General features: G+C 52.4%; 5 protein-coding genes and 1 long non-coding RNA gene across 12 annotated transcripts; 4 read left to right on the top strand and 2 right to left on the bottom strand.

Moving 5' to 3' along the window:
- Positions 1–6,619: 6,619 nt before the first annotated feature.
- LOC125999090 (uncharacterized) lies at positions 6,620–7,407 on the bottom strand. The gene is made up of 2 exons (XR_007492095.1): positions 7,186–7,407; positions 6,620–7,063 (listed from the first exon to the last, which is right to left on the bottom strand). It is a non-coding gene; the product is annotated as an uncharacterized LOC125999090 (long non-coding RNA).
- Positions 7,408–9,178: 1,771 nt separating this feature from the next.
- On the bottom strand, positions 9,179–17,953 carry IKBKG (inhibitor of nuclear factor kappa B kinase regulatory subunit gamma). Of its 2 annotated transcripts, XM_049767057.1 has the most exons (10): positions 17,689–17,953; positions 14,119–14,320; positions 13,662–13,873; positions 12,399–12,517; positions 11,290–11,442; positions 10,905–11,001; positions 10,292–10,435; positions 10,063–10,205; positions 9,926–9,987; positions 9,179–9,843 (listed from the first exon to the last, which is right to left on the bottom strand). In XM_049767057.1, exons 2-10 carry the CDS (start codon positions 14,303–14,305, stop codon positions 9,707–9,709), a joined length of 1,254 nt encoding a protein of 417 aa, XP_049623014.1. In that variant the 5' UTR covers positions 14,306–14,320; positions 17,689–17,953; the 3' UTR covers positions 9,179–9,706. The 2 variants fall into 2 exon arrangements, with proteins under 2 accessions (XP_049623014.1, XP_049623013.1); XM_049767056.1 differs by lacking the exon at positions 17,689–17,953 and having other exon boundaries at positions 14,119–14,438.
- On the top strand, positions 17,884–25,447 carry G6PD (glucose-6-phosphate dehydrogenase). 4 transcript variants are annotated; one of them, XM_049767050.1, is made up of 13 exons: positions 17,950–18,084; positions 19,047–19,174; positions 21,973–22,105; positions 22,508–22,545; positions 22,630–22,738; positions 22,962–23,179; positions 23,647–23,805; positions 23,885–24,010; positions 24,111–24,204; positions 24,309–24,495; positions 24,570–24,882; positions 24,954–25,046; positions 25,143–25,447. In XM_049767050.1, exons 2-13 carry the CDS (start codon positions 19,125–19,127, stop codon positions 25,231–25,233), a joined length of 1,611 nt encoding a protein of 536 aa, XP_049623007.1. In that variant the 5' UTR covers positions 17,950–18,084; positions 19,047–19,124; the 3' UTR covers positions 25,234–25,447. The 4 variants fall into 4 exon arrangements, with proteins under 4 accessions (XP_049623004.1, XP_049623007.1, XP_049623005.1 ...); XM_049767049.1 differs by lacking the exon at positions 17,950–18,084 and adding an exon at positions 18,442–18,598; XM_049767047.1 differs by lacking the exon at positions 21,973–22,105 and having other exon boundaries at positions 17,884–18,084.
- A 2,536-nt stretch (positions 25,448–27,983) lies between these two features.
- Positions 27,984–31,747, top strand: FAM3A (FAM3 metabolism regulating signaling molecule A). 3 transcript variants are annotated; one of them, XM_049767064.1, is made up of 9 exons: positions 27,984–28,163; positions 28,319–28,432; positions 28,684–28,707; positions 29,986–30,109; positions 30,195–30,253; positions 30,653–30,703; positions 30,869–30,953; positions 31,028–31,154; positions 31,499–31,747. In XM_049767064.1, the coding sequence occupies exons 1-9, from the start codon at positions 28,151–28,153 to the stop codon at positions 31,592–31,594; spliced, it is 693 nt and encodes a 230-aa protein (XP_049623021.1). In that variant the 5' UTR covers positions 27,984–28,150; the 3' UTR covers positions 31,595–31,747. The 3 variants fall into 3 exon arrangements, with proteins under 3 accessions (XP_049623021.1, XP_049623024.1, XP_049623022.1); XM_049767067.1 differs by having other exon boundaries at positions 30,195–30,298; XM_049767065.1 differs by lacking the exon at positions 30,653–30,703.
- A 4,208-nt stretch (positions 31,748–35,955) lies between these two features.
- Positions 35,956–37,744, top strand: SLC10A3 (solute carrier family 10 member 3). The gene has a single exon (XM_049767052.1). The coding sequence runs from the start codon at positions 36,068–36,070 to the stop codon at positions 37,475–37,477; it is 1,410 nt and encodes a 469-aa protein (XP_049623009.1). The 5' UTR covers positions 35,956–36,067; the 3' UTR covers positions 37,478–37,744.
- Positions 37,745–37,984: 240 nt separating this feature from the next.
- On the top strand, positions 37,985–38,977 carry UBL4A (ubiquitin like 4A). The gene is made up of 4 exons (XM_049767071.1): positions 37,985–38,165; positions 38,315–38,420; positions 38,524–38,729; positions 38,799–38,977. Exons 1-4 carry the CDS (start codon positions 38,118–38,120, stop codon positions 38,907–38,909), a joined length of 471 nt encoding a protein of 156 aa, XP_049623028.1. The 5' UTR covers positions 37,985–38,117; the 3' UTR covers positions 38,910–38,977.
- The last annotated feature ends 14,754 nt before the right edge of the window (positions 38,978–53,731 follow it).

Genomic DNA, 53,731 nt, shown 5'->3' with positions numbered 1-53,731 from the left:
TCCTATGCAGTGCTTGCCTGTCCTTACCCCTGCCCCTGTCTTAATGGGATCACCTTGGCAGGCTTGGGTGGAGAGTACTGATGGAGCAGACCTGAGCCCCACACCTATCCCTGGAATCACAGTCACAGCGGTCAAGACAGAGCTAGGCAGGATGGTAGAGCCTACTGATGTTCCTCTACAGGTGCATACACACACCTTCAGCTTCAAATCCCATTGCTCAGACTTCAAGGGAACAAGATAGGGGACTGTAGATATGGAAGCTAGGACATCTGTCTTCCATGCAGCTAACCCATGTGCAATCTCCACAACCCCATATTGTCCTGAGCCCCACCAGGAGTGATCCCTGAAAACTGGAAGTAAGCCATGAGCTGGGGGTCAGCCATGAGTATCACCAGATGTGGCCCCAAAACCTAACACAATTTATTTAAAAGATACAAAAGCAACACTGTAATTACCATGTTTGATCCTGCCTTGTTCATATATGAGGGTTTTTTGTTTTGGTTTGGTTTGGTTTTGGTTTTTTTGGGCCACACCTGGTGATACTCCTGGGTATGTGCTCAGAAATCGCTCTTGGCTTGGGGAACCATATGGGACTCTGGGGGACTGAACCACAGTCCATCCTAGGCTAGCATGTGCAAGGCAGACACCCTACCACTTGTACTACCGCTCTGGCCCCCATATATGAGTTTTTAATGCTAGATTCTGAAAGGCAAGTTCAAGTATACCTGATAGTTCACTTGCTGGGGAGCTCCTAGGGCTATGTCTCATGGTTCTTGGAGGGGGGCACATAGTGCTCAGAATCAAGGCTGGGACTCTGTGTATGCCTAGCATGTGCTACAACTCTTGGAGCTATTACCTTGGCCCTAGGACCATATGTGGTACTGAGTATCAAACCTGGATTGACTGAGTGCAAGGAAAGTACTCTCTCCAGCCTTTAGGTACCAAAAATTTAAAGGTTATTTCATTCACAAAGTTTAATCATCTCCAAACTTTTGTTAGCAGGTAATCAAGGCTCATCCATAGCAGATTTCCTTGCTTTCTGGTTGTATATATTAATGTGTTAGCACTTGATGGGAATAAAATTCCAAAATGGGGCCTGGAACTATAGTACAGCAGATAAGGTATTTACCTTGTACATAGCCAACCAGGGTTCGCTCCCCAGCATCCCACAGGGTCCTCAAAGCATGGCCAGAAATGATCGAGTGCAAAGTCAAGATGGCGTAAGCCCTGAGCATAGCTTAGATAAAAAGAAAAATATTACAAATTCTGGGGCCAGACAGTACAGTGCATAAAGCACTTGCTTTGCACGCAGTCAATCCAGGTGTGATCCTCAGTATCCCATAATGTTCCCTGAGCACCATCAGGAGTGATTCCTGAACACAGATCCAGGAGCAAGCCCTGGACATTGTCAGGAGTGGCCCAAAACAAAACAAAACAAAACAAAAAAAAACCAAAAAGAAAAAAACTATCAAGGTAACTTTCTGGGGGGAAGAGAGATAGCATGGAGGTAGGGGGTTTGCCTTGCATGCAGAAGGATGGTGGTTCGAATCTCGACATCTCATATGGTCCCCTGATCCTGCCAGGAGCTATTTCTGAGCGTAGAGCCAGGAGTAAACCCTGAGCGCTGCCGGGTGTGACCCCAAAACAAAAAAAAAAAAAGTAATTTTCTGTAGGTTAACTTTTAATCAAAACATGGGGCCCTGAGTATTCACAGCCAATATAACAAAGATTTGGCGCCCCATAATAAAATGGCGACTCAATCAGGGGCTGGTGGGCTCTCCAGGGCAGGGCACAGAAGGTTTATCCCCACTTTTCAAGGGGAAACCTATTGAAGAAAGAGGGTAGCAGGAACCGCAGGGTTCTTATCACCAAGCAGAGGTGGTCAAGACAAATGATAAGGTGGTCGTGGATCTGAGAGGGCTGTGCTGCATTTTGCTAAAGGGAGGAAGAGACGGGTCATTAGATGAGGAGATTGGGCATTGGGCGCCCCTCCCCCCTGCCCCAACTCACATCAACAAGCAGTGACCGTCCACGTAGTACTCCTGCTGCACCGGCGAGTTTGTTTCGGTGGTAACCAGGAACCAATGGGTGATCTGGGCACTCATGGACGTGGGGAATGGCACACACAGGCAGCAGCAATAGGTTAAGGCCCAACCATCGCTTCTGACCCCGAGCAGTCCCCATCCAGCCACCCCCACCCTGCTTCTCAGCCTCATGCTCAGAAAAGAATACAACTTGAACTGCTGGGAACTGGGCAGCATGGTCGCCGTCCACACAGTTCTGCCAGGCACTGGCAATGCACAGGCCTGGCAGGCGTGGGGTTAACCCTGGTCAGCAGCACTCACTGCCCCCCACAAGACACCATGGCCCTCTGGGGCTCCTGAAGCTTTGGGGATAGCAAGACTGTAGAGAACATCAACATCACCAGCCTCGCCACCATCATCAGGGCCATGAGCATGGCCAGGCTCTTCTTCAAGACTTGGTCCCGGGCAGCACCGCCCTCTGGCATGATCCTCGTCAGTTCCTGACTCACAGCCACACCATCGCCTCACCAGGCTTCAGAAAACAAGTTCCTTCTCCCGCCAAGGGCAACCAAGGCATATGTGCAAAGAAATCCTGCGCTGCCTCCCGACTGCTGACTGCTTCCCACCAAGGGCTCTATCCAATGCGAGTACACAGCCCACACTATTTCTTCAGATCTGCGGCCTCTCCACTGGTGCACATGCTCAACTACTGTCGCCTCAAGGGGTGCTCAGTCACCTCCTGGTATTCCTCTCACAGGGCTGACCCAAGTCCATGCAAACCCACACAGACCTTCCCCAATGCACCCCACCCGTGAACTGTGACCACCCCGCACAGACCCAGCACAACTCCCATTGTGTATGACCTAGAACCAACTCATTATTTGTCCCCCCAAAATATGTACTCATTAGCCACAGACTAGAGCCATGACTGGGTTCAAGCCCCAGCCATGCCTATGTGGACCCTAGCCTTTGTGGAACAGATCTCTCCCATGTGTACATGGGTCCTAGCCAGACCCCCATGCTCCCAATCTGTGTGGGCCTTACCCAACCACAGTGGGGTGGCCAGCATCTCTCTGAGCAGGAAAAGGCCTTTCTCTGACCCAGTCCAAGCAGCCAGTCCAAGCAGACGAACCACACAAACATGGACAAATGCCCACCAATACTAAGTCAGTGGAAGCTGAGCCAGACCACCAGCCCTGGTCTTGTCTGCTGCCACTGCACTGCCCAAAGTGTTCTGGAAGGCCCAGCTTAGGGCCACTGAGTCCCTCCACAGCCCTCTGTCCCCATATCCATGACAGTTAAGTTGGCCAAAAGTGGAAGCGGTCCCCATACCCCACCGGCACACACAGTTATGTGACAGTCCTCATCTCCCCTGCAGTCAGGACAGTGCTGTGAACCCCTTTTTGAGCCCCATCTTTGAAATGTGGTTCTTTCTTTGCACACCTCAGCGAGAACTCTTGCCTTCCCCAGGCTGTGGGACAATGAAGGGGGGTGCCTGCAGTACACACACTGGGACTGAGGAAAGAGGCTGCAAGTCCAGAAGCCAAGGATTGCCTAAGCCCTGGGGGCAGAACAAGACACTGAGGGTCCAGTCTGCCCGTGGAAGCCCTATGACGGGAAGTTCCAGGACTGCCTGCCTACATATGGCATGAACACCACTCCAATCTCTGGGCCCTCTCAGAGCTGAGAAACTTGGGCTCCCCTCAGGAGTTTCTTTCAGATCCTCAGCCTGTTGGAAGGGGTCTTCTGACGCAGCTCCCCAACTCAGCTTTCTTCACAGAGAGCTCTGAAGTAGCCCGGCTGGGTGACAATGCAGCTTCGGGCTCTGGCTCACTGCCTCTCCCCTGCTTTGCTTTCTTTTGCTGCCTTTGGGTTTGGAGGTGACAATGGGATCCTCAGGGACCACTTCTAGCTCTATGTACTCAGGAGCGACCCCTTGTGGAGTTCAGAGAACCATATGCAGTTCAAGGCAAATGCCTTAACACCTGTGTTGTTCCTTTGGGCCTCTCAGTGGCTTTCAGATTTTGGAGATATTTCACTCATATTCTGTGGTTCTTGCCGAGATACTGCTAGTCCCTGCACAGAAGGGGCTTGTTCTGCAGTGAACCCTGCCCGGAAGTAGAGCTGGAAGCTGAAGTATTGCAGGCACTCCCCCCTGTATTGCCCCCTGTTCCTGGTATCTGGAGCCAGCAATAACTCACCCTCCAAAAATGCAGGAGCTCCCCACCACTCTTCGAGCATTCAGCTCAACCTGACTGCAGGGAAAGGATAATGCAGCACACGTCTCTTTGATAATTGTCCATTTGCTCACTTTCTGCAGTGTCTCTGACACAAGGCAGGGCTCCTTCCTGGCCCAGACTTCACTTGTTCAATTCCAACTAACTACAGTGCAATGGAAACCCATTTCTCGGCATGGCATGAACAGGTCTTTTGACACTTGAAGGAAACATTTTATTGCTAATTTTGTGATCCCAAGATGGTATTTTGCTCACTTGGCAAATAGGGAAATAAGGACATAAGGGGCCAAAGTGAGTAGGTGGCCCTAGAGTGGCCTTGGGCCGAGATAGTACAGGGGTAAAACACTTGCCTTGCATGCAGCCAACCCTGATTCATCCATGATCCTCCAAGCACGGCCGGAAATTATCCCTGAGCAGAGCTAGGAATAGCCCCCTAATACTGATGGGTATGGACCAACAGCTCCCCCAGATTATTAATAGTACAGATATAAGAAGTCCCTCTAGGGGACGGAGAGATAACATGGAGTTAGGGCGTTTGCCTTGCATGCAGGACAGTGGTTCAAATCCTGGCATCCCACATGATCCCCAGAGCCTGCCTGGAGCGATTTCTGAGTGTTGTGCCAGGAGTAAGCCCTGAGCGCTGCCGGGTGTGACCAAAAAACAAAGGAGTCCCTCAAGGGCCAGAGAGTTCAACTGACTAGGGCTCAGGCTTCTCATGGAGGCAGCCCAATTTGATGACCCACCAGAAGTGACCCCTGAACCCCAACAGATGTGGCCCAGAAAACAAGTCGTTCCCCAAAAGGTGCCTTCAAAATAGTTGTCATGCTCCCTGGTGATTATATAAGACAAAAATCATATCTTCCCAGCAATGTGGCCTTCCCTGCCTATAACCCCACTGTGGCAACATGACTGTTGGGAAGAAAAAGCCCTGACCCGGAGAGATAGCACAGCGGTGTTTGCCTTGCAAGCAGCCGATCCAGGACCAAAGGTGGTTGGTTGGAATCCCGGTGTCCCATATGGTCCCCGTGCCTGCCAGGAGCTATTTCTGAGCAGACAGCCAGGAGTAACCCTTGAGTACCGCCGGGTGTGGCCCAAAAAACAAAAACCAAAAAAAAGCCCTGAAAGCACTGGAGCTGAGCCATGTATGAGGGTACACTGCCACCTACTGGACATAGCCTAGCTGCTGGCAGGAAAAGGTGCCTAACCTGAGGCAGTGCACACTAGATAGGGCACATGCAAAAATAAGGGCCCAAAAGATAGTATGACAGGCAGTCCACACGCCTTGCATGTAGCCGACCCGAATTCTATCCCTGACATTCCATATGGTCTTCCAAGCTCCACAAGGAGTGATCCCTAAGCAAAGAGTAGGGAGTGATGCACATAGTGACAAATGTCTCAGACATGAGCCAGCAAGCTCAGGTGACAAAGGGGAAGGAGACCCAGTCACCCCCACAGAACCCCCATTCCACAAACAGGGCTTCATGTTCTCTGGAGTATTTTAGGATTGTTCCGAAGTTCTACTAGAAGGTGCCCCAAGGGAAGTCTGTTTCCCCACTTCCACCCTCCCACCTGAGTGCCACTGCTTTGACAGGACTCTGGGTAGTAGATCCCCGCCCACGTGTGTGCAGGACCCCATTTCTATCCTGTGAACACCCGTCATCCATTCCATGGGCTCCCTTTAGTGTCCTCGGGGCACAGGGACTGTGGGCATAAACAAGTACTCCATTGCGACAGATGTGGGCAGAGCTCAATGGCAGAGTACATGTGCATGCTTCTCATGTTCAAGAACCTGCATGGGATCCAATCCTGGCATCCCATTCCCAGAAAGCCAAACCTTTCAGAGTTGGCATAGGAAGGCTGCAGCCGGGAGTCAGGGCAACACCTGGCCACTCTCCAGCTGGCTAAGCAAGTCTAACAGCCTCACCCTTGGACCTAGTAGTGCCAAGCATGCCCAGGATGGTGTAGGGGTGAGGCTGTAGGGCCACACCTGGTAGGGCTCCTCACTTCCAGGCAGTACTGGGAACCTAACTCAGAGCCCAGAAGACGCCTGGAGATAGCACCAGTCCCTCTACAAGAAAATATGCAGGGCTTTAATGGGAACATTGTTCCCTGGGGGCTGCTGGGCACAGCTGCACAAACAATGCACATGTTTGATGCATCAAATGCAGCATGGCCCCTGCACCATGTGTCACCCACCCCAAGAGCCTTTTCCCCTCCCCACATCTGCAAGTGTCCACAGCTCAGCCTTGAAAACAAAATTACAAACCAGCTTGAAGGGAGTTGGGAGGTGGCCCCATGACGAAGAACTTCTCTTGGAAATGTGAGACCTTCGGGACCACAAAAAAATCACAAAACAAATAGCAGCCTTAAAAGTGCATTATCAGGGTCAGAGATAATAGTAGAAAAGGTCAAGTGTGTGCCTTGTATGCAGCTGGCTCTGGTTTGAGTCCCCAGCATTCCATATGGTACTCTGAGCACTAGCATAATTGATTCCTGAGCCAAGGCTAGGGTGAGCCAAGTACAACTGGGTGTGATTCCGAAGTCCCAAATGTTACTGATGTAGGATGACTTGCAGATTTCCATGAGTAATGACGTTTCTGGCACTGAATCAAGGAGCTCCAGGCCTGCTCACTGCATAGCTGAACCACAGACACATGGGTTCAGGTCAACCAACAGGACCAGTGAGCTGGTTGTGAGCACATGCCAGGCTGACTGCAGCGACAAGGCTGCAATCCCTGGGAGTGCTCACACTGGGGAATGTGATCTCCCTTCCCTTCTGATTCCTGAGCTCTTAAGAATGCTCTGCTCCCTCCAACACACACACACACACACACACACACACACAGAGAGAGAAATATCTCTACTTTGGAGCTGGGGCTCTCCAGTCTTCCTCTAAGACAGGGGAGTGCACAGGTGAACCACACACACACACACACACACACACACACAAATACCTCTACTTTGGAGCTGGGGCTCCCTAGGTGAGACACATATACGCACATAAACAGAAATACCTCTACTTTGGAGCTGGGGCTCCCCAGTGTTCCTATAGGTTTGTGAGCAAAGCAGACCTCAAAGACAGGGAAGTGCACAGGGACACCCCCTGGCAGTATAAACAGGCCCTATCATGGAACCTGCTGCCCAGGCTTAACTGGAAACCTGGTATTCCAGCTCCACATTGGGTGTGATCAAAGGCAGAGGCCCAGACACCAATCCCTGCATGCTGCTACCTGGAACTCAGCCTGAGGCTAAACCCTACCTGCTCAGGTCACACCACAACCAAGGACCCCAGATGAGACACACTGAAACCACCAAGGCATATCGTGGGGTCTGAGCTGTCAGGCCTGGGTATCCAAGGCCAGCTGACAATCAAAGACCCCATTCCATTGAGCCAAGGCTTGGATACTTGGGGTTCACTAACAGGCTAGGAAGGTTTCCTACCTACCACACTTGGTCCACATGTTCTTCTTTGGGCATGGGGACTCTCAATCAGCAGTACTCAGAACTATGGGATCAGGCCGGAGAGATAGTGAAGCGGCAAGGCGTTTGCCTTAGACGCTGAAGGACAGTGGTTCAAATCCCGGCATCCCATATGGTCCCCCGAGTCTGCCAGGAGCGATTTCTGAGCATAGAGCCAGGAGTAACCCCTGAGCACTGCCAGGTGTGACTCAAAAACCAAACAAACAAAAAAGAACTATGGGATCAGGCATGGAACCCTGAGCACCACATGCAAGGTACATTCTTGGGCTACCCTGTGCTGTTCATGGTGCTGTTGGGAATCCCTAGGAAACAGATGCCAAACCAGTGCTTTTTGCCCAAAAGAGATGAAGGGTCTTAAGCCACAGGACGAACATGGGGCTGATCTGAATGTGACCAAATGGTGAGGTGACTGCTATTACTGAGTCTGTGCCAGAGCAATATGTGAGCAGAGATTTCCCAGCAGGCAGCACAGAACAGCCAACTTCACAGCAACATATATTTTCTGGGTATCGAAGTTACTGTGGAAATTACAGGCACTTAAAAACGCTCCCTAAGTACAGTGAGGCACTTAATTCCGGCCCCACGCCCAGGGAGCAGGTGCAAGCTTGCAGCCAACCACAGCCCACGCATGGCCAGGTTCTCAGGAGGAAGTGGGTAAGGCCCCCAAAGGCAGGCTGAACTTCCCTTGCCCCATTCAGTAGTTGGTTGAGCTCAAGTTGGCCCAAGACCCAGCAGGACACATACCCCAGGACTAGGTATGTTCTGTGAGCCATCAAGGAGTGGGGGAGAGGAGGTACTGTGTGGTGCACATTCACTCCAAACCAGGCCGGGAAGATCAAGGGGCCCAGCCTTCTGGGCATGTGACAAGGCTTGGAGATTGGCGCCTAGCTCAAGGCTGAGGAGGGCAGGGCATCTTAGTTGTTTTGGGGGCAGGGGTCACACCCGACTATACTCAAAGGCTTCTTCCTGGCTCTGTGCTCAGGGATTATTCCTTAGGATTTCTGAGGACCATAGGAGTCAAACTCAGGTCAACCATCTGCAAGGCCCATACCTTCCATGCTGTACTCTCTGGCCCCTATTTCAGCTTTGTACATAGGAAAGCTTCACAAATGTGAGTGAATAGGATAGTCCCCAGCAGTCCATATGGTCCTCTGAGCACTGCCAGGAGTGATTATTGAGTGAAGAGCCAGGAGTAAGCCCTGAGAATTAATAGGTATGGCCTAGTAAAGAAAAAAACAGGGACCAGAGAGATAGCACAGCGGTGTTTGCCTTGCAAGCAACCGATCCAGGACCTAAGGTGGTTGGTTCGAATCCCGGCGTCCCATATGGTCCCCCGTGCCTGCCAGGAGCTATTTCTGAGCAGATAGCCAGGAGTAACCCCTGAGCATAGCTGGGTGTGGCTCAAAAACCAAAAAAAGAAAAAAGAAAAAGAAAAAAAAACAGGTACAAGTAGCAAGGTACCCTTCAATATCAGGCACAGAGCAGATGGAAGGGGGGCAGTGGAACTATGCCCACAAACCAAAAACACCCAGATGTGAGCAAACAGGTATACTTCAATCCAGTCCTAGGACTTGGGGGAGAGTAAGCCCACAAAGCAAAGCAACACCCCACGTGTGGGCTACCAGGCACACTTCAGTCCAGCCCCAGCAGGTAGGACACTGGTATATACCAAGCAAAAAAACGAGAAGAGTTGAGGACACTGGAGCCCATGACAGCAAATCTAAATAGTTGCCATGGGCTCCTCACGATTCAGCATGGCCACGGCCCCTTGACCAGGCCAGGCTTTGGGGAAACAACAAGAAGGAAATAAGACTGTCAAAGATGCCTGCAGAATGTAACCCTAGGATGCGAGTGTGGGAAGGGAAGAGCATGGTGAAGGACCTGGGGAACAGGTCCCAGCCACTGTGGAAGCAGCTAACTGGGAAGAAAGGAGCTTGGAGCTGCAGGCGAGCAGCTGGGCCAGGCCTACTTGATGCACTCCATCACGTGGATCTGCAGCGTGTCCATGTCAGGGGCCTTGTATTGGCACTTGGGGCAACAGAAGTCAGGCGGTTCCTCAGGGGGGCTCCTGGCATTGGGCAGGGCTTGGTGAAAGGGGTGATCTGTCAAGAGAGTAATGCATGTCCCAGTGAGCAAGTGATTCCGGGCCTGGAGGGGCCTGGACATGCCTAGGGTAGCACTCACCAAGCACTGAAGGTAAGGGGGGCTGGGAGGCCTCCACATGCCGCTTCCGCAAATCTTCGATCCTTGGAAAATGAAGGCAGGTGAGGTGGGAGCCAGGGTGCACAGAGGGCACCTCTGGGTGGGGGGGTGGGGCTCACCTGGCTGACTCCTGGCAGCTGGCCTTGAGGCGTCCAAACTCCCGCTGCAGCTGCTCCAGCTGCTCCTGTAGCAGCTCCTTCTTTTCAGCCAGCTTCTCCCGGGCCAGCCTCTCAGCCTGGAAGTCAGCCTTGTAGATGTCCGCCTGCAAAAGCAACGGAGCACCTGCCAGAGTCCACCCTCTGAGCCCTTCCCCAGGGGCCTGCCCAGCCAGTCACTCAGCACCCTCACCTGTGCCTTCAGCACCGGCACCGTCTCCATCACCATCTTGTGCTGTTCTGCCTCCTCCTTCAGTTTGTCGATCACCTCCTGCTTGGCTACCAGCGCCTCCTCAGCCTGCTGCAACTGCTGCTTCAGATCCCCCAGCTGCAAGCCCTGCGCAGGCATGATGGGAGAGGTAGGGGGCTCCCGGAGAAAGGCACAAGCTCACAACCCGTATAACACTCACTCTCAGGACACAGAGCCAGGCTCTACTCCAGCCCAGCATGTGGTGAGATGGCCCGGGTCCAAGGTTGGCTGATCCTCTGTGGGTGGCCCCCTGCCCACATGACAAAACACACCTTCCCCCCACCCCCGAGACCTCACCCTGACGAACACACTCAGCTGCCCGCCCCCACCTCGGCTCCCAACAAGATCAAAGCCGCCCTGCCAGCTCTTCCGCTGTGGTCGCCCCTGGGCTCCTCATGCTTAAAGACCCCTCTGGTGACCCAGTACATATCTACCAAGGGGAGGAACATTTCTGGGGCTCCTCGGGGCCTGCAGACACTGAGCCAAGAGCTAGAACAGGGCAGTGGGGAGCAGCCTGTGCCCACAAGCCTCCCTCCACCTTCAGCCCCCAGCCTACCCGGTTCCGCTCACTGCTCCCCATGCTGTTCTTGATGTGGTTGTCGTACTCCTGAAAGAGCTGGTGGTAGGCCACCTGCAGCTGTGCCAGCTTCCGCCTACAGGACAGCAGCAGCTCACACTCACCCACCTGAAGGCTTTGGGGGTGTTCTGAAAGCTTTCAGGCTCTCAACTGGGGGAATGCTTGGCAAAAACCATATTTTCCGCAAAGCCCCATTACAAAGGATGGAAGGAAACATATGTGGTCAACTCATTCCCCTCCTCTTCCAAAGAGCCAGTCTTGTGTAGGCAAGGGCACAAGTGGCTGGACCGAGAACGGGGGCAGATCCACACCTACAGTCAGAGAGGCTGGCAGGAGGGTACCCAGGTAGTCCCCAGCTACTCACTTCTCGTCTGTCGCCACCTGGCGCTCCATGCGCAATGCTGTCTCCATGCTCTGATTCTGCATATGCAGCTGGTCCACCTGCACACAGTGCTGCTGCTGCAATGCCTCCCGCTCACTCTCTAGCAGCCGAGCCTGCTCACTGGCTACCCGCAGCCTAGCATGGGCAAAGGGGAAGTCAGAGCAGGGCCCTACTGGAGGTACAGCCCAGCCGAATCAGAGCCAACAGGGCACAAAGAGGCCTAGGGATCCACATTCCAAGTAGGAGCTGGCAGGGCAGAGCCAGCAGCATCGGGAGGAGCAGTGTGGAGGTGGGCTCGGGCAGGACAAGCGGAGAGGGCAGACCTAGAGCCAGTCTGACAGGGCCAGGGAAGTCCTGTGTCTGCCCTCACAGTCCCACAGCCCTATCTCTGTCAGCCATCCACACCAACCTTCACATAGTTGATGAGCATGGGGAACTCTGGACAGGAGGTGGTGCCCAGACACAAGTCACCATGGGCATGGTGCAAGGCAGCAGTTGCCAGCCATCATGGGAGCCAGGGAAAGGCCACCCCAGTAGGTACACGGGACCCAGAAGGAGCCTAAGAAGCTAGCCCCAGCACTGCCGGGCGCCATCAACATTCCACTGCCCTCAGGCCCAGCCTCAGTCAGCACTGCACTGGCCCTCGCTGAGCAGTTCCTGTGTGTGCAAGGAGCACAGGATACCACAGAGGCTTGGCCAGGCTGCTGGGCACAGATGAATCTATGGGGGAAAGTTTGGGTTGAGTTGGCAATAGGGGAGTTACTCCCCTGACCCGCCAAGACACCCTGGTGCCAACTACAAGCATCTGTCTAGAGGGCTACAGTGGGTACAAACTCCCGCTGGGATCCTGGCATCCCAAGAAGGGTGGTGATGAGTGTCCTGGCATCCTGGGCCCTGTGCTGCCCACAACTGCTTCCCTCTGAGAAGGGGTTGGCTCCACTTAGCGCACAACACAAGCATCAGGTGTGGATTCCCTGCTGCCAGAGATGGGGGATAGACCAAGGTCCCACCCAGCTTGTGTCTGTGCCGCCCAGAAGACTCCAAAGAGGCCTTCCAGTGTATCTGGGGAGCCCTGCATAGAACCCACTCACTTGCTCTCCAGAGCCTGCCGCTCCTGCGTGGCAGCTTCTAGGCGGCTCTGGCTCTCCTGAAGCTCCCCCAGCAGGGATGTCACCTGCGCCTTCACTGAAGCCTTGTCCTCGGCCATCTGCTGCAGGACAAAGCACCGCCGCCTGAGGCAACAGACAGAGGCTTCCAGCCCACAGCTGCTACACTCACATATGCATGTTGGCCTTCCCTGCGGGCCCACCTGCACCAGCCAAACCCCATCATCCCACTTTTCAGACCCATAGAAGGGCATACCAGCAGGCCCTCGTAATGAGCACTACCCCAGATCCCTCAGCCAGAGACCCCCTGGGTTGCTGCTGAGCAAACCTGAGGTCTTCAGCAGGTTCCTTTTCTGGGGGCAAGTGGATTAGGGCAGGTGTGGGGGAGGGACCCCCTAAACAGAGAGCCTACTTCAACAAAAGGCCAAAGATGCTCCACTGCACACTGTACCTAAAGGACACCCAGTCTTAGCATTCCCTATGCACCTCAGTCCCATGTCTCAGCACCCCTTGCACCACCAGCCATGAACACACTGGGCTGCAATGGGGTGCTACCTCTACCCATAGGCCTGTCAGGAAGGTGGAGCTGAAATCTTCCAGATGAAATCAGTGTTTGCTTCCAAATAAGGGGGTTACTCCAAAAAAACCCCTACTGCAGGGGTCTCAAACTGACGGCCAGCGGGCTGTTTGCGGCCCTCCATACAACATTTCGTGGCCCTGCCCTAGAGGAATCTTTTTTGTTTTGTTTTGTTTTAGTTGTTTGGGTCACACCCCCCAATGTTCAAGGCTTACTACTGACTTTGCACTCAAGGATCACCCCAACTTTGCCTCCTGCGGCCCGCAGGTAAATTAAGTTTGAGACCCCTGACCTACTGGGAAACTACAGCCCACAATTCCCACAGGAATGCCTGAGCCAAGAGGAGTGTAATGATGTCCCATGCTACCAATAGCTCAGAGTGGAGCCCAGAATGTTAGAAAATTCCAGAAAGCAGGGATGGCTAGGCTGTGTACAGAACAAGCATCTCCCTCATCTCTTGCCATCAGGTGTCCCCACACAATAACGAGTGCACAGGAGCCCTAGCTGGACTTAGGGTCTGGATAGACAGGACCAAGGGGCAGGTCCAGCCTGCACACCAGGCTCCAACCTGCCTACCTCCACGAGGTGCCAGGTGTCCAGGTGCCCAGGGGACAGCTGTCCCCCCATGAATGGCCTTTCCTGAAGGAAGTCCTGCCTCGAAGGACCCCTACCTGTTGGCATCTCTTGAGGTGCTCCAACTCCTGCAATGCTTGTGCACGCTGCTGCCGCAGTTCCTGCATACAAGCACGCAGCCTCTCAACAAGCAGACGTGCAGCCTGGAACTGGCGCAGCAGGAAGTCTTTCTCCTCCCGCTGGCCCCCCTGCACACGCTGCAGCTCTTCGCAGCGTTCCCGCAGCATCTGGTTGCTCTGGCGGATGGCATCTGGCAGGAGACAGCAGAGTGCAGGCTAAGAAGCCACCCCAGGGGAACCCTCAAAACAAACCACGTGCAGGGTCAGCCAAGAGGGTTGTAGAAGGCAGTCCCTTGTTCCTACTGGGAAGCCAGGCCAGGAAAGGGCATTCAGGAGGGCCCCACCAGCAGATAAGGTGGCAGTCTGATATCAACTAAGACTTTGGGGCCCAGGCCCCAGCCTCCACAATCACAAAGTTCCCAAACATTCCTGTCACCTCGGAGTTCCTGGTTCTCCTCCAAACAGCGCTGGAAGGCGTCAGGGCCACTGGGCTCCCCAGGCAGCTGTGGCATGGTTGGTTTCCCCAGGGAGGCGTCACTACCCAGCCCGTCCTGCTCCCCGGCCGGGCCTCCGCTCGGCTGTACCATCTCACAAGGTGGGCTCTTGCGGGGCAGTCTGCTCATCCAACACACAGGCAACTGCAAGACACACTGTGGCATCAGAAATCGCTACCTCAGGAAATGACAGATGGAACCCCTGAGCGCCACTCGGGTCGCCAATGGGCCTACCAGGCCTACCAGCACCATCCATCAGGCCACTGCTTCTCACTGGAAGTAGCCTTAGACCCTCCAATAAAGTTCGACAGAGAGGATTCAAGACGCTCCTCTGGGAGGGAGATGTAGTGTCTCGAACCTCCCTGGCACACATTACCAACCTCCAGCCAAGCAGAGGGGACTCGGCACACACAGCCAACCTTGGAGAGGTCCCTCGAGTAACAGAACCACACAAAGGAGGAAACTGCAGAAAGCACCAGAGATCAGGAAAGAGTGGACATGAGCCAAGAACACCCGGACCACAAGAAGAGAAGGAAGGATCCAGGAAGTATCCTCTCTTGGAGTCTCTCCTCTCTCTGAGCAGTTCTGGGGGCTGGTAGGCTTACACCTGGGTTTGAACCTCATGCATGACAGATCTGTGCTCCTAGCCCACCACATATACACCAAGTTGTATTTGAAGAAGTGCTGGGGGTGGAACTCAGAGTCCTAGACATATAAGACTTGGGCTCTAGCCCTAAGCCACATTCCTGCCCCTGGTGACCCTCTGATTTCAGCCTTCCAGCCCCCAGAACCCAAAAAACTGACCAGTCACTAGGTCTCAATACACCTAAAAGGAGCACTTCTCGGGGAGCAACCTGGAGCCTGCGACAGGGATTGCCTTTCAGTGTCATGAGTAGAAAATCAGGGAGCATCCAGAGAAACACAAGGAAAACCAGGGAGACCCTAGTAGTCCCCTGAACACTGCCACTAGTGACTCCTGAGTGCAGATCCAGAAGTAAGCCCTAAATGGCTATTTTGGGGAGTAACCCCAAAACAAACCAAAAGATTATTCCCTCCCCTGGGCTGACCCAGGCAGGCAGGCTATCCCAATTTCCATTCCCAGCACCCCAGATGATCTCCCCATAAGCTAGCAGAGACCCATGAGCACAGAGCCAATATTAAGTCCTGAGCAGTGCCAGGTGTCCCAAAGCAAATCAAAAACTCTTCAGGACCCCCCAACTTTCTGACTACCAGCTGAGAGCCAATGGGCCCTCCAGTGGGCAGGACAAAAAACCTGAATCCTTCACAGCCCCACATCATCTCCCTGGAAGGGCAGTGATAGGCAACACAGCCTCTCCCATGACCTCTTTCCGTGCAGTCTTGCAGGTGCATTTTCTCCCACAATCTTTTCTTTTTTTTCCCTCCCCCCCACAATCTTTTCTTACATATACCATATTTTTGTTACCATAAGATGCATCCCCCCAAAAGTGTGGCTTATGAAGCAAATGCCACCTGGAGCTGAAGCCTGAGTGCAGGGGAAGAGAGAATCTAAAAACTATGTGCATCTTGTGGTCAGGTGCATCTTATAGAATGAAAAATACAGTATGTTCTACCACCTTGATGGATGGTGGCTGGAATTCACTTGAAAATAATGGCAGGAGCTCCTAGACATCTCCCCAAACAAGGAAGAGGCATGTCTACATGTAAACCAGGGGTCTCAAACTCAATTTACCTGGGGGCTGCAGGAGGCAAAGTCGGGGTGATCCTCAAGTGCAAAGTCAGTAGTAAACCTTGAACATTGGGGGGTGTGACCCAAACAACTAAAACAAAACAAAACAAAAAAAGATTCCTCTAGGGCAGGGCCACAAAATGTTGTATGGAAGGCCGCAAACGGCCTGCGGGCCACGAGTTTGAGACCCCACTGAGTGTTCCGAACAGCAGCCCTAGTGAAAACCCCAATCAAATGTCATAATCCAAGGAACCAACAAAACTGAGACCTGCACCTGGTAAAACAGGGATGAGAGAACAGAGACATGACAGAGGTCAAGTGCTGGCCTGGCATGAGAGTTAGCTCAGCTCAATACCAGTACCTCAGATGGTTCCGCAGCATCACCAAGAGTGATTTCTGAGCACTGCTGGGTGTGGTCTACTCACCCCAAACAGAAATGAGTGTTTGACCTACCACCCTCCAAAGCAGAAATAAAACCAGTCACAAAACACTGTACATATCACTACATTTATCCACTATGTCTGGAACAGATAAAGAATAAAGATAGGAAACTCAGTGGCTCTTAGGGGCCAGGAGAATGAATGATACTGTGGGGTTTTCTTTCTAGAATGATGAAAACACCCTGTAATTAACAGTGATGACTCCACCAATATGCTGTTCCATGGTTCAGGGAGTATATATGTATATATATTGTATATGTATATTTGTATATGGCTTGTATATTTGAGGCCTTGGATCAATCTTCCCACAGCAATTACAAACACAATGAACGGTATATACACCTGCAGTGGGTGAGACCTTCCATGATACAACTATTACTGAGAAGAGCCAGCAGGAAGCCAAACAACTCATCTCTGTGACACTGGGAGGAATAGGAGAACACCATTTCTCACTGGCACATCTCTCCAAGTTTTTAGAACGATCGTTCAAAGCACCCTCAACTCTCACCTGAACTAAAGCAACTAGCTCTATCTAAATAGGTCACCTGCTGTACTCTGCCACCACTGTTTAGACCACATAAGCCTCCAAGGTAAACAGCCAGGTAAATACCAATCCATCCTTAGAGCCATATCAGCGTTCTCCAAACCCACCAATGCCAAAATCCATCAATATCAAAATCCCTCTCCAGACCTCTGAGACTATTCCATCCCCACTTGCTTCCTCTCCAGGGCTGCTCCCCTCAGTAGTGTCCCCCGAGCTGCTCTTCAACATGCCAGAGCAACCCTTAGATCTCCAAGTAACAGAAATAATTTGAGGTCGGCGCTCAAAATAATTTTGAGATAACTGTCGCTCCCTGTATACAAGTGAGCAATGGAAGACACCCGATGAAGGCAAGAGCAATAGCAGAGTGAAGAAAGTTTGCCTTCCACGCGGTCGACCTGGGTTCCACCCCCAGAATGTCCTAGGGTCCCCCGAATCCTGCCAGGAGTGATTCCTGAATGCAGAGCCAAGAGGAACCCCTGGGCATCACTGCGTGTACCCCCGCAAAAAAAAAAAAAAAAAAAAAAGCCGAAAGCACCCGAGGTACAAGGATACTTAGTCGTGGAATGAGACCTTCTAAAGGGATTTGATCACCCCGAACGCAGTTGGGTTTGGTCCACAGAAAGTCCCCGAACTCAACAGTCACAGAGAATTTGGGGTGTGGTTAGACTTAGCGTCAGCGAAGGAGCTACAGGCGGAAAACCCCGACGTCCTGGGTTCGGCCCTGCTCCGACGGCCTGAGAAGCGTCGGGCAGAAGGGGGCTGGTAACCTCGACATCTGGGGAAGTCTCGGGGGCAGTGGAACTGCCACCCATGCTACAACCTGTCAGGAGAGTCGGTCTGTAGTGAGAAAGGCCGGAGCGGCAGGACGCGAGCGCTCCTGGAGCCCCGGAGCCCGCAGAAAGTCCCAGCTCCGTGGCCGCCCTTCCCTCGTCCGGTGACAGAAGACACTTCCTGCTTCCGGCGTCAAAGCAGTGGGATCCGGAAGTAGAAGACAAGCTCCGCCCACCGCCAGAGGTCTGAGGTGCGATGGAGGCGGCTTCGGGCGGGAAGAGCGAGCTGAGCCACTTCCCCCGGCCCGCAGGGCGACCCCCACTGACATGCCCCGCCCGTAACCTTCCTTTGCGGGTTGGCGCTGCACGGCCTGCACTCCCCGTAGCCGGGTTGCTGGGAGTCCGTACCCGGGGAGGAGCCACGACAGGGCCAGCCTTCCCACCAGGTTTGACCCGTCGCCGGCCACTGTTTGGACAGAGGCGGGGTTTACTCGGGCCCGCTTGCAGGCCAGGGGCGTGGCCACGCTGCAGCGGAAGTGGAGCCGTGCCGAGGGCGCCTAGCTGCCGGGCTCTGGCAGGAAAGCTGGACTGAGGGTGGGTTGGGCCGGGCCTTCCGAGGGTCGCGAGTAAGGCGCACGGGAGGGCCCAAGTAGCTTTGGGCGGAGCCATGGCTACAGAGGCCCAGGCGGCCCGAGGCGCAGGTGTTCTAGGGGCAGGGCACACGGGGTGGGAGGGGTCGGGGCGGGAAGGCCGTGGGTGCGCGCGCACCTGGCCGTGCCTTGGCCCCGCCTCGCCGTGTGGGAGGGGCACATTGTGGCCCCGCCTCCCAGCCTCGCCTGAGGCCGGTCAGCTCAGCCGAGGCTCCCGCCCCCACCGGTTAAATGGGCCGGCGGGACGCAGCCCCCGGAAACTGCCAGGAACTCCGGGGCTGCAGGCGCTACCGACCGCACGGAGGCTTAGGTAAGAGGCAGGCGGGCCCTGCGCGGCCGCAGGAGACTGCTCAGGCTGCTACTCTCTGCAACTGGGAAGGCTCCAGAGGGTCTTAACTGACTCCTTTGTCCCCTGTATTCCCCTCCCCCGCCCCGTGGAGCCCCTGGGACACGGAGACCCCGAAGGGGCCGGCACTTGACGGCTCGCCCTCGAGGCCCTGTCCGACTGCATTCCCATCACCTGCACCGGCATCTGCCGGCTGCCCAATCGATGCTCCCAGATTCGTACTTGGAATCCTTGAGTAGCGCCGCGTGAAAGGCAGCTGCCCTAAGTGGGCACGGAATTAGTCACCCCCACTCCACTACTACCCATCTTCCCCACGCCCACTTCCAATCATCGGGTACTGTCAGGTGAGAGGCCAGAGTGGCCTTGGGGAAAGGGACCAACTTCCCATGCTCTCTTGTTCCTATGCTACCAGTGAGCGTCATGGCAGAGCAGGTGGCCTTGAGCCGCACCCAGGTGTGCGGGATCCTGCGGGAAGAGCTGTACAAGGATCATGCCTTCCACCCATCGGACACGCACGTTTTCATCATCATGGGGGCCTCGGTGAGTCTTCTGTGCCAACTCCAAGCAAGGCTGCTGGTCGGGATCCCAAAGCCACGGAGTGGGCTGTGCTCTGCATTGCCCTGGGGCCACTTCTACCCACCTACTGAATCCTGCACTGCCCACAGTGCACACACACCTGGGCCTAGAAGTCCCTGTTCAGCTGTGGCTTGGAGGCTGGGGGACTGTCAGGCACATCTTTATATGGGAGCAGGATGACTGGACACTTAGATGGCACACAAGGTCTCTGGTGACTTCCAGCCATTCCCTGCACACTTAATCTGGTCCTACCCACCATCACTGTGCCCCAGCTCCCTAGGTGGATTCAGCTGCACACCCCCTTGTTAACCTGTGGGACTGTCCCTGGGTATGATGGGAGAGGCCAAAGAGAAGCAGAAAGGGCGGGGGCGACGGGGAGGCTATGCTGTGACCGAGGGCCTGGCAGCGTGGGTGGTTGGCCTTGTTAGCAGAGGACACAGTAGCCTTGCTCTACCAGCTTGGTGATTCTGAGCACACTTGGAACAAGCCAACTATCAAGAAGAGAAGTGCCTGGGAGAAGCCCTGGGGCAATCCCACACAGTTCTGGGCCTAGGAGGAGATAAGGCTCAATGCCCAACCACTGGCAGCATCGAGGGTACTGCCCCCACTCCACCCCTGTGATCAGCTTCTGGTACACATCCCAGCCTGCTGTGTGGCCTGCAGCTATCCCCTGCCCTCTCTGAGTCTCCAGTGCTTGCAGAGCTAGGGCCACTCCCACAGGGCTGGAGCCCAGCTACACTTGCCACAGTGGAAGTTCCCTTTAGCTTCCATGGCCCTGGGGAGGCAGCACCCCCTGGTTTCCTGTGGGCTCCCTGCCAGGCCTGGCACCGCAATACCTGGCACTGCCCACCACATGCCTCCTGGCTGGTGGCACAACAGCTTCCAAAACCTGCCATGCACAAGCTTCGCTGGCCGGGCTAAGTATGTTTGGAGCTCAGCCAGATGTGACAGCGAGTGACACAGACCCTCAAGGCAGGCGCCCCCCTGCCTCTGCCCAGCCGACCTCACCGGCTTGCCTAACCCTGCCTGCCAGCCCAGCTTCCTTCCGGGCACATCCCGCCCAGTCCACACTCTGCCACTTCCCCCTCTGCCGTCACCCACTCGAGGTACTCACGCCCTTCACCAGGCTGCAGCAGGGACCCCAAGGTGGCCTGGCCACACCCTATGCCTGCCCCCTGGGTTGATAAGATTCCTGCTGTGTCATGATGACGCTGCTCTCCCCCCAAAGGCCGTGACTCACTGGCAGTGGTGTGCGGAACCAACGCCCCGAGTGGGAGCAAGCTTCACTGCTCAGCAGCCCCCAGCAGCCCAACCTGGGGCCAGCTGCCAACTGGACACTGGCCAGAGCTGGGCCACACCCAGAACAGTCAGAAGGACCCTTGACCTGGGTGACCCCAAGCCTTCCGCCATGCTGCCCCCTTTATGCAACTGGTTTCTGCTTAGTTGCCTTGGGGCCAGTGAAGGGGCAGGGAAGGATGGGAGGTGCACCCCGCCCTAAGCTCATGCCTGTGTCCAGGGACTGAGCTCCAAGAAGGCAAGCAGGTTGGATGAGTAGTTAATCCCCAAGGAAAGGCAAGAGCAAACAGCGGGGTGCGGGGCGTGGGGCGCCGTGACTCAGCAGCCTAGGGAGCTGTCCTGGGGCCAGTCTCAAGGTGGCACTTCTAGCAGTGGGCAACAGGAGATGGGGACAGTCTTCTTCATCCATCTACTCCAGAGCCCAGCTGTGGCTCTGCCCCCTGATGTGAACTTTTGCCAGCTTCCAGATCCAGCCAGAACTGGCAGCTGTCCAGAGGGACTTGCCTGCCCTCCACAAATGTGGGCGACAAATCTCACTCCCATGTGTGTGCTGATGTTGGAGGGGTCACATGATCCTTAACTCTGCCTCCCAGCACCAGGTTCCACAATTTACTCATCCTCGAACAGTACCAACCCTGTGCCAGGCAACCTGTACTGGCTGTTTGGTCTGTTCAAGAAGCTTCCCTGCCATTGGATTTGGTAGCCTGGCCATGTGGCACCCAGCAGGGGGCTTGCATGTTCTGGAAAGAACTGCTGGGTGTTTCCTGTCTGATGGGCCTCAGTTTGGGTTTCCATGGGTTTCCTTTTTGCTAGAACCTCACTTAGTGTTCTGAGTTCAAGGACTGCCTTGCTGCAGCCCATTTAGGGTTGATATCTCTCTCGTGTGGTCACAGCCTCGGCCACACATGGTCACAGAGTGCTCAGGGAACTGGGCAGGTGGTGGATGAATTGCAGGGTTCCAGGCCTCAGACCCACCTCCCCTACCTACCCCCGAGTGGATTTTCTTTGCTCTTTGAGAGGCACCACACGTATACAGAGATGTGAATGTGAGTAAAAGGCCTACACCTTCCCACTGGCCTTAATGCTTTGGGGAACTGTGGACCCTCCCCTCCCCCATCGTCCCCTTGGTCTTGCTTCACAGGATCTGTGGCCATTTCCCTTTGTGCAGGGTGTGCAGGACTTTCCCAGGGAGCCTTTATCGTGAAGAAGAGGTCCCTGACTTCACACTGATAAACCTAGCCAAAAGTGAATTCTTCCAGCTCCTTGATCTCTCTGTTGATAAGCTGAGCCAAGAGCTGATTGCTGGGTTAGGATCCCACTTCCCAGGTCCAGCTGCCTCACTTTGCCTTTTTATGTCCGCATCACTGCCAGCCACGCATATTCCGTGGGACCAAGTGCCCCACAGTACTATGCCTCTGCTTCTGTGGCTCCTCACACTCACTCAGCCCCTTGCTCCGTCTCCGCAGGTCGGACTGGCCCAGCCCGTTGCGTCTCCGTTGTCAGGCGGGCAGACAGGTGGTGCACGGCCCGTGGTGTGGTCCCCGCGTGTGCTTGCTGCACTCTAATTCTCGGTGCCTTTGGCACAGCCACGTGGCCAAGGTGGGCTGTCTGAGTCTCGCACACACCAGCTGTGCTGTGTCGTTGTGGGGTTGGTTTCTGGCGTGTGACAGACTGTGCAGTACTCGCCCATTCTGGTTCCTACTCCTCTTCCTAACATGCCACAGAATCCCTGGACCCCCGTGCCTGGGCTAACCTCATGTCCACCGCGCTGCCTGTCCAGGACACGAGCTGCTCGCTCGCTCGCACGGCCTGTGGTTCCATTTGCTTGCCCTGGAACGAGGGTGGGGGCAGGGGACAGGGCCTGTGGCAAGACAGTGGCAATTGGGCTGGGGGACAGCTGGGCCCAGCCCAAGTTCAAGCTCCTTGTTGACCAACTGACTGGCAGTAATCCTGAGCCAGGTTGGCCCAGAGCTGACCACACTGTCTGTCTGCTTGCCGCAGGGGGACCTGGCCAAGAAGAAGATCTACCCCACCCTTTGGTAAGCCAACCCCCTCCCCTCCCTGGGCCCCACACACCTGGGTCCCACTACCTGCAATCTGCCAGTACCTGCTCTGCTCCTCAGGTGGCTCTTCCGGGATGGCCTCCTGCCTGAAAACACCTTCATCGTGGGCTACGCACGCTCCTCACTCACCGTGGCCGCCATCCGCCAACAGAGCGAGCCTTTCTTCAAGGTGAACTGCCCCAGAACCCCTGTCATGCCACCACAATGGCACTGCTACCCCAGACCCATTCCCTGCCCTTACCTCATTCCTATTGTGAGCCCCAGGCCAGAATCCTAGAAAAGCCACAAGCTGCATTTGCACTGCAGCTCAGTGACTTGGGCCGCCCCCCTTCCCACGTTTCCCTGGCCTGAGGGGGGTGAGCTGATGGGGAGTGCCTGTGGCTTGTTTGCAGGCCTCCCCAGATGAGAAGGCCAAGCTGGAGGACTTCTTTGCCCGGAACTCCTACGTGGCCGGCCAATATGATGACAGTGCCTCCTACCAGCGCCTCAACCAGCACGTGAGCAGTCTGCAACGGGGTCCACCGTCCAACCGCCTCTTCTACCTGGCCTTGCCCCCCACAGTCTACGAGGCAGTCACCAAGCACATCCGAGAGAGTTGCATGAGCCCCACGTAAGGCCCTTCTGCTACTCTTCCTGAGAACTTAAGGGAACAAGACCACATAAGTGGGCCCTGGAGGCTTTGTACTAATATGAAAAGGGGGATTCTCCCTACCCTCGGCTCTGTCCCCCAGAATCAAGACTGCCTACAGTTTCAGGCACCAGGAGACAGCAGTATTGCTCCAAAAAACTGCTTCCTTGCTGGTTTGCAGGCTCCCTGTCCCTGCCACCAGGTGGCAGTGTGGCTCCATGAAAGACCCTGCATCCTGCAGGTGGCCGGGATCCCTGTCTGGGGGCCTCTAGGTGGCAGTGTGGCTCCATGAGCATCCTGCTGCTTGCTTGCCGCGCTGGAAGCCCTAGCCAAACCCCACAGTGTGTGGGTAGAGTGAACCCTGTTAGCGACTCCACACCACCTCCCTGGTTGCAGGTGGGTGGGCAGAGGCGGTCAGGGGGCAACAGTAGTGGGTGACCTCCCTGTAGAGGATGGACCCGCGTCATTGTGGAGAAGCCCTTCGGGAGGGACCTGCAGAGCTCCAACCAGCTGTCAGACCACATTTCGTCACTGTTTCATGAGGAGCAGATCTACCGCATCGACCACTACCTGGGCAAAGAGATGGTGCAGAACCTCATGGTGCTCAGGTGTGCCCGGCCTGCCAGGGTGTGGGTATGGGGCATGTCACATGCTAGGGGACCTGGTTGTAGCCCCATCCCTCTGTAGGTTTGCCAACAGGATCTTTGGCCCCATCTGGAACCGGGACAACATCGCCTGCGTCATCCTCACCTTCAAGGAGCCCTTTGGCACCGAGGGCCGTGGAGGCTACTTTGACGAATTTGGAATCATCCGGTAAGGCCTGGAGCAGCGGAGCCAATCTTCCTGATGGTTGGGGTCACTGGAAGCAGGCATAAGGTGAACTCCCTTGTGTGTTCCCCCTTCTCCTGTGCAGGGACGTGATGCAGAATCACCTGCTACAGATGCTGTGCCTGGTAGCCATGGAGAAGCCCGCTTCCACCAGTTCAGATGATGTCCGCAATGAGAAGGTAGGGTGCAGCCTATAGAGACTCCCCTTCCACAGTAGGCCTGGCAGCCTAGCCTGCCCCTGCGGCTGCCCAGTTTCCAAGCAGTGTCTCCCCATTGTGTGCAGGTTAAGGTGCTGCAGTGTATCTCAGAAGTGAAAGCAGAGAATGTTGTGCTGGGCCAGTATGTGGGGAACCCGGAGGCAGAGGGCAAGGCCACCCAGGGTTACCTGGATGATCCCACAGTGCCTCCAGGTTCCACCACTGCCACCTTCGCTGCAGTTGTCCTCTATGTGCAGAACGAGAGGTGGGAAGGTAGGTGGTGCCAAGGCTGTATGGGGAGGGGTCCTGGGCCCACCCAGCACACCCTCACTTGTCACCCTCCCCAGGGGTGCCATTCATTCTGCGCTGTGGCAAAGCCCTGAATGAGCGCAAGGCCGAAGTGCGGCTGCAGTTCCGGGATGTGGCCGGCGACATTTTCCAGAAACAGTGCAAACGCAATGAGCTGGTGATCCGTGTGCAGCCCAACGAGGCTGTGTACACCAAGATGATGACGAAGAAGCCTGGAATGTTCTTCAGCCCTGAAGAGTCAGAACTTGACCTCACCTATGGCAACCGCTACAAGAACGTCAAGCTGCCTGATGCCTATGAGCGCCTCATCCTCGATGTGTTCTGTGGGAGCCAGATGCACTTCGTGCGCAGGTGAGGCATCCTCCTTGGAGAACCCCTGCCCAGCCCCTGCCCTCTCCCTCATAGTCACGTCTTCCCCACAGTGATGAGCTGCGTGAGGCCTGGCGTATCTTCACGCCACTGCTACACCAGATCGAGCGGGAGAAGATGCCACCTATCCCCTACATCTATGGCAGGTGAGGCATTCCAGCCCCGAGGCAGGAATATGAGGGGCACCCCAGGGAAGGCCCCTACCCTTATGGCTCCCTTCATCCTGTCCCATTGTATGGCAGCCGCGGTCCCACAGAAGCAGACGAATTGATGAAAAGAGTTGGCTTCCAGTATGAGGGCACCTACAAGTGGGTGAACCCCCACAAGCTCTGAGCCCACCACAAAATGCTCCACCCTGGGGGTGAGCTTGGGATCATGACCACAGCCGCCAGCATCACCTTCCCATCGCTTGCTCCCACCCACTCAACATTCCTGACAGTTGGCCAGGCCCCAGATTGCCCTCCACTTTTGGCTCCTTGGCGCCCAGCCTGACTGCACTCCATGGCCAACTGGGGCCTCCAGCATTAAACCTGGTCCAGTTTCCTGCCTGCTCTGCCTGTTTTCTGAGTTTGCACTCAGCCCTACCCACTCTACACTGCTCCCATGGCCCCAGTGGGAAATGGGGGCCACAGAGAACACAGGTTCCAGCCCCTCCAGGGTAACCACAACATCACCCCAACACAACACAAGTTCTGTCTTCTGCCTTCATTGTGCAGTCTTTAACCCTGGGAGGGCACAGTTCATTGGGCCTGGGCATAGGAGGGTTAGTCAAGTAGTGAGCAGAGTCAGTGCATATGTCCTGTAGTAGGGAGCTGGGGACACCTCCATACTCACCCAGAGCTGGGCTGCTGTCTGCCCCATATCTCCTCACCCCATCTGGTACCCCAGGCTATACCTACCACGCCCATGCCTATCCACCCTTCTCTCTGATCCCTCTGAACCAGTGGTCCTCAAACTATGGCCCTCGGGCTACATATTGTATTTGTATCTGTATTGTTTCTTCATTGCAAAATAAGATATATGCAGTGTGCATAAGAATTCGTTCATAAGTTTTATTTTTACTATAGTCAGACCCTCCAATGGTCTGAGGGACAGTGAACTGGCCCCCTGTTTAAAAAGTTTGAGGACCCCTGCATCTGAACTGTGGGAGAAGGGATGTCACCAGGACCCCCCTTTCAGTGATGACTTCCCCCACGCCCCTAGGGAAAAATAGACAACTTCCCTGGTTGCCACCTGGTGGGTCCACCCAGGGGCTCTGCTCCTAACAGCGGGTTGGTGCTCAGGGCAGGCTTACCAGCATGATGCCGTAACTGGAACCAAGCCAGCATGGTGAGGGGCAGCACCCCAAGTAGAAGAGGAAGACTCAACCTCAATGCAGCAGGGGTGAAAAAGTGGGAGCAGCAGAGCTCACCCTGTGGTCCCTGCTGTCACAGTCTGCCACCTGGCACAGTTGGAACAAATGGGAGTCCTGGGGGGTATGACCTGGAGGGTGAACTCTGATCCCACTCACATCACCAGGGGGCTAACTATAAGGACTGGACTGAGCGTATGGCTCTCCTTGTGCTATGTAGGTGCTGTGGCATGGAGGTGTTTAGCTGGCACCATGTGTAAGGATACCTGGGGCCTCCATTTGCCATCACTACACGCTGTGTCCACCTGTGTCATCCTGGTGCAGACCACCAGCAAACAGTGCTCCATGAGACGTAGTGGCATGGCTGCTGGGAGCATCCAGCTCTAGTGACCCTGGTGCCCAGACCCAGTGGGCACACAGCAGGGAAATGAGGGAGGATGGCTATACCCTAGAACTGAGGGAGTCTCACAAGTGAGCCCTTTGCCAAGAGCCCAGCTCCACAGCCACTTCAGAGAGCTTCGTGGGCTCACAAGAGCAAGCCTGGAACAAGACCCTCACTGTAGACTCCCAGCACACTGGAGGGTGGGGCACATGAAAACATCCCTTTACTAAGTCCTCCCTCTGACTGCCTAGCTCTTGTTAGGAAGGTGAAGGGAACGCTATGTATGCCCTCCTGGAAACTTCTGGATCTAGCCTGGGTTCTCTCATTGTATCATTCCTATGGAAGGTTCAATCACAGTGGGATCAAAGCTGGGCTGTTTCATGCCTGCTGTTTCTCTCCGAATATGGGTCTTGCTAGTGGCTTGGGCCAACGGATGCCAGGGCAGAAGTCAGGACGGCTTCCTGGCCTTTTTCTTTAGGGATGCCACGCCCAGCGCTGTTCAGGACTCAGGGGACCATATACAGTGATGAGGCCTGAACCCCAGTGGGCCATATACGCGGCAAGGCTGACACAACGTGCTCTCTTGGAGCCTGTGCTCCTTATGCGGAACCTTTTCATGACAATCTGTTCGCTTGGCCAGAGAATCGAAACCGCGACCATCTGCAACCCGGGCGCCGTAAACCAGTGGTGGGCAACCTTTTTTTTTCAACTAAGCTAAATCTCGCCAGAACCACGATTGAAATTTATTTTGAGAGCCACATTTTTACAACCAAAAATACATAGGATGGTACACTCTTTTTAGTTTCAATAAGTTTTTATTGAGAATATTCTGCATGCAAGTATCCACATAGGTCGTGAGGATACAAATAACACAACTGATAAAACAAAAACTTTAGAACAATATTATTTATCGATAACGTTAAGTTCTGTAAAATGTGCCATTGCTACACCTACTGGGTGACACGCTGCTGATTTAGGAGGCACAGTCTTCTGAGGGCAGCAGAGAATGCTGCCTCAACTCTGCCGCGCCACACAGAAAGTCACGCCCCCCCCATACCACATGACCCGACTGGAGCTGTGTGGAGCTGGCCGCTGGGGCTGCACACAAGGCGCACTGACAGGCTAAGAGCAGAGTCCTGACTCCTGGAGCGGCAACCCGGCACAGAGAAGAGCCGCATTAAAAAGTGTAAAGAGCCGCATGTGGCTCGCGAGCTGCCGCTTGCCGACCACTGCCCTAAACCACCAGCCTGAGACTGCCGGCTCGGTGGGCGTGACCCCGCCTCCTGGGGCGTGTCCTCCAGCTGGGCAGAGTCTGTAGGGCCCCGCCCACTCCCAGCCGCCATTGCCGGGCCTGCGGGGCTCCAAGCGTAGCGGCCCAGCCGGCGGCTACTCTGATCCTCCTGGTCCCCGAGGGAAGCGCCGTGGAGTCCCCGGCGTGCAGGGTCGTGAGCCGGCGGCCATTCCCGAGGAGGCGGCTCGGGTGAGCAGACGTCTCACACTTCGCGGGAGACGCGGACATGCGTTTGGCAGGTGGGCGCCTGCACTGACCCTGCTCTGCCGGAAGCTGAGCACGCGCGCCCCGCGGCTCCCCCCAATCCCGAACGGCCGTGGAGAGGACGGGGCGGGGGCGGGGGCGGGGCCGAGCGGGCAACTGAGTGGTGGCCCCGGGCTGCTGTGTTCCGCAGGGCCCCTGCGCATCATTGTTTTGCTAGTCACTGTGGGCCTTACCTGGATCCTCATTAGCTCCCTGCTGGGCGCGCCCGGACCGGCCCTCCCTCGCCTGCAGCAGCTCTTCAGCAGTGAGTTGGGCCCCTTTGCTCAGAGCCAGCCAAAGGGCTCACCTGCTTCCCCAGGACCAGGGGTGGGGGTTGTGTGGCTAGTGAGAGCCCCCAAGATGTTCCAAGGGAGTGACAGATGAAACTCGTGTCCGTGTGATCTATTGCACGGGGTGCCCACGGGAAAGAAACGCGGTCTGAGGGACTATGGTGGGGAGAAAATGGAGAAACCTTCCCACTTCAGTCAAGCAGTGACAGACACTCTGTCCCCACAGACCCAGAGAAGTCAGCCACAGCAGGTAAGCTCCTGTTGATTACCCTATCTTCCCTGCACTCTTGTTCCCGGGGTCAGCCCCCCAGTTCATCCCCAGAGGCACAGAGACTTGGGTCACTAGATGTTGGAGGCTCTTCCATGGCCTCAGGCCCAGGGCTGAGCCCCATCTGGCCTTGGAAGCTGCCACTCCAGCCTCTGAGATCCCAAGTGGCCAGTGGTCCTGTATTGACTGATGTGAGCACCCAAGCAGGGAGATGGCCCAAAGGGATGAGTGCCTACTTTTCGGCCAGACCCCCAACTTCCATCCCTGGCACAACTGGGCCCCAGCATGGCTTGGAGCAGCCTCTGAGCACTGCCAGATGTGCACCCCTACAAACCATCTCCCCTACAGTCCATGAGGGTGCCGGCTGAGCTTGCCTGACCTCCCACAAAGCATGCCTTCCTGCACTCTTCCCTGCTTTGTACTCACCACCCCATCGCTTCCTCAGCCCTGGCCTGTACCCAGCACCCTGTACTCAGTCTCCTCCCCACTGTCTATATGCCACGGGCAGATGGCACTCTGCAACCAGGTTCTGTCTAGCCAGAATAACCTTTGACAGTCAAACTTCTACTACATTCCATTCATGAAGTTGTATCTGTCAAGAAACATACGGTCTTCTTGCTGTCTGCCCTTTCTGAGTCCTAGGTTTTCACATGGTGTGGAGGCTGCCACATCATCCCTAAACGTTCTCATGACACATAAGCTCTGGCTGATCCACCTGCAGCAGACTGCACCTCTCCACCAACGCCCACAACTTTTCCTGTTCCCTGGCTCACAAGGATACACTTTAGATGCACCCCATTTCCTGGCACCCCATTCTACTCAGCTTTCAGAGGCTATTTTAATAGGCTCCTGCACCAGGGTGGTTTCCCAGCTTAGAATCTGATCATGGGAAAGCTAGCTCCTGGGGTACATTTCTTCCCAAGGTTCCGTGGCCCCAGGTGTCTCTGGGTGGGTGGCTATGCCTTCTCAATCTCTTCTTTGTGTATCTGTGTTGCCTCTTGTCACTTAGAAGGATGGTGCTGGTGCCCCCCATGCCATGAGCTCCCCTGAATTTATCACACTTTCCAAGCCCCCTTTCCATTCCCAGCACTGTGAGTGGAGCTACAGCTGACCTTTTGTGGGGATGCAAGGCAGCTTGTAATGGGCCTACCTTTCTGCCCCAGTGGTTACAATGCCTGCCCTCCAGATGCTTCTCCCCAAGCCCCATGCCCTGTGATCACTTATCCCTTCCTCTGGCCTGGCCCTGCTATCCCTAACCAGAGCCCCGGGTCCGGAAGTACAAGTGTGGTCTCCCCGAGCCATGTCCTGAGGAGCACCTTGCTTTCCGCATGGTCAGTGGTGCTGCCAATGTCATTGGACCCAAGATATGCCTCGAGGACAAGATGTGAGTTTGAAAGCGGTGGGAAGGGGGGGGCTGTGGTAGCCTCAATCAGGGCCCATGAGCCATGGAGGGCTGTGTCCCCTGGCAGGCTCATGAGCAGCGTCAAGGACAATGTGGGCCGTGGACTGAACATTGCCCTGGTGAATGGTGAGTCCCCAAGTGCTCAGTCTAGAATGGGGCATCCAGGGAAGGGTTTGCAAGATGAAAGCTCCCAGAAGCAGCAACCAGGTGACCAGGGAAAGAGCTAGATGTTTTAGGCCACAGTCTGTCAGGTACTGCACTTGTCTTGCATATCACCAATTTGAGTTTAATCTCTGACACCACGTAGGGTCCCTGAAGCCCTGCCAGTAGTGATACCTGAGTATAGTTCCAGGAGTAAGCCCTGAGCACAGCAGGGTGTAGCCAAAAAATCTAGAAGCTTCCAGGAAATTTGAGTGGCCTAGGTGGGGAGTCCCTGAAGCAGCCCAAATCCAGGCAGGCCTAGGAAGTAGAGTCAGTGGGGCCCATGCCTGCACCCAAATCACTACTCTGCCCCCTCACCCCTAGGGGTCAGCGGTGAGCTCATCGAGGCCCGAGCCTTCGACATGTGGGCCGGAGGTGAGTGGGGACCCACCCCAGGCTCCTCCCCAGGCCAGTTCTGGGTGTACTAAAAGGGGGTAGTCTAGTCCCCCTGGCTTCCTGCTACAAAGCTATTTAGCAGGGTTTCCACGGTGGAGGACAGATTTGAGGGCTCAAGCATCAACATACATCCTGTGGTTCCAGATGTCAATGACCTACTCAAGTTCATCCGACCGCTGCATGAAGGTACCCTGGTGTTCGTGGCCTCCTATGATGACCCGGCCACCAAGTAAGTGACTGCCAGCCTAGACCTCCCTGCTTTCGGGTGACAGCTCACCCCTTCTCCTTTCTCCCTGCCAACAGGATGAATGATGAGACCAGGAAGCTCTTCAGCGAGCTGGGTAGCAGGAACGTCAGGGACCTGGCCTTCCGGGACAGCTGGGTGTTTGTGGGGGCCAAGGGCGTGCACAAGAAGAGTCCTTTTGAGCAGGTAGAGTGGGGAGCAGGCCCTTCTACCCCAGGTCCCTGCTCTTCTCCCTAAATTCACCCCAAGGGCCTAAACAAAAAAAAGATCAGAAACCAGCCTTCCAAACCTTGTCCTGACTACCAGGGTAGTCCTTTGAAAGGTCCACCTTTGAATGGCCCTCTGCCCTGCCTAAGTCAGTGCACCCCAAGCCTTGCTCCCCACAGCAGGATGAAGTAATTGGTTTCTCAAGGTAACTGACTTCCCAAAGCAGCTCACCCCCAAAGAAGGAACCTAGTGCCCCCTGCCACCACCCCTTCAGCAGCTCGTCCATGGCAGTGCCCAGATGTCACCCATGCTCTGTCCCGCAGCATGTGAAGAACAGCAAGCGCAGCAACAAGTATGAGGGCTGGCCCGAGGCACTGGACATGGAAGGCTGCATCCCCAGGAGGAGCCGGGCCCACTAGGTCCTGCAGAGAGCGTGGAACATCGTGTGAGGCAGGGCTGGGGTGCTGCCTGGCCAGTGTAGGCAGCAGGTCTACAGAGCGGGTCTGCAGAGCGGCAAGAAGCAGTGGCTATTGATTTCTTGGTGGCTCCCTAATAAATCAGTGGTCTGAGTGCAGCAGCATATGCTCTGTTCGGGGTGAGCAGGGCTCCTGCCTAGCTCCAGGGCTCCTATTTACCAGCTCCTGTGCCAAGAGCTGGATTTATCAGGGGTGGGGGCAGGTAGCTCCCCCCTCCATTCCACTGATACTAAGAGTTTGTGGGTTAAATGGATGTTTTTTGTCCCACTCATTGATTGCTTAATGCTGCCAGAGTGGACCCCCTTCAGTTGGGACACAGCAGTGTGCTCACCAGGAAGGGCATTTTATAACTCACAGGGCACCCAGACACCAGATAGCAGGGTTGCCAGGCTCGTCTCAGTATGTTGGTACTATGACCTCACTCTAACAAGACAGGCACTCAGTCATTTCTCACACATTCAATCCAACTCTCATTACAGGGAAAGAATGGGCCAGAACCTAGGAGGAAGGAGTACTAAGGCAGTCTGAAGTTCAAGCTGGAGAGGTGGATTAGCAGGGCTTTTTGAGGGGCCTACCTTCAGGGCTTCAAGTCAGGGAGCCAGGTCCATGGGAGATATCCTGCCTTGGTTCCAAGTCCCCAACTTTCCGACCTACAGGATCACCAGACAGCTGTCAGCCCAGCCAATGTGCAGTGATACATGGTCCACCTCTCCTGTTACTGTGCCCACACTTCAACCATCCTGAGGGTTGCTGGGGATGGAGTCCCATACTACCTGGGTCCAGGCATGAAGGGAGCTGATTCTTCAGAGTTATCTGGCCCCACACTCCTGCAAGGGTGTCCCTGAACTTGTTCTGCTATCCCATGTGTCAGGATCCAACCCAAGACCCACATGTGAGACACGGCCCTAACCATTAACCCCTCCCTGCTCACTGCCCTTTGGGGCCACACCTGCAGTATTCGGGATTTACTCCTGGCTCTACCTAGGGTCATTTCTGGTGCGCTCAGGGTACCATATTGGGTGCCAGGCAAGCGCCTTCCCCATTGTATCTCCCCAGTGGATACTTCATGTTATGGGCCAGGAAAACAGGATATTATGCAAAGCCAACGCCCTAAATACACTTTAACTCATACTGTAAGGCCCATCCTTCTCCAGCTCTACTAGGGGCTCCTCAATGGACTACACACATTCTCTTCCTCTGGCTCTGGCCACCCTTCTGCAGTGGGATTCACAAATATTCCACACACCACAGAGCCTGGCTTTTCAGGGGAAGCTGAAGTAACAGCTAAATAGGGAGCAGAGCTGGAGCCCCACCAGGAGGAACTTATGCACAGAGCCAGCTGTGGGCATGCAGGGGCACTGGTGCCATCTCGGATAGAGAGCACACACTTAGGGCCAGAGAGTAGATAGGCATTCTGGGAAACACATGAGCCAAGGCCTTGGGCCCTCAAATTGAGGCTTGGGCCAGCCAGGCTGATCAAGAATGGCCAGGAAGGAGACCAAACTACCCACCAGCTTGTGGAGAGGCAGGACATTCTGTGATGCTGGTCCTTTCTACTCACTCCCCTTTCTTTGGCACAGCCCTGTAGATATCCCATGTTCCTTACAAGGGTGCATGTACCCATCCACTCTCTCTCTAACCAAATGTCCGGGGTGCCAAAACAAGAAAAGTTAAGGCATTTGCCACACAAGTCCCAACCCTAATTTGATTACTAGTACTGCACATGCATTACCAGGAGTGCCCCTAAAGCATAGAGCTAAGAGCAGTCTCTGAGCACTGCCACCTTTGACCACCCTACCCCTCTAAACAACCGAAAGAGCCCAGAGCTATGGCTAGTTTTGATCATTCTGCTTATGCACCAACACATGTGTCTGCTTGTATATCAAAAATCCTGAGTACTCTGAGCTTTAAATGACCTATGGGGTCACTCCGTGCAGTTCAGAGGTTCCCCTTTACCAACACACAGTTGTGCTCTAGGGATCATTCAGTACAGGAATCAAATCCAGAGCCTCTCATAGGCAAGGCAATGTGCTCGATGACCAAGTCACATCTGAGGTCCCAAAGGTTTTAAATATATATTCAAGGGGCTGGAATGATACTACCACTGGTAAGGCACTTGCTTGCCTTGCACAGGGCCAATCCGGATTCGATCCCTGGCATCCTATATAGTCTATCAAACCCACCACAATTCCTGAGAGTAGAGCCAGGAGTAACCCCTGAATATCAGTGGGTATGGACCTCTCAAAATACATATTCAAATAAAATGCATTATGTTTTAGAGAGTTTGGGATCCATTAAACCTAGGTCAGTTACACATAAGGCTTTAGCAATACTCTCTCCTGCTCCTCAAATAGATAAACTGGTTTATCCAGATGTGGATGTGGGTTAGTTATAGAGCACTAGCCTGTATCCATCTAGATGGAACACTACCATGTTCTATCCATGGTGCAGTAAAATTGTCTCTGTTGTTGGTTTTCTGTGGAGGAGGCATTGTCAGTGGTGTGTATGACTCGTGCACCTCACCCTGGCAAGAACTGTGATCTAGGGGACAAACTGTCTGCACTGCAACCAAGACCAGTGAACTGGTAAGCAGATGAACCCCCAGCTCAGTCACCTCTGGAAACATCCGACTCCTCATGACTTGGTGCTGGTCCGCTGTCTTCGACGCCACACATAGCCCCTCAAACACCCGGTGCCCACCCTGTGCCCTCTGATTTCTTTTGCCTAAGTTCCAAGAAAATGCCAGTCAATCATTAACCAAGGGGAAGCCCGCCACCAATGGTGGCTAGAGTGGCACCAGGTCGATGCCTGGGAGGAAGGAGGAAGAGGGGGAATAGAGGGTCTGGCTCTAGGGGGATGTCCAGAAGTAGAAGGTGGCCGAAAGCCCCTCCCATGGCTCCTGCTACTGGGATCTCACCGGCCTCACCAGCGGCCTTAGGCGCTGCCCGCCAGGGAACCGGAAAATGGGTAGGTAGGAGCCCGGCTGCCCGCCTCTCGTTCGACATCACTTCCGGTGGGGAAAAGTTTCTGGTACCCTAAAAGGGCACAGTGGGCGGGCCTGGGGCGGGGCCTGGGCGGGTAGAGCCGCGGGTCTGACAGCGGAGGGCGCCGACGGGACGGGCGGAAGGGCAGCTGCACATGCGTGAAGTTGCGCTACTGCCTACCCTAGAGGCGGCGTGCGGGCCGGCCCCGAGGACTTGCCGGTCCGATGCTCCTTGCTCTGTCCTCCCGGGTTCACGCCCTGGCTCGGCTTGGGGCTGTATGGGGGAGCCCAGGCCGAACCGACCACGGGGTGGGTGATGGAATCCCTGTCTCGCAGTGCCACTGCTCCAACTGGGCCGGCCCCCTAGCAGAAGTGGTGTGGGGTCAGGGCCCGCCCCAGTAGCAGTGACTCACAGCCGCCAGCCCTGCGATGGGCTCGGATGCGCGGCCCCTAGCCTGTTCTCCTTCCAAACTGGCCTTCAGCCCCGGTGCCTTCACTTCCCTGTGACCCCAGCACCCAGTGCTTCCCACTGCCTCGGGGTGGCCTGCCCCCTCGGCGGTGGGACACAGGCCAGGCGGAGGCCTCTGGGGTAAGTGATCCAAACCGACCCAAATCACCCCCAACTAGCCTGAGGGATCAGTCCCCAGAACGGAGCCTGTGCCTAACTTGCCCAGCCCACTGGCAGAAAGAGGCAGAAGGGCAGAGGTCGATAGGATCTCTGGGAAGCTGTGGGTGCCCAGGGCCAGCCAGGCGCCACTGGCACTGCTCTGCTGCTAAAGTACCCGTGTCCCTCAGCTGATTGGCTAGTTTCCCTCGGCTGAAGTAATAGCAGGGTATTGGAAGGAAGTGAACCACCTCTTATGGTCCCGAGGAGCCCCGCCCCCCAACTGCCCCACTGGAGTTCCAGGCTCCTGTTGGAGTGCATGTGGGCGTGGGGAGGGCCCCAAACTGCCTGCAGAGGTGACACAGCAGCTCCCAAAGCTCCAGATCTGGAACTGCCACTGAGAGCTGCAGTGGATATGGGGCCCAGTGTCTCCCCTGCCTATAGACCCTTTCAGAACCTTCTCTGGAGAGTGAGCACGTGCTCTGGTCCAGAGCCGTCTTCTCGCTGTGCTCAGCAGGTAGGGATGACAGCACCGCAGACAGCCCTATCCCCACTTACTCCCCAACACAACCGGCAGCTTTCAGCCACCAAACCCTTCTATACCACCAAGCAGAACATGCATCCCTGGGCTGAATCCCTGAATCAGAACCCGGCTAAATGGCACCTGTCTCACCCTCTTGGGACTCTGGAGGGTACAGGGGCACTCAAGGCCCCTGGGGGTGGGGCCTGCCCATTTCTGCTTGTCACAGCTTGTCCTTTCTCTCCTCAGGAGGTGCAGTACCATCACTCACAGCCACAGAGGGCCCAGCCCTCCTCATGGACTCCTCAGATGACTGTTGGAAGGCACCAGTGGGGCCAACTGCCTAGAGCACAGCAGCTCTGGGGCGGAGCCATGGGGTGGTTGCCCAAGTGTCTCCTGTTCACAGCCCTGCTGCTCATTAGCCTGCCCTGGGAGGTCCAGGGAATGGCCAGTACCAACCTCAGCGTGGCTCGGGGGCCCTACCTGAGCATTGGGGATGGATCCATCATGGAATTCGAGTTCCCTGAGGAGAGTGAGGGCATCATCGTGATCTCCTGCAGGTATCCAGGCCCCAACACCACGGGCTCAGGCCCCACACTGCAGGTCTTCTCCCTGGATACAGAGGTGCTGAGCGTCCAGAATGTGAGTGCCATGAACTGGGCTAATGGGGGCGGCTTTGTGGTGAGCATCCGCTCAGGCCTTCCTGGGCTAGTCCCACTGCACATCCAGCTTCTGGACATCCACCAGGATCCACCAAGGCTGATTGAGGAGCGGACAGATTTCTTCATCAAGGTCTCACCAGCCGAGGACCTGCCAGCTGCCCCTAGCGCCAACATGCTGCACTTCTCTGAGAATCCGGTCCTCTACCTGCTCCTTCCCCTCATCTTCATCAACAAGTGTTCCTTTGGGTGTAAAGTGGAGCTGGACGTTCTTAAGGGGCTCCTGCAGAGCCCCCAGCCTGTGTTGCTAGGTCTCCTGGGCCAGTTCCTGGTCATGCCTTTCTACGCATTCCTGATGGCCAAGGCCTTTAAGCTGCCCAAAGCCCTGGCTCTGGGCCTCATCATCACCTGCTCATCACCTGGCGGCGGGGGCAGCTACCTTTTCAGCCTCTTCCTTGGAGGCGATGTCACTCTGGCCATCTCTATGACATTCATCTCTACCGTGGCGGCCACCGGTTTCCTGCCGCTGTCCTCAGCCATTTATAGTCGTCTGCTAAGCACCCATGAGACACTGCACGTGCCTCTCTCTAAGATCCTGGGCACCCTGCTTTTCATCGCCATCCCCATTGCTGCTGGTACACTCATCAGGTCCAAGTTGCCTCGGTGCTCCCAGCTGCTGCTGCAACTCATCAAGCCCGTGAGCTTTGTGCTGCTCCTCGGAGGTCTCTTCCTCGCTTACCACATGGGTGTCTTCATCATGGCAGGCGTGCGGCTGCCCATTGTGCTGGTGGGCCTAACAGTACCCCTGGTAGGCCTCTTAGTAGGCTACTGTCTGGCCTTGTGCCTGAAGCTGCCAGGGGCCCAGCGGCGGACGGTCAGTATCGAAGTGGGAGTGCAGAACAGCCTGCTGGCCTTGGCCATGCTGCAGCTGTCCCTGCAGCGCCTGCAAGCTGACTATGCCTCCCAGGCCCCCTTCATCGTGGCTCTGAGCGGCACCTCAGAGATGCTGGCCTGGGTCATTGGGCACCTAATCTACACCAGCCTCTTCCCTGTCTCCTGAGGCCTCTTGGTCAAACTTTGGCCACCTAGAGTCTCCCCGCTGCACCCAACTGTCTAACTGCACAGTTCTTGTGTACCAAAGGCCTTTAGTTCTCATGCACTATGCACTAGGGAGAAATCCAGGCTTATCTTTTTTGTTACTGGTTTTGTATTTCTCAGCTTTCAGAGCCAAAGAGGCCATGCTGAGTAAGGAAGTGGGCCCTACCCAGAAAACTATTTCAATAAAAGACACAAGCAGTCGAAGCCTCTTTGACTTGGCCTACTTCCCCCGGGGATGAGGTAGTGTAGGACAGGGCAGAGCACAGGAGAGGGTGCAGCATGGCGAACAGCTGCGGGCGCTTATCCCCTTCCCCACCCTGGGTGGCTCAGCGGCCCTGCGCAGTTTCTGGTGCCGCCAGAGTCTGGAGGATGAGCCTTAAGGGAGTTCCCAGGGCTAGGGGCAGGGCGGAATGAGGCTTGGAGCGGTGGGACGGGGCGGGGCCTGAAGCAGTGGGCAGGCACAGGGCGGGGCATGGCTCCATGGACGCGCCCTCTCACGGCTTCCGGCAGCGGCGGGCGGTTCCGGCGCGCGCCGGGACAGCGGCGCGCGACGGGGGTCCTTGAGGTGCTTGCTGGCTGGAGTAGACGCCGTGGCGATCGCCATGCAGCTAACAGTGAAGGCACTCCAGGGCCGCGAGTGTAGCCTCCAGGTAGGTTGCGGGGCTGTCGCAGTGCTGGCCGGTCGTCGCCCTCGGGTGCGGAGACTGGTCGGGTTTACGAGGGGACCGGGAGGAGCCCGAGGGCTTGGCTGTCCCCTGACCACTGGCTCATCCCTTGTACCCCGCCTCGGTCTGGCCAGGTGTCAGAGGACGAGCTGGTGTCCACGCTGAAGGAGCGAGTGTCCCAGACGCTTAACGTCCCTGTGCGCCAGCAGCGGCTGCTATTTAAGGGCAAGGCCCTGGCAGGTACTAGGGAGGGGAGACGCCCCAGACCCCCCAGTGTGCGTGATCAAACGGTGGGCTGTCGGGACAGGGCGGGCAGGCCAGCGCCTCCTGCTTCTCCCGGCAGATGGGAAGCGGCTCTCAGATTACAGCATCGGGCCCAACTCCAAACTCAACCTCGTGGTCAAGCCTCTGGAGAAGGTACTGCGGGAGGAGAAGAAACTGGCCGAGGGTCCGCCGGCACCTCCTGCAACCTGGCAGCTTGTCTCTCAGATCTTGGCTCGTCACTTCAGCGCTGCCGATGCCAGCCGAGTCATGGACCAGCTCCAGAGGGTGAGAAGGGGCGCCCGGGCACCCTGAAGCCCAGCCCACACCCCCCGACTCCTGCCCTTCTCTCCCCAGGACTATGAGAAGTCCCTCAACCGCCTGACCCTCGATGATATGGAACGCCTGGCTAACCGCTTCCTGCACCCCGATGTGAATGAGAGTGTGGAGAAGGGGCTTCCCAAATAGGATTCTTGGGGTGCGAGGAGGCACACCTCCAGGCCAACTGCATGTAGCATTAAATGTGTTTTTCCTCAGCAGTGTGGTTCTTTGTGCCAGTGTCAGCTCCCTGCACCCTGCTCTGCCACAGTGCTCTGAGGAGTGCCACACCTTGCCTACCAGGCTGGAAATGGACCTCAGTGGTCAGTGTGGGGGTCCTGAGACTCAGGAGATCGAGGAGAACTGTCTGTCCCAGCCCCAGGGGGTACATATTTCCTGCTGCCCACTCCTATCACTTGAATCCTGGCAAGTGAGTCCACTAGGTCCCCCCCAGCTGTGGTGGCCAGGAGGTTGGAGTAATGTGGGCCAATGCCCTTTGCCACAGCTCCATCCTGCCCTAGGCTTCCCTTTCTGTGGTCCCTGGAGTCAGCAACACAACCAGCCAAAAAGCCGAACACCAGCCAGGTGTGGCCGAAATGGAGTATTATGGCTCTGTATCTCAGCTCTTTTTGGGGAAACCCCTGTGGTGACAGGTGACATGATGCTCACTCCCAGTCTTCCCCTCAGTCAGGGGAACCCCCTATTCCATGCCTTAGGAAACCTTAGTGTGTAAAGGGGAGGAGAAAAGCAAGAATAAAATGGTGGTGGGGTCACTCGATGTCATGTAATCACCCCATGTTTAGCGTAGGGCCTCGGGAGAAAGCAGGGACAGAACCTGTCCTACAAAGACCCCAAACCTCCAGCAATGGTCCCAAGGACCACCCCATTTTCTCACCAGGAAACTTTTTTGGGGGGGATCACATCTGGCAGCACTCAGGGGTTACTCCTGGCTCTATGCTCAGAAATCGCTCTGGGCAGGCTTGGAGGACCATATGGGATGCCGAGATTCAAACCAACGTCCTTCTGCAAGCAAGGCAAACACCCTACCTCCATGCTATCTCTCCAGCCCACCAGACCCTAATCTTATGTAGTACTAAGGGAGACTATTAGTGTTTGGCTTTGGAGGCCAAACAAATACAGATCTGTGCCAACGGATTTCTGAAGAGCATGAACACATGCTCATGAGGCTTTTGAGCCTTCTCCTGGTGCCCCAAGAGTGAGCCTGTGTCTCTCAACCAAGCTGCTAGTGCTCTCTGGTAATCACCCTACAATTGGGCATCCCTGTCTCTCACATTCAGCAGCACAGCTTCAACCTATTGTAGTTCGAGTCTCTCCTGCCTGGTCTTGTCACTTTCTCCAGTGCAGCCAGCAAGTCCCTGTCATCTCCACATGCCTCAGAACTAGCTTGGGCTGTCAGTTGCTTTGACCAGGGGTTATGGGTGCAAAGACCTCAGGGATGTGGGACAGATAAGCCAGCCCTCAGGTTGTAAGCCTCAGATATAGCCACTGAGTCCCTTGTGCAGTGCTGGCCAGCTAGGGGTGACAGAATGTGGTGGAAGCCATTGGCTGGGCAGGAACTCAGGGCCGGGGCTTGCTAGCCAGGGATACAGGAGCAGTGGCCAGAACTTGGCTGGAGCCTTGCTGCCTGAAGCCTGTCCTGTCCATAGCAGGTGCTGGGATCCATTAGGACCAGCACTCCAGACCTCCCTGTGCATACAGCAGCCAGAACAGGGCCCATCCAGGGAAATGGCCTGGGAAAATAGGTATCCACATAGTGCTCACAGCTGGGCTAAAGGTGGCTGTGGCATAGGTGGAGGAAAGTGGCTAGCAGGGCCAGCTGTGAGGGCATTCTCTGGGCTCTGGTGGCAGAGGGAATTGCTGTGAGGAGGAAATGGCCCTCATGTTGGCACCACACCTCTGCCCCAGAAATCTGAGTTGTGCACGCATACCTGCAAGAGACCTTTCATGTGGCAACTGTCTACTTTCCCCACAGATGACAATGCTGGCAGCTTGCCGACACGGTGCCAAGCAGGCCCCCTCTCTGTGTCCTTAGGAAGTGTAGACCACTCAACCAGACTAGTGTGTTTGAGGACCACACCTAGCAGTGCTCAGGCCTTTATCCTGATGGTTCCCTGGGAGTCGAAGTGCTGGGTTAGGTTTGTGCAAGGTAAGTGCTTGACCCGCTGTACTTGCTGGTCTGTGTCAACCAGACTTGTCAGCTCAGAAAGCAGAGCACCCCCTGCCTCTCCCGATTATCCCTCCACATGCAATGAGACAGACCAGAGCAATTCCTATGTTGGAGTTTACCTGGTTCCTGTCTCTGGATTGAGGCTCAGTGTTTTGATGGAAGCCCACCCAAAGGACACAATCATTCACCTCCCCTCTCTTCGGGGCTTGGCCTATTGGGGAAGGGCTGTCACATGGCCATGGTAGTGACTTCCAGATGGCTAAATTGAGCATGCTCAGATTAGCACTTGGTTGTTGCCAGAGTGCCCGTGTGGCCATCTAGTACCCAGTACCTGCATTCAGGCCGAAAGTGGATGCAGAGCAGATTGAGGCATAACCAGCCCTTATCTTCTGTTTCTTTCCTTTGGGGGAAGGGGAGGCTTGGGCCACGCCCAGCTTGGCTTAGGGATCACTCTTGTCAGGATCCAAAGGACGCCATGGGGTGGCTGGGCTCAAACCCAGTTGTGCAAGACAAGCAAGCACTTTATTCACTACATTACCTCCCCACTACCCCCAATTTTCCTTTTTTTGCCACACTCAGTAGTGCTCAGGATTAACTCCTGGTTCTGTGCTCAGAGATCACTCTCAACAGAGCTCCAGGGACACTAGGGATAACCCTGCCCACTTTACTATCTATCGCTCAAGTGATTCGAGGTGGTGCCCAGTGAACCTGTAGGCCTGTATCCCAACGGTCTCAGATGATTTCACCAGCTCTAACTGAAGTGACCCAGTGGCTACAGAGCTGTGGTTTCTGATGTTTTATTCTTTCTACGGTTTGAGTCAGCAGTTCTCCATGAAGAGCTTCTCCCTTGCCTGCTTCTTTGGTAGGTGCTGAGGGGACCCAAGGCCTCCCCAAGGCAAGGTGGCAAGATCTTGTGCTTCACACTGAGCTCACTGCCACCTCTTGATCTTTGTGGTAAACTTGTAGGAGTGGGTGAGATATTATGCAGATTGGAGGGGGCCCAAGTCACCACTGTGCATCTCAGTGGGGCTGAAATGTGAACATCCCACACACACACCCTGAAAGTCTTCCCAGGACTTCCTGCTCAGCCTCCTCATGCTCGATCCACTCTTCTGGGTTTGACCCCCATGTTGGTCCATAGGCATTAGGTCCTGCTCCTCTGACTTGTCAAATTCTTCCTCCCATCTTCCTGCCTTAACTTAGGTTGTCTCTCCACAGCCCTGTGATTCCCTCCATAGTGGATAGGGCCACGCCAACAGGGACCAGCAGAGGCCTCATTCATGGGTACCTCACTGTGGGGTTAGGCCCACCTCACACGAGCCTGGTGGAAATGTAGCCAGGGCAGAGATGCCATCTCAGTGTCAATGCAGCTCAGCCCGTTGTCTCCCAGGGGGAGAAGTTTGCTTCCTGAGATCCAGAGATGTAGCCATTTGCTCCCCACATAGCATCTGAAGAAAAACCTGAAGTAGCTTCTCATGGGGCTGGAGAGAGTACACTGGGAGGGTCCCCCAATCCCCTCAAGGAGTGATCCATGAGCACCACTGAGTGTAGTTCAACCCACCAACCTCATCCACCAAAGAGTTTTTTGTTTTTTAGGTCACTTGCAGTAGTTTTCAGGGGTTACTCCTGGCAGACTTGGGGGACTACATGGGGTGCTGGGGATTGAATCTGGATTTTCTATGTGTAAGGCAAGCATCTACCCACTCAGTCCTATCACTCAGTCCTCACAGGAATAAATAGTCTAGGGGCAATTCACATTTGGAATAAACATATCTACAAATAATGCAGGATCTCATCCACCTTTGAGAGGAGAAACTGTGGTCGGCTTTCCCTTCAAGATGCTGTTCGCTCTTGAATATGCATTTCCTCCCCCATCCCATCTCTTTCTTGTTGTTTTATTGGTTGTGGGTTTTTTGTTTTGGGGGGGTTTTGGTTTTGGGGACACACCCGGTGGCTCTCAGGGGTTACTCCTGGCTCTCCACTCAGAAATTACCCCTGGCAGGATCGGGGGACCATATGTGATACCAGGAATCAAACCAAGGTCCATTTGGGATTGGCTGTGCACAAAGAAAACAACTACTGCTGTGCTATTGCTCCTGTCCCCTCCCTAAATATCTTTCCATAAAAAAATTCTGTTTCAGGGACCAGAGTGGGGAGGGTGCTTGCCTTGCATGCAGCCAACCCGGGTTCAATCCCTGGCATCCCATATGGTCTCCTAAGCCCTCCAGGGGTGATTTCTGAGCACAGAGCTAGGAGTAACCCCTGAGCACTGCTGGGTGTGGTCCTGAATTAAAAAATTCTGTTACAGGGCCAGAGACATACCATGGAGGTAGGGTGTTTGCCTTGCATGCAGAACAACAGTAATTCGAATCCTGGCATCCCATATGGTCCCCTGAGCATTCCAGGAGCGATTTCTGAGTGTAGATCCAGGAGTAACCCCTGAGCACTGCCGGGTGTGACCCAAAAAAAATTCTGTTACAAAGTTGGAGATAAGGTACAGAAGGAAAGTCCTTGCATGTGCCCAACCCAAATTTGATCCTCAGCATCTCAAATGGTCACTGTACGCCAGGAGGAATTCCTGAATGCAGAGCCAGAATAACCCCTGATCATCGCTGAATGTGACCAAAAAAATCTTAGAAAAATAAATTGTGGTTTAGGGACCAGAGAGCTAGTACAGGGGTAAGGTCCATGCCTTGCATGCAGCCAACCCAGGTTCAATCACTACATATCTTCCCCTGAGCTCAGAGAAATAGCCCTGAATACTTCTCAGAACAAAACATATGGCTACTCCTCACCTCATCACCACAGAAAACAACTTCAAGTATATAGAGCAGGGGTCTCAAACTCAATTTACCTGGGGGCCACAGGAGGCAAAGTCGGGGTGAAGCAGGGCCGCATAAGGGATTTCACAAAAAAAGTCCTCAAACGTAATTATTAACAGTTTTAATTATTTCTTTTGAACATGAATAGAACATTGAGTGAAGATCATGAACTGTTCTGAACATGGCATCTTTTGCCTGTCCCTTGCTGCCAGAGACTTGACAGCACTTCTTCTCACAAATCTGAACCACATTTGGTTTTAGAGAGGAAGCAGTTGAGACCCTCAGTATGGCTTGAAGATGATCATCATTAAGTCTATACCTGTACTTTGACTTATTAAAATTCAATGTGGAGAATAACTTTTCACACAAATATGTGCTCCCAAAAAGGTACATGGTGCGCTTGAACATTCGGGAAAGCTCAGGGAAGCTGGGGGGCAATTCTCTCAAAAATTGCCCATGAATTCTGCTTTTCCACTAATCTCCCTGAACTTGGCTTTGAGATCAGAGTTGCATTGTAGGTCCATGAGCTCCATTTGAAGCACAGGAGGGGCATCTTGCACATCAAAGAAAAAGGGGTCCACAAAAATTTGGAAAGTGGCTCTGTGCTTTTTGAAGTCTGCAAATCTGTGATCAAATTCCTTCTCTAGCTTAAAAATAGCATCAACATATTTCTCACCACTGAATGGTATGCCTGCATACACAAGTTCCTTGCATGCTGGGAAATGGCAAAGGTTTGTCTGAGAGAGCTGGGATTTCCATAACACAAGTTTTGTGGAGAATGCTCTCAAGTTGTCATAGGCAGAACTGATAAGCTGCCCTGGGCCTTGTAACATCTTGTTTAGTACATTCAGTTTATGTGTGACGTCAACAAGAAAAGCTAAGTCCATGAGCCATTTGTGATCACTCAACTCAGAAACAGCATTCCCGGGGCCGGGCGGTGGCGCTAAACGTAAGGTGCCTGCCTTGCCTGCGCTAGCCTTGGACGGACCACAGTTCGATCCCCCGGTGTCCCATATGGTCCCCCAAGCCAGGAGCAACTTCTGAGCACATAGCCAGGAGTAACCCCTGAGCGTTACCGGGTGTGGCCCAAAAACAAACAAAAAAAAAAAAAAAAAAAAGAAACAGCATTCCCATCCTTCTCCATAAAGGCTTTCACTTCTCTCAACTAAAAAAATCTTTTCAGGACATTTCCCCTGCTGAGCCAACGTACCTCGGTGAAATAGAGCACATCTCCATATTCTTATTTTTATTCTTTTTTATTTAAAAACCTTGATTATATACATGATTGTGTTTGGGTTTCAGTCATGTAAAGAACACCATCCATCAGCAGTGCAACATTCCCATCACCAATGTCCCAAATCTCCCTCCTCCCCACCCGACCCCCGCCTGTACTCTAAACAGGCTCTCCATTTCCCTCATACATTCTCATTATTAGGACAGTTCAAAATGTAGTTATTTCTCTAACTAAACTCATCACTCTTTGTGCTGAGCTTCCTGAGGTGAGCTGTAACTTCCAGCTCTTTTCTCTTTTGTGTCTGAAAATTGTTGCAAGAATGTCTTTCATTTTTCTTAAAACCCATAGATGAGTGAGACCATTCTGCGTTTTTCTCTTTCTCTCTCTGACTTATTTCACTCAGTATAATAGATTCCATGTACATCCATGTATAGGAAAACTTCATGACTTCATCTCTCCTGACAGCTGCATAATATTCCATTGTGTATATGTACCACAGTTTCTTTAGCCATTCGTCTGTTGAAGGGCATCTTGGTTGTTTCCAGAGTCTTGCTATGCTAAATAGTGCTGCAGTGAATATAGGTGTAAGTAAGGGGTTTTTGTATTGTATTTTTGTGTTCCTATGGTATATTCCTAGGAGTGGTATAGCTGGATCATATGGGAGCTCAATTTCCAGTTTTTGGAGGAATCTCCATATCGCTTTCCATAAAGGTTGAACTAGATGGCATTCCCACCAGCAGTGGATAAGAGTTCCTTTCTCGGGGCCGGGCGGTGGCGCTAAAGGTAAGGTGCCTGCCTTGCCTGCGCTAGCCTTAGACCGACCTCGGTTCGATCCCCCGGTGTCCCATATGGTCCCCCAAGCCAGGAGCAACTTCTGAGCACATAGCCAGGAGTAACCCCTGAGCATTACCGGGTGTGGCCCAAAAATAAAAAAAAAAAGAGTTCCTTTCTCTCCACATCCCCGCCAAAACTGTTTATTCTCATTCTTTGTGATGTGTGCCATTCTCTGTGGTGTGAGGTGGTACCTCATCATTGTTTTGATTTGCATCTCCCTGATGATTAGTGATGTGGAGCATTTTTCATGTGTCTTTTGGCCATTTGTATTTCTTCTTTGTCAAAGTGTCTGTTCATTTCTTCTCCCCATTTTTTGATGGGATTAGATGTTTTTTTCTTGTAAAGTTCTTGTATATTTTGGTGATTAGCCTTGTATATTTTGGAGATTAGCCCCTTATCTGATGGGTATTGGGTGAATAGTTTCTCCCACTCAGTGGGTGGCTCTTGTATCCTGGGCACTATTTCCTTTGAGGTGCAGAAGCTTCTCAGCTTAATATATTTCCATCTGTTAATCTCTGTTTTCACTTGCTTGGAGAGTGCAGTTTTCTCCTTGAAGATGCCTGTAGTCTCAATGTCCTGGAGTGTTTTGCCTATATGTTTTTCTATATATCTAATGGTTTTGGGTCTGATATCGAGGTCTTTAATCCATTTGGATTTTACCTTCGTACATGATGTTAGCTGGGGGTCTAAGTTCAATTTTTTGCAAGTGGCTATCCAGTTGTGCCAACACCACTTGTTGAAGAGGCTTTCCCTGCTCCATTTAGGATTTCCTGCTCCTTTATCAAAAATTAGGTGATTGTATGTCTGGGGAACATTTTCTGAGTATTCAAGCCTATTCCACTGATCTGAGGGCCTGTCCTTATTCCAATACCATGCTGTTTTGATAACTATTTCTTTGTAGTAAAGTTTAAAGTTGGGGAAAGTAATTCCTCCCATATTCTTTTTCCCAATGATTGCTTTAGCTATTCTAGGGTGTTTATTGTTCCAAACGAATTTCAAAAGTGCCTGATCCACTTCTTTGAAGAATGTCATGGGTATCTTTACAGGGATCGCATTAAATCTGTATAATGCCTTGGGGAGTATTGCCATTTTGATGATGTTAATCCTGCCAATCCATGAGCAGGGTATGTGTTTCCATTTCCACGTGTCCTCTCTTATTTCTTGGAGCAGAGTTTTATAGTTTTCTTTGTATAGGTCCTTCACATTTTTAGTCAAGTTGATTCCAAGATATTTGAGTTTGTGTGGCACTATTGTGAATGGGGTTGTTTTCTTAATGTCCATTTCTTCCTTATTACTATTGGTGTATAGAAAGGCCATTGATTTTTGTGTGTTAATTTTGTAGCCTGCCACCTTGCTCTATGAGTCTATTGTTTCTAGAAGCTTTTTGGTAAAGTCTTTAGTGTTTTCTAAGTAAAGTATCATGTCATCTGCAAACAGTGAGAGCTTGACTTCTTCGTTTCCTATCTGGATTCCCTTGATATCTTTTTCTTGCCTAATCGCTATAGCGAGTACTTCCAGTGCTATGTTGAATAGGAGTGGTGAGAGAGGACAGCCTTGTCTTGTGCCAGAATTTAGAGAGAAGGATTTTAGTTTTTCTCCATTGAGGATAATATTTGCCACTGGCTTGTGGTAGATGGCCTTAACTATATTGAGAAAGGTTCCTTCCATTCCCATCTTGTTGAGAGTTTTGATCAAGAATGGGTGTTGGAACTTATCAAATGCTTTCTCTGCATCTATTGATATGATCATGTGGTTTTTATTTTTCTTGTTGTTGATGTGTATTATGTTGATAGATTAATGGATGTTAAACCATCTTTGCATTCCTGGGATGAAACCTACTTGATCGTAGTGGATGATCATCTTTTTTTTTTTTTTTTTTAATTTTTTTTTTATTTAAACACCTTGATTACATACATGATTGTGTTTGGGTTTCAGTCATAAAAGGAACACCACCCATCACCAGTGCAACATTCCCATCACCCAAGTCCCAAATCACCCTCCTCCCCACCCAACCCCCGCCTGTACCCTAAACAGGCTCTACATTTCCCTCATACATTCTCAATATTAGGACAGTTCAAAATGTAGTTATTTCTCTAACTAAACTCATCACTCTTTGTGGTGAGCTTCCTGAGGTGAGCTGGAACTTCCAGCTCTTTTCTCTTTTGTGTCTGAAAATTATTATTACAAGGGTGTCTTTCATTTTTCTTAAAACCCATAGATGAGTGAGACCATTCTGCGTTTTTCTCTCTCTCTCTGACTTATTTCACTCAGCATAATAGATTCCATGTACATCCATGTATAGGAAAATTTCATGACTTCATCTCTCCTGACAGCTGCATAATATTCCATTGTGTATATGTACCACAGTTTCTTTAGCCATTCATCTGTTGAAGGGCATCTTGGTTGTTTCCAGAGTCTTGCTATGGTAAATAGAGCTGCAATGAATATAGGTGTAAGGAAGGGGTTTTTGTATTGTATTTTTGTGTTCCTAGGGTATATTCCTAGGAGTGGTATAGCTGGATCGTATGGGAGCTCGATTTCCAGTTTTTGGAGGAATCTCCATATCGCTTTCCATAAAGGTTGAACTAGACAGCATTCCCACCAGCAGTGGATAAGAGTTCCTTTCTCTCCACATCCCCGCCAACACTGTTTATTCTCATTCTTTGTGATGTGTGCCATTCTCTGGGGTGTGAGGTGGTATCTCATCGTTGTTTTGATTTGCATCTCCCTGATGATTAGTGATGTGGAACATTTTTTCATGTGTCTTTTGGCCATGCGTATTTCTTCTTTGTCAAAGTGTCTGTTCATTTCTTCTCCCCATTTTTTGATGGGGTTAGATGTTTTTTTCTTGTAAAGTTCTGTCAGTGCCTTGTATATTTTGGAGATTAGCCCCTTATCTGATGGGTATTGGGTGAATAGTTTCTCCCACTCAGTGGGTGGCTCTTGTATCCTGGGCACTATTTCCTTTGAGGTGCAGAAGCTTCTCAGCTTAATATATTCCCATCTGTTAATCTCTGCTTTCACTTGCTTGGAGAGTGCAGTTTCCTCCTTGAAGATGCCTGTAATGTCCTGGAGTGTTTTGCCTATGTGCTGTTCTATATATCTTATGGTTTTGGGGCTGATATCGAGGTCTTTAATCCATTTGGATTTTACCTTTGTACATGATGTTAGCTGGGGGTCTAAGTTTAATTTTTTGCAAGTGGCTATCCAATTGTGCCAACACCACTTGTTGAAGAGGCTTTCCCTGCTCCATTTAGGATTTCCTGCTCCTTTATCAAAAATTAGATGGTTGTATCTCTGGGGAACATTTTCTGAGTATTCAAGCCTATTCCACTGATCTGAGGACCTATCCTTATTCCAATACCATGCTGTTTTGATAACTGTTGCTTTGTAGTACAGTTTAAAGTTGGGAAAAGTAATTCCTCCCATATTCTTTTTCCCAATGATTGCTTTAGCTATTCGAGGGTGTTTATTGTTCCAAGTGAATTTCAAAAGTGTCTGATCCACTTCTTTGAAGAATGTCATGGGTATCTTTAGAGGGATGGCATTAAATCTGTATAATGCCTTGGGGAGTATTGACATTTTGATGATGTTAATCCTGCCAATCCATGAGCAGGGTATGTGTTTCCATTTCCGTGTGTCCTCTCTTATTTCTTGGAGCAGAGTTTTATAGTTTTCTTTGTATAGGTCCTTCACATATTTAGTCAAGTTGATTCCAAGATATTTGAGTTTGTGTGGTACTATTGTGAATGGGGTTGTTTTCTTAATGTCCATTTCTTCTTTATTACTGTTGGTGTATAGAAAGGCCATTGATTTTTGTGTGTTAATTTTGTAGCCTGCCACCTTGCTATATGAGTCTATTGTTTCTAGAAGCTTTTTGATAGAGTCTTTAGGGTTTTCTAAGTAGAGTATCATGTCATCTGCAAACAGTGAGAGCTTGACTTCTTCCTTTCCTATCTGGATTCCCTTGATATCCTTTTCTTGCCTAATCGCTATAGCAAGTACTTCCAGTGCTATGTTGAATAGGAGTGGTGAGAGAGGACAGCCTTGTCTTGTGCCAGAATTTAGAGGGAAGGCTTTCAGTTTTTCTCCATTGAGGATAATATTTGCCACTGGCTTGTGGTAGATGGCCTTCACTATATTGAGAAAGGTTCCCTCCATTCCCATCTTGCTGAGAGTTTTGATCAAGAATGGGTGTTGGACCTTATCAAATGCTTTCTCTGCATCTATTGATATGATCATGTGGTTTTTATTTTTCTTGTTATTGATGTTGTGTATTATGTTGATAGATTTACGGATGTTAAACCAGCCTTGCATTCCTGGGATGAAACCTACTTGATCGTAGTGGATGATCTTCTTAATGAGGCATTGAATCCTATTTGCCAGGATTTTGTTGAGGATCGTGGATGATCATCTTAATGAGACATTGAATCCTATTTGCCAGGATTTTGTTGAGGATCTTTGCATCTGCATTCATCAGCGATATTGGTCTGTAATTTTCTTTTTTCGTAGCATCTCTGTCTGGTTTAGGTATCAAGGTGATGTTGGCTTCATAAAAGCTATTTGGAAGTGTTTCCGTTTGTTCAATTTCATGAAAGAGTCTTGCCAGGATTGGTAGTAGTTCCTCTTGAAAAGTTTGAAAGAATTCATTAGTGAATCCATCTGGGCCTGGGCTTTTGTTTTGGGGCAGACATTTGATTACCGTTTTAATTTCATCAATGGTGATGGGGGTGTTTAGATATGCTACATCCTCTTCCTTCAACCGAGGAAGATTATAGGAGTCCAAGAATTTATCCATTTCTTCCAGGTTCTCAGTTTTAGTGGTGTAGAGTTCCTCAAAGTAGTTTCTGATTACCCTTTGAATCTCTGTCATATCAGTAGTGATCTCTCCTTTTTCATTCCTAATACAAGTTATCAAGTTTCTCTCTCTCTCTCTCTTTCTTTGTTAGGTTTGCCAGTGGTCTATCAATCTTGTTTATTTTTTCAAAGAACCAACTTCTTCTTTCGTTGATCTTTCGGATTGTTTTTTGGGTTCCCACTTCATTGATTTCTGCTCTCAGCTTTGTTATTTCCTTCTGTCTCCCTATTTTTGGGTCCTTTTGTTGAGCACTTTCTAGTTCTATTAGCTGTGTCATTAAGCTACTCAGGTAAGCTCCTTCTTCCTTCCTGATGTATGCTTGCAAAGCTATAAATTTTCCTCTCAGTACTGCTTTTGCTGTGTCCCATAAGTTCTGATAGTTTGTGTCTTTATTGTCATTTGTTTCCAGGAACCTTTTGATTTCCTCCTTGATTTCATCTTGGACCCACTGGTTATTCAGTATGAGGCTGTTTAACTTCCAGGTGTTAAAGTGTTTCTTCTGAGTCCCTTTGGAATTCACAAATAATTTCAGAGCCTTGTGGTCAGCGAAGGTAGTCTGCAAAATTTCTATCCTCTCGATATTATGGAGGTATGTTTTATGTGCTAGCATGTAGTCTATCCTGGAGAATGCCCCATGTACATTGAAGACGAATGTGTATCCAGGTTTCTGGGGATGGAGTGTCCTATATATATCCACTAGACCTCTTTCTTCCATTTCTCTCCTCAGGTCTAGTATATTCTTGTTGGGTTTCAGTCTGGTTGACCTATCCAGTGTTGACAAAGCCGTGTTGAGGTCCCCCACAATTATTGTGTTGTTATTGATATTATTTTTCAGATTTCTCAACAGTTGTATTAAATATTTTGCTGGCCCCTCATTCAGTGCATATATGTTTATGAGAGTTATTTCTTCCTGCTCTACATACCCCTTGATTAATATAAAATGTTCATCTTTGTCCCTTACAACCTTCCTGAGTATAAAGTTTGCATTATCTGATATTAGTATGGCCACTCCAGCTTTTTTATGGGTGTTGTTTGCTTGGATAATTTTTCTCCAGCCTTTTATTTTGAGTCTATGTTTGTTCTGGCTATTCAGGTGCGTTTCTTGTAGGCAGTGGAAGGTTGGATTGAGTTTTTTGTTCCATTTAGCCACTCTGTATCTCTTAGTCATGGTGCATTTAGTCCATTGACGTTGAGAGAAAGAATTGTCCTGGGATTTAATGCTCTTTATATTGAAATTTGGTGTGTCTTTTGGTTATTCTTGTCTTAAATTAGGTCTTTCAGTTTTTCTCTTAAGACTGGTTTTGAGTCTGTAAAGTTTCTGAGCTGTTTTTTGTCTGTGAAACCATGTATTCTTCCGTCAAACTGGAAAGTGAGTTTTGCTGGGTGCAGTATTCTAGGTGAAGCATTCATTTCATTCAGTCTTGTCACAATATCCCACCAGTGCTTTCTGGCATTGAGTGTTTCTGGTGACAGGTCTGCTGTAAATCTCAAGGATGCTCGCTTGAACATAATTTCCTCTTTTGATCTTGCTGTTTTCAGAATTCTGTCTTTATCTGTGGGATTTGTCACTGTGACTAGGATGTGTCTTGGGGTGGTTTTTCTGGGGTCTCTTTTGGTTGGTATTCTTTGGGCATGCAGGATTTGATTGCATATATTCTTTAGCTCTGGAAGTTTCTCTTTAATGATGTTCTTGACCGTTGATTCTTCCTGGAAATTTTCTTCCTGTGTCTCTGGGACTCCAATGATTCTTAAGTTGTTTCTGTTGATCTTATCATAGACTTCTATTTTCATTTGTTCCCATTCTTTGACTAATTTTTCCATTGTCTGTTCATTTGCTTTAATTTTTTTTCCAATCTCTCCTGCTGTATGGAATTGTTATGTATCTCATCTTCCATAGCACCAAGTCTATTCTCAGCTTCTGATACCCTGTCCCAAAGCTTATCCATTTTGTCATTCACTTTGTTTACTGAGTTTTTCAGGCCTGTTAGTTGACATGTTATTTCAGTTTGGAGTTTTGTGATTTCTGTCTTCATATTTTCTTGGTTCTTATTAGTGTTCTGTTCAACTCGATCCATGGTTTCTTTGAGTTCGTTGAGCATCTTCCATATTGCTAGTCTAAAGTCCTTATCTGAGAGGTTGATTAGTTGGTTGGTCATTATCTGGTCATCAGAATTGTCATCTTCATTCTCTATGTCTGATGCTGGCCTGTGTTGTTTCCCCATTGTCACACTTGTATTGTGGATTTTTCTACGTGTTGTGGTGGTATTCATTGGCTAAATGATGCAGGCAGCACACTCCTCTGGCTCTGACCTTTCTGGATGGGCTGACTTGCCTCTAAGGGAGGGGAGTCCTCCGTGAATGAAGCCTCACACAGGATCACATCTTAGGCCTGAGCACGCAGCGGAGAAGACAATCCGGAGAGAAATGCTTGCTTCTGTGATCCAGCACAGTTCTTAGTGTGATTTTTTTCTTCTTGTTGCGATGGTGTTCTTTTGTTAGAAAGAGTGCATGGCCGCGTAGCGAAGCAGAGCCAAAGTGCTCTGCTGGAGCCTCTTTTCGGCCCACTCCCAAGAGGTTCACGCAACAGAATAGTAGACAGACACACACACAGGCAGCACTCACAGTTTTTCACAGTCGGGCCCCACTGGGCAGGCGTAGTTTCGTGGATTTTCCCAGCCTGACATCTACATCTTCATATTCTGACCCTATTTCCTCTAAAAAAGCACGGAACCTCCTGTGCTTTAAGCCCCTGGATCTGATTTCATAACAACAGACATCACATTGTCACACGGCAGGCATTTACTGCAAAGGACCTGATGGATAATGCAGTGAAGAGCAATGGCCTACTCTACACCCTCCTCTTCGAGTTTTTTTTGAACAAGTGCCACCAGTCCATTTTTCCTCTCTGTCATCGATGGCGCTCCATCAGTTATTATTCAAACAAACCTCTTTCATGGCAAACCTCCATTCTCAATGGCATCACACAGATGCCGAAATATCTCATTAGTGGTGGTCTGGTTATGCATTGGAATTATT

The sequence above is a fragment of the Suncus etruscus genome, chromosome X (genome assembly GCF_024139225.1).
Source record: "Suncus etruscus isolate mSunEtr1 chromosome X, mSunEtr1.pri.cur, whole genome shotgun sequence".
NCBI lineage: Eukaryota > Metazoa > Chordata > Mammalia > Eulipotyphla > Soricidae > Suncus > Suncus etruscus.
The sequence above is the reverse complement of the archived record's forward strand: the minus strand, read 5'-3'. Positions and strand labels throughout refer to the sequence as shown.

Coding starts and splice junctions, on each gene's coding strand:
- G6PD (XM_049767047.1), top strand. CDS start 17,895: ATGGAGGCGGCTTCGGGCGGGAAGAGCGAGCTGAGCCACTTCCCCCGG. Junction 22,546..22,629: donor AAGATCTACCCCACCCTTTG/GTAAGCCAACCC, acceptor TCTGCTCCTCAG/GTGGCTCTTCCGGGATGGCC. Junction 24,011..24,110: donor GACGAATTTGGAATCATCCG/GTAAGGCCTGGA, acceptor TCTCCTGTGCAG/GGACGTGATGCAGAATCACC.
- FAM3A (XM_049767067.1), top strand. Junction 30,110..30,194: donor ATATGCCTCGAGGACAAGAT/GTGAGTTTGAAA, acceptor GTCCCCTGGCAG/GCTCATGAGCAGCGTCAAGG. Junction 30,299..30,652: donor AATGGGGCATCCAGGGAAGG/GTTTGCAAGATG, acceptor CCTCACCCCTAG/GGGTCAGCGGTGAGCTCATC.
- SLC10A3 (XM_049767052.1), top strand. CDS start 36,068: ATGACTGTTGGAAGGCACCAGTGGGGCCAACTGCCTAGAGCACAGCAG.
- IKBKG (XM_049767056.1), bottom strand. CDS start 14,341: ATGCCACAGTGTGTCTTGCAGTTGCCTGTGTGTTGGATGAGCAGACTG. Junction 10,436..10,904: donor GGAGCAGTGAGCGGAACCGG/GTAGGCTGGGGG, acceptor ATGCCTGCGCAG/GGCTTGCAGCTGGGGGATCT. Junction 10,206..10,291: donor TGCCGGTGCTGAAGGCACAG/GTGAGGGTGCTG, acceptor TTGCTTTTGCAG/GCGGACATCTACAAGGCTGA.
- UBL4A (XM_049767071.1), top strand. CDS start 38,118: ATGCAGCTAACAGTGAAGGCACTCCAGGGCCGCGAGTGTAGCCTCCAG. Junction 38,166..38,314: donor GCCGCGAGTGTAGCCTCCAG/GTAGGTTGCGGG, acceptor CGGTCTGGCCAG/GTGTCAGAGGACGAGCTGGT. Junction 38,421..38,523: donor TAAGGGCAAGGCCCTGGCAG/GTACTAGGGAGG, acceptor TTCTCCCGGCAG/ATGGGAAGCGGCTCTCAGAT.